Consider the following 59981-nt stretch of genomic DNA (forward strand, 5'->3'; position numbering starts at 1 on the left):
TGACGTTTGGCTTCTCTGCTAAAATTACTAAAATTACAGATAGATAGCTCAACAAGCATGTGCAATTTCAGTTCATTTTGCATTGGTCTGAAAGCAAATGCATGTGAGACATATGCTGAAACTCTGTGTAGGGTTCCAGGCACCTTGAGCTGATTTAAGTTTGGGCTGCCTTAGTCTTAATTTCTCCTTTCTCTCCTTTCCACTCTAATATTCCTTCCTTCTTCCTTGTGCTAGAACTAATATTTGTATGTCTGCAATGTGATCTGGTTTGGGAGATGATCTGGTTTAAAAAGAATCACTTTTAATTATTTTTTTTTTTAAACTGCCAGACAACTTGCTGGTCTATGGACCATTTACATCCTTCTTCCACGGTAAATGGGATGTAAAATCTTCATAGGCTTTGAATTCACCAGCCACAGGAGGACACGTGTCTCCCATCTCTTCCACTCAGCTGTGGGAAATTTTAACCTTCTAAAATTCCCTGTTCTACTTAGCGGTGTCTAATTAATTTTCTCTTAGTGTTTGGAGCTGCACTGCATATGGAAGTACTATATCTGCAGAGCAAACTCTTAGAGCTAGAATCAGACCATACTTTTGGCGAGAGGCCACTAGAGCAGGAGAAGCAACAAACCTATCTATAATAGGCATTTTGTCCATCAGAAGAATGTGAACAGACAAATTACTGTAACCTGCCTGAACCAGCTCAGCTCTCCTGCAAATCAAAGCCCAGATTGTATTGGGAGTGTTTGTTTTGTCATTTTTTAAATGAATGAAGAAATCAATGGCATTTTCACAGCAGCCAGTAGAGCAAGTAGTCAGTTTAGGTGGACAACACTAGAACCCTTACCGCTGGCACTAAGTGCCTTCAGTTCTGGCGGGTATCAGCATTAATCCTACCTAGGTAAAAACAGATTTGCCTGAGTCACAAACTTAAGCTGTATCAGCTGCCATGCTTTCATCTACTAGTTTCAGGAATGTGGTTTCTGCACTGGATCCATCTGGAAATTACCGCCCCAAGACAGATTGCTTGTCAGTATCTCCTTAGGGCTTGTCTTCAGTGCTAAACCCTGCTTCTGCTATCTTTTTTTTTTCCTTAACCTTGGGGTAGCTGATGTACATCAACTATCCTAAGATAAAAGGAAAGGTAAAGAATACCTGCAGCCATGAGAACAGATGCAGTGGGACAGGGGAGAGATGCTGGCTGTGTGGGAGAGCATTAGTACAGCAGGACTTTGTAATCTTAGTGAGACCTGGGAGCTGCCTACCATGTCATCTCATTCATGCTGGCACACACGCTGGGCGAATGAAATTGGGGGTAAAGGCTGTACTGCGTGCACAACAAACACACAAGTTTTTTTAATCATGATTTTGGAGGCCCTGCTTTTCCATCCTGAACTGTAAAAAAAAGTCAGTTCTGTACTTTTCACACTGTTTCACACGCAGGTTAGTTTTTGGTTTGAACTATATTAAGGCCCTTCTGTACCATCATCTTGGTCATTTTATTGTACAATAGCCCTTCCTATTGACAGAGAAATAGCTTGTTGCTGTTAATATTTTCAAGGTAGCACACTCTAGAGGAACATTGACTGGAACAGCATTGCCCAGCTGTCCCAGAGCCTCAAACAGAATCCCAAAACTTCACAGTACAAATATAAAGAGCTGGTGTGGTCAGGCCACTAGGTCCATCAGCAAGCCATCACACATTTGGCCATGTTCCACTAGCAAGACACAGAAAGAGGATATCCTATGAGTCTCTTATGTAGATATTTAGATATTTTTCTGTTCAAATCATCTTCCCTCCTTGTGGAAAATACTTGCCTCTCAGAAAGCTAGGATTAATGCTAAAATTGTCATTACTCACATTACAAGGCGAGGTCTTTAAGTTTAGCCAAGACTATATGACAATGACGTACCTTTGTGTCTCAGATTTTGAACTGTTACCACCATGTCCAAGGGAGGTAGAAGATGAATGTATGAAATCTCCCTGGCTATATTAAACTAATCAAATTATTATATAAGGCAGGGAAGAAAATTAAGTTCATCAAGCTGCCTTAAGCCACGCTAACGTTTTGCTTCCTCTGTGTATTGACACTGCCAGAAGGTATCTCCCCATTCCTAGGTTTTCCCGAGTCTCCATAATATAGGATAGTTTAGCAGCTGGCTTTTCAGTCTGCATGTTTGCAGAGTGCTCTTTGTCTTCAGTTTCACTTTGCATGCCATCTTTCCCTCTTCCACACCCTGCTCTTTCCCCTCAACAAGAGATGCAAATACCAGATAACTGACAGTTTAAGAACTTGTGATCACCACTGGCTTTCATGGTTAGAGACTGTTATTAAATGACATGTTAGAAATCCCCAGGCATGGAAAATGTGTAGCTAGCTTGGAGTTCAGGGCTCTCCACAGATCTTACACTTGGAGATCTGAGATTGCTTAAATGTTAAAGTTCCTGTCACTTCTGATTGTGAAGGCAACCTCAAAGTGGTCACTGCTCCTAACTTGCAGCCAGGCAAGTTTAAACAAACCTAGTCAGAAGTGTGAGTTCTCTCTGAACTGTTAATTGTTTATCCTCAATTAAATATTTACTTTGGACTTGTTTTCTACTCTAGGGCTTTATGCTGCACAATGCAGGTGCAGCTTCTTGCCATTTTAAGACCACTGATCTTATTTTCAAGATAAGCTTAGTTTTTAGTGTCCTGCAAAAAGAACAAGGCTCCTAGATGTGCAGGCAATTTCTGAAAGGAATCTTAGGCTTCTAAATCACCAAAGTGCTTTTGAAGACTTAATCTCTTTAGAGAAAAGAAAACCATAATGATCAGACAGAATACACCCTGGTACACAGGAAGTTAAGAGTGGCTTTAAGGATTTAGCTTAAGTCAGTAGGCAATTAACTGAAGCTAAATCAACATAGAGAATGCTATGCCTACTCAGATTACATCAGTTTAACATCAGTTTCTATACAAAGACTTACTTGCCTTACACCATTATAGCTATGTGAGTGTAACTTTACACAAGGAACTGCTCTGAGAAGTCACCTCTTTCAGTGACACCAGCCCCTAGATCGTCATTGCTGTAAGGTCACACCGCACCCCAAATTAAATGAGTATATCTATTTGGTATCACATATAATTACAATGAGAATACTGATGGGGTATAATATGATCACCCACCACTTCTGGGAGTCCTGAAATTCTTTGCAGCAGAGAGGGACCCCAATTTACCCAAACTCCCAGCAATGGCACTCGGAGACAGTCCTTGAGCAGAGCTGTCAGCGCTTAGAGTGCTTGACCTGGAAGGCAGGAAGCAAAGGAACTTCTAGACCACTGGTTTTGAAACAACCTATGGCAATGCAGGGCTGATAGCAGAGGACCTGAGAGCTAAATCTGAGCCACCAAGTCAGTATTGTACCACTGACATGGAGCTATGGACCTGGAAGCTCAAGTTTTTGGTTACTTTCCAGACCTATTGGCTGGACTCTGAGCAAGCTGCATGTTGCTACTGGATTCAGCCTGCATTTCATCAGAAGTGCATTGAAAACACTTTGGTGAAGCATTATGGGGTTTGGGAGTATATATTTTCTAATAAAACCTTCTTACATTGCAAATTTCTCACTACTATCAACAGTTATATTTTCACAATCACCTTTTGTCATATTCACAGTCTGTCCAAACAGTGAGAGATACTAGAATAATAGCATAATATATCATTAATATAATAAACATTTTAAAGCAGTTACTATTTTATGTGTGTGGTATAATTTAATGTCTTTCCTGGTAAAAAATTATAATAAGCATTGTGCTGAATCATCAGTAGTTCTTGAGCTTGAGAATGCGTAACCTAAAAGGAGAACTTATAGAAGCATGTAGGTGTTCATTTACTCCCTGGATTCTGATTCAGCAGAATTCTTAAGCACTTAGCCAAATTCCTGTGCAGCAAAGCACTTAATCTTAGATTAACTCAACATTTTAAATACATTTCTTTTCAAGAAAACACTTAAACCAAATATATCCGTAATCAAACTGAATTATAATTCCACATTGACCAAGATAGCAAACCGGGTTTAAAAGAAATCATGGAAAAGTAATTTGGACCATGTTTCCACCCAGAAACTGTACTGCTCCAACTATCTTCTAAAGTGTGTATGAAGATCTATTGACAGTGAAGTGTTTACATCAGAGTAGTTCACTAACATACAAAAAGCAGAATATTATATCTGCTTTTTTTCTGCTGCATTTGTCCAATAGGTTTCAGCTATGTAGTTGTGATGGTAGAAGTCATGCCTTGGACCAAAATTTTATACTAATACTAGATAGTGTCACTGAAAATGACAGAGAAACAAATAAGCTCATCTGTCAAAGACATCATGAGTTTGTAAAGACAGAGCAGGACGGAAAAATACTTGCTGTGTCTGAAAAAATATTCCTACTTCTTAGTTAACCAAACGGTTCCTAAATGATTAGGCTTTTTTTTTTTTTTTTTTTTGGGGGGGGGGACACGACACCATAAATGCAGTATGTCACTGTAACAAAATAAAATAAATATGAGGACAGTACAGACTGAAGTAGGGGGCTAAAAGAAGATACAGATTTATAGCTTTATCTATATTGTCAATATCTTTCATGTCCTGGTTTCTGTTTCCATTCACATATTGCAAATGGCATAAACATTAGACAGTAACAGAAGAAATAAAACAGGAGCACACCAGTAGGAAGCAGCACTATAACACAGCAACCTCATATGATAAAGTTATATTCCAGCAGTAGGTAAAAATAAGGGCAGCTAGCAGCAGCCAAAAACCGGCAAAGGACAGAGAGTACCCATAACAGCATGCCTTCTGCAATAATCAGTGGACAGGATTAATATTCTTTTTGACACTTTCTTTTTTAGGGTTGAAATTTGCAAGTAACATACCTTAAAATGATTTACAAAGGGAAAATAATATTTTTTCTAGTTTTCATGAGGTTCTGGAACCGAGAGGAATTGTCAATGCTATTTTTTAAAGACTGGTTTACCTACAGAACTATCTGGGGTTCTTGGATGTTTTATAGTGAGCTTTTTATTTTTGTTTATTTGAGTTACCAGCATCAGTCTCTGATTAAATAATATGAGAGAATAGGGAGGAAGGAAATGTAAAGTCTTTAGCAAAGACTTTTTTTGCCTCCTAACACTTCATAGGGCACTAGAATTGGAAATTTACAAACTAGAAACTGAATTTTAAGTAGGCAGAAAAAATGCCCCATGACCTCACTTAATCAGTGTTCATTTTTTCTAGTTGGCTGATGTCCTATACCAGTGTCTGCTCACTGGTATAATGCCTTTTCTAAAATTTTATCATTCTTAAGTTTCTGGGTTGGTTTTTTTTTTTTTTTTCATAAGAAGTAAACCAACAGGGTAGAGAACCCAGGCATTCAAAGGTATCACTCTACTCTTTTTTCTAAAAGGTACTGTAATATTTTTTGTGTTATGACTGAAGAAAAGTATTGCAGGGTGGTGGGGTTTTTTTTGTTTCCCAAAATTTGCTGGGAGTCTTTGGGGTTATGATTTTAAAGGCCATGTGGTAATAGAATTTGAGGTAAATAAATTTAATTTAATCCAAAACCAATATGAGGAAGATGCCCCTGGAGAATTAGTCAAGTGGTTTTACCAATTCCTAACATCTTACACTGATTAATGTTCTTTTATCTGACAGGGGATATTCAAATATACAAACCTATAAGCATGTAATATAAACATATGCCTATAGTCATATAGACAAAGCCACATTCATGGCTCCCAGTAGTAGCTCTGTGGTTCCTATCAGGAATTTGAAGAGCCTCAATGTGCCATTACCGCTACCCAAACTTTAATCTGATCACTAAACATGAAATTTAGGGTGACTTCTAAAAAGACCTTTCTTGGAATTCTCAGCTATATAGAAACTGAAAATCATATTGGGAAAGTGTTTTGTAAACATGTGAGTGAGAGGTGTTATATTTTTAACATATGTATATCTGGAAGATATTTTTGTTTCCATGAGAAATCGATGAGAGTTGAATTCTCTAAGCTTAGGTGAAGTATCGGTCATTGTAACCACCCGATTTTATCCTGGACTGACCATGCAAAAATACTTTCATTTTTATTATACTATAGAAACTGATAATACTGACAGAGAGTTGGCAGACTCAAACCTTAAGCTACCTTATTTTCCTACATTCACCTGCAACACTCTGAACTGTGTGTTTGTCTGTTCCCTAAAGAAAAAAATATTTTAAAAGATCCATGCCAGAAACCTAGCACTCACACAACCCTTTGCTAACAACTTGGTGCCCACGAGCGGCCAGTCAGACTGGTGACACCACTTCCTTTCTGAGCACTGACAATGCCAAATTTGAATAGTGCACTGCATAACCTGCAGATTTGCATTCAAAAAAACAGAGTAAAAGCTGCAATGATGAGCAAACTGAAATCCAAACACCCAGAGTATGAAATCAGCTATTTTCACAGGCCACTTGGTTTGAAAAAATTGCCAGTCTTGCTGTCCCACTCACTTTCCCAAAACGTGACAAGCAAGGACTATCTTGGGCAGAGCTTCACCACCACATACTCAGTTGGCTAAGCACTGCTACATCTCCAGAAGCAAAGTGACACCGCCAGATATGTTCTGTGTATCTTTCTCTATATATCTATATTAAAACATATAGGGTTAGAATTTAATGTAATAATATGCCATTATGGGAAGTGAACGCTATAGAACAGTTTTCAGATTCCCCTCTTTACTCACTCTTAACTATTGATAATACACATATGAATAATCTATGAATGCTAAACTCATTTAGATATGCAAATTGCATAGTTGATTGAACAGTTACCAGACTTGTGTGCTCAGGTGGGGGATTATTTTAACATCTACCTCAAATTGTGTGGATGCAGTGTAGGCGTTCTGCTGAGTTTATGACTAATATCCCTCAGGGGAGAGCTATGAAATGGAGAAAATAATCTGTCAAGAACATACTTAACTTGATTAGTTTGAGCCTAAACATTTGAGCAGCCTTTGAACCTGAGCTGAGGTGGTTCCAGGAACCTCCTCTAAGTCAAGCACCTCTGACTGCAGCTTCAGGGTTGGCGTCTCTTCCTTATTAAAGGAACATATTGTACAAGCAACAGGATATTATGCTGGATTGGGAAAATATTTTACAAGTATGTAGTAAGTGTGTGTTTAGATATTTAAATACTACATGCAGTGCTTTCAGACAGTATTGTGTATTTAGGGCATGACCCTGACTCAGGAGGCTACATATGGCAGGATTTGTTTCAGTTCCATTGCTTTTTATGTTTCTGCTTGCCACTATCATGTCTAATTGTTCCTCTTGCTTTATACATCCACTGACTGCATGCTACTTCTAAGACTGTGTAGACAGTCCATCTCTATGCAAGGAAGGAACAAATAGACAAATAGTGGTTTGGTCTTAGGTTTGTTTTTTTTAAAAAAGCATTGTTTCTCCTCATATGCTGGACCTTGAGAGGGGAACATACCTTCAGAAGTGACCAGCGCCCTTCAAATTCTTATCTAAAGGAATCCCACAGGAAACCTTGGAGCTCTTACAAAAATTTGGACCGTCTGTTATTTATCAGATTTACAAGGACACTAGTCTTTGGCTATCGAGCCCTCTTGGAGCCACCAACTGCCTTCTCCCCTTCTCCTTGCTTTTAACAGTAGAGATAAACATTGACTTAAGTTTGCTTCATGCTATCAAACTGTAGTACAAACAGGTTAACTATAAATGCTGGCAAGATCTTAGCGTGGTATTAGCCCTGAAGCCCTGACATCAGCACCTGGTTATGTCAAGTTACAGGCTCTCTAGCAACTGACAACAAACATATGGACCCAGCCTTTACTGGGTGGGGAAACTAAGAACATCTTTCTCACCAGTGGTCTGCTATCATTTCCCCGATTTGTTGGTCAGAGCCTTTAATGGTTGCACATCTCTCAACATCTTCATAGTTACAAAGTTCCTGGTATTAACTTTTCTCCCATATGAAGACCCATACATTTCCTGTGTGGCTGCTTCTTGTGACAAGCCAGAAACTGAAGTAACCTCTCTTGAGTAACAGCCCAGAGGTTTATTATAAAATTACCTTTTCAGGCATATTTCAATTGTGCCATTGTAATTATATGCATGTAAAGCACTGCACAAACTTCCAGTGCTTGGGAAAGCTAAAAGGGATGGCTTGATAGATACGGCCTATTCTAATAACTAAGTGGCAACTGAGCTCAGAAACTGTTCCTAGAGTAGGATAATACAGTTTGGGCTTCTCTGAGGAGAGACATTAGTATCCTTTCCTGAGTGAACCTGATAAGCATTCAAGAAAGTGGCAAATAAAAATCTCAAAAATAACATTATGTAGACCATGACAGTATGTAACCTGACATAATGCTGGTGAGGTGAATTACTGAGAATGATGGTGACAGAGAATATTGTCCGGCAGGAATAGGAGGTGAAACTCTTATGTTCCAGTCCTGATGGATTCCCTGGCCCTTTTCTCACACTCCTTTTCTTGCTTGCCTTTCCCTACCTGCTTTTGGTTTACCATTCCTTTTTCTTTTTTTTTTCTTTTAAGCTTTGTGACCTTGGGTAATTCACATAACCATATCAGAGACGCCTGTGAAAACACATTCTTTCAACTCAAAGCTGTAGTTAGTGCTAAATAATGCTTATACATTAATTTTGGAACATTAGATAAAAGGTATAAAGCCACCATATTTCTATTATTACATTAATTCAAAGAGCTTCTGATAGGATATTTTTGGGCCAAATCCTGCCCTGTTTGCAACTCAGAGCAGGGTAAAAGCTTTTTCAGCCCATGATCATTTGGTACTACTTCCAACTTGCTGAAATATGTTCTGTACACAGCTGAAGAGTTTCTAATGAATACAGCCTGTTTTAACCTAAGAGTGCTTGAGTGGTTATCTGTACATGTGTGCAGACCTACGTGGTTAAAGTTCATTGTTTTAAACAATATAGCTTCACACACACGTGTCCCCAGCTTATAATAGAATATAATTTAAAGTGTTTTAAACAATGAAATTATTATGGCCACTGCACTTGCAGTGCATTTTTCTACATTTTTACCTTGAGTGATATCTTGCGCACACTATTCTATAATAAACAATCCATGACAACAGAGGTTAAGCAAGTTGACAAGAGAGATGGATCTGCTCCAAAACTCCAGTTCTAAATGTGTCTGAACCTAAGCAAGTTCAAAGTGCAGAGCAATGAAACTCAACCTGTTCTCAGGTCCTCCTTTTCCTAACTTCACGGGTTCCTTTCATTTTCTGTGATACAAATCAGTCCTCACCCGGGGCATTTGCATTTACTTCTCTGAAGCACAAGTTTAAATTGAAGCTGGGACTGGGAGGAGCATCCTGCAAGCACAGAAAAGAGAGCTGGTTGTTCAGAAACAGAGTGGTGGTTCCTCTTTTTCTTGCTGGTTGAAGGGGCACTGTTCATCTCACTGCCTCTCTTTCCTTCAGCTGGCACCATGAGATTTCCTCTCCTCTTCCACACTTCTGCAATTGCTGACACCCTTCTGAGAGCACAGAGAGCCACAGTTTCTGTGTTTGAATAAAAGTGCTTTTCAGTACTTTGGCTCTGAAACACAGGAACCCAAAGAACTTGTGTATTCTCTGACCTCCTTCCTATAATTTTTAAAAAATTCTTTAACATACTCTAATCCCTTGACAATTTAAATGTTTTCTTCTAGGGAAAAGGGAACAATATTTGGCTTGTGAGGAAGCTACAAGGAGCTTAGTAACCTGTATGGTAACAGACTCTCATGAAAAGAGCCCCTCTAGCCTAGCATGAACAAACAAATCTTTCAGCAATAAGATAGAAGACACCGCATTTTTAGGAGATTAGAGAAGGCCTTGGGGCTCATCTGGTAAAAAGAAACCAAAGGCTGACAGGTTACAGCCATTTGGCAAGCCAAATAACATCCAAGAAATATGTGGTTCACTATATGAATTTTCTCCATTTTTAAAAGGAAAGGTCAGCCTTGGTCATTATTCCTGCAGTTGTGATGGCAGTGACATGGTCCATTGGTAGATGCCAAGAGGAGCCCTGCTGAGCCTGAGGCATTTTGAGTGAGATTCACTCTGCTGCTGCTGCTCTGCTGTGCCCATCCCTCCCAGTAGCACCCCCCAAGGTAAGAGCTGCTGCCAGCACCGTGGCTGCAGATAGGAAGCGCTCAAGCCTGGAGCTGGAGCAGGTGGAGGAGACCCCGCAGGGGCCCGCATCCAAAGCAGCCTTGTCAAGCAGCACGTGTCTGCTGGCAGTGGCCGTGCCCTGTGCATCTCCTCTGTGCGTGATCTAACATGCCCAGTGTCAGATCACACAGGAGCTGAGATCTGGGCATGCATACTCAAGCGATGATTCCCTCTGACCTCCTCCCCTCTCATGTGATGCAATTACCTGGGAGCCTTGCTGTTCCAGGCTTTTGACAGTTCAGAGGTCTGCAATGGGTGGAGCCAGACTAATTTTGCATTTAGGATTAAATACATCTGGGAAGACAGTTAGAATAAGACCTGTCTGTCTATAAGACCTGGAGGATTTTAGAAGTATGGAAGGCTTGTCTCCATCTCCTGCATAAACAGAATTTCTTTCAATAGATAAAACAGGTTCCTGTCTGGACCAACAGCAGAGGGAAAATCTGAAAGAATTAATGGGCTGTTTGTTTTTCAGTGAGATGTTTGTTGGTTTTTGCTTGTCCTCTTCCAACGCACTATTTCTGGAGAAATATATTTGCTTCAGCAAGTGCACTTGGAAGCCTTGACCTATGTCATCACAGCCACTGCACCCAGCTGAGTGCTTTTACAACAGGTCAGAAAGGCAGACCAATGCTCCATGCCAGGCACTGTATATGACACCATGTTCTGTTAACTATTGCTGCATGTACCAGACACTCAAGCAGGAACACTTCTGAATAGAAAATGCACTGTCCAACCATGAACAATGTATGGAGGCAGTCCACTCAAACAGGCGTAAAAGCTTTCTGCTGCTATAGTAGTTGCAACCTTCATTCTTTGTCTTTATAGTTCAGTAGGCACAAGGGCTTCGGTGGTCCTTTCCAGACCAAGAAGAAGAAGTAAAAACAAAGATCCCCACTTGTCCCAAATAATCTTTAGTTCTTTTTAATCAAAATTCTCCCATGTGCAGAAGTGGAACACAACAGTTATATTCCACTTACAGCCAACCTGAGGATTAAGTAGAACTCAGGTGTGGTATAAACCGTATCCTGGCCCTGCACACAGGGCTTAAATTCACTCAGTGTTGTGCTATGCACAGTCCTTCAGTGAGAAAGTCAATGCCAGGAATCAAAAATATACCAATATTACCATTCTTATCCTATATGTATGTATCTGGTTCCACTGTCTTCCCTGTTGGCCCAACAAGTGTTGATATTATAGCAGAGGCAGCTTATCCAGCTAGAAGATGAGCTGGCTGCAGGACTGGGGATAGAGGAGATACTGTGAGAAGTATCACAAAAAAAAACCAATATGAGAAACTGTCAGAGCTCAATGGGAGTAAGTTCTGTGCCTAAAACTCCCCCCAGAAGAACAATAAATCTTTCTAGTTTGGGGGACTTTTTAGTACAGAGGGATTTGTAGCTCAGTTTTTTGAATGAGACTGTTTCAGCTGAGGGCTTTGCATATCGCAGGTGGCCTGTGTTGGTTTCAGTGGTTTTTCACAGGTGCCTAAAAGGCAATTTGTGAGTACTGATATATTGCCTGGAAGTGGCCTCCCATATGTGAGATAATACTTAGTGTTACAGAAAGATAGGGCTTTTTGTGTTCTGCATTCAAGTTTATGTGTAACCTCCCACTCTTGTTTTTACCTACTTTATCAACATATCATTGGATGGTTTTAATAAACATAACTGTGCTGGGAGCAGGGAAAATTCTCCTGACTTCTTCCTCTATGACTGCGTAATGTTTGCCTTTCTGTGGAGCTGAGTTTAAAAGTTGGATCAGGTGTGCTGGAATCTCTTCTCCTACCCAGTCTGTTTAAAAACAGGCATAAATAGTGTAAAGAGACTGACCAAAAAAGGTAGAGAACTGGATATGGAGCTTTGATGTTAGTTCAGGAGAGTATCAGTCATTCTTTCCATTGTTATTTGAACTCTCTCATTACTGCATGGTACGGTGTATTCTTTGGAAAAGAAGAGGAGTGCATATGGGGGAACAGATTGGACAGTGTTATAGTCTAAAGTTATTTGCTGTTGTCTCAGCAAGGTACAACTGAAAACATAATTCATTGCAGTGACTAACTGAAAGGTGCATGTTGCTTCTGTATGCACAGGCAAACTGTCAAGCTGCTAGTGTGAGCTCTTCCTTACCCCTGCACCCTGGCCCTGATATGGGGTATTCAACTGTTGTAAAAAGCCTGTGTGGAACTGCAAAGGTCACACGTGGAAAACACAGAGAGGTTATTTGATCCATCTGCTTTGCAGTGCCAGATTGCACTTTTGATATTATTCAAGGCATTTTTATTCTCTTTTTCTTTCTGTCTCTGCCACTGTTTGAAGGTATTAAAACCTGGTATCCACACAGGACTGAACTCAGGCTTTATGTCTAAACAACGATCAGTGTAAGCATAGTAGATTTCTGATACGGAAAACTGCTGGACTCAGAGACATTCTCCACAAAGTGGAGACCAGAAGGAAAGAAAAAGTTCAGATTTGAACTGCATCTTAAAGCTTGGGATCTCTGTTCAGAAACAGACATGAGTTTGCATCAAGATTAAATGGAGAAAAGACATTTTCATTTAGTCACTCCAAATATGAAATCCAACTTTTTTCTGGAAAATGATAATGTGGTATCTGTTTATCATGTGGCCCTGTTGCCTACAGCATGTTCAGTGAAGGCCTGTGATGGCAGCAGCCTGCACAACCCTTCCCACCCTTCCCATAGGCTCCAGCGTCATCCTTTCTTATGGTGCCTGCCTTACTGCACTTACTGCAGTCTTCCCACTGTGTCCTGCAGTGAAGGACCACATCAGCTTTTCCCACTCTTTCATACTAGCGACTTTAGGTGTCAAAATCCCCTCTCTGCTTTATCTATGAGCCCCAGTAATGTCCTTCCCACACTGCTCTGTTAATGGGTGCCAGATTTCCACACATTATCGTGGTAATGGATATTCCAGTTGTAATCTTTCCACATTGCTCTCTGAGCAGATTTAGGTGCCAGCATTGCAGCATGCCCTGCAAGCTGTCCAACTATAAAGAAAGGCAAAAGAATTTAATCTCTCTAGATTTCATACAAGGCATCCAAACACTCCCAAGGAGAGCTGCAAAATAACTCACTTCCCGTTGCTGAAAATAATTTGTCAGTTAATGTATAATTGTGTAACTAGGGCCTTTCCCGGCATTAGAAGGAAATTTGAGAGGCAGGTCTTCAGCTGATACATGCAGGTTTAATGATCTTTTCCCAAGTGCTTGTAAAAGACTAGCATTGAGACAAGCCCAGAACTAGATAAGGCCTTGTTTATTAAGCAAGGCTGCTGTACTTGCACTAGACAGCACAGCAGAAGGAGGACATTTCTGACAGTTTTTTCACTCAGCTAGCTTAGATATTGCTTATTTGTCACATTTTGATAGTTCTGTGTCAATTATCGGTTCCTTTAGTCAAAATGAAAGTCGCATTGTCATCTGTTTATAATAGACACACATTGAAATAACAACACAATTAATGTCAACTGTCAGGTTCTGGCCACTTCCATTTTGTGCAAGCAGTATGGTTTCTTCAACCCAGCTAAGGAAAATGATGTTTTTGGTAGGGCAGAGACAGCTGTCGTGTGGTTTGTTGTACACGTAGCATAACAACTTCAGCAAGGCAGCCCCAGCCTGTCCACGTGCTTGTGACACAGTGGCAGTAATGCAAGACTGTACACTCCAGACTACTTTTAGACTTATCTTGGAAGTGGGGGGAGTGGAAGGTTGGGGGGGTGTAGTTTCTACAGGGTACTTTCCTGCACTCAAATATGGGCTACAGTAATCAGATCTCTCTATGAAAATTAAGGGCTTCAGGCTTCTTGGTATATTGCCAGGACAACCTTTACTTAGGCAAAATATCGCTGCTCTTCCTTCCCCTGTGAAAATTTCATCACAAAAGATGATGATGCAAATCGCTTTATAGGATCACAGACACACCTTTTATTAACTCTGTCACTGAATTGCAAAAGATCGGGGGTGAGAGTAGGGAGTGAAGCAAGGCTATAAGATGAGGCAGACCTAAGAGCCAGGCTCCCCAGCCTGGGGAATCTTTGTTGTTACAAGTATCCCCAGTCAGTGAGAGTTCTTGAGCAAAGGCTGCTGACCTCAGTAAGTGTTTGCAGATTGGTCCCATTATTTGCATACGCTTCCTTGCTCCAAAGAAATCTTAAACACGTGCAAGGAAAGCACTGAATTTTCTGTCCTGACTGAAGCAATGCCATCTGCAGTCCACCCATCTCCTTACTGACTCAATCTTTTAAAATAAACTACCCCATGTAGATTTTATTTCCTCCTCCTCCCTTTTTCTCCTCTCTTTGGCAAAAGAAATAGCTAATATTCAGAGGAAATGAGTTGTGAAACCTCTAACAGCCCGTTAACCATTAGTTTCTATAACCCATCTTGGCAATGCAATATTCACTAGGGACCTCTGGCTGGCTCAGATGGTCCTCTTGAGTGAAAGAAGCAGCTAGGGATGTTCACCTCTGTTTGCATGCCCTGAGAGAGTACCACATCACTTCACCTTGATGAGGTCAGTGTTCCCTTCCCCATCCCTCTTCTCTCCCTCTCCCCAACAACTGCTCCAGAGATTTTTGCAGATGCACCAGATCCCCAGGTATAGTTTGGGGGTGTCTATTCTTATGCTCTCTGCCTTCCCTCAACTCTGATTTCCGCCAGGCCTCTCCCACCCCTCATTGCTGGCACCACTGTGAGTCTGACCTGAGTTACTAGGAGTTCTCCATGAGCTCCTGAAGGAGACCAGCAACATGGGAAATTTGAATCTGCTCCCATTCACTCACTGCTTCCTCAGTTTCCCTGGACTTTTCTCCAATTCTCCAATTCTGAGACCAACAGGCCATTGGACTGAATGAAGAAAAGAGCAGTGCTGAGTTGCTACACAAAATAAGGCAAACCTCCAGCATCTGACTTGCTTTACCACCTCAGTCGTGGGTTATCTTGCAATTGACTGTGTGACTCCTCACACATCCCTGAAAAGCCACTGAGAGCCAAGAGCGTGGTTCTCACCATGAGACTAGGACCAGTGTAAGTTATAACTTGCAGGCAGCTTTTACGCTTACAGCAGTGACAACAGTGTAGCTGTTGACTGAAGCACTAGACCAGGTGGATTTTTTCCTGCTGTTTTAACTCAGTCATTTTTGTGCCAGGTTGCCTCCATAGAGCCACTTCTGCTAGTGACCTAGATTTGCTTGCAAATTCTACACCGGGTTTTCACATGTGCGAGGCACTAATGGAAGGCAACAAACACTGAAATCCAAGTTCCCTCCAAACCCTTTTAATATGTCTCCTAATAATGGTCTATGAGGGTATAAACAATAAACTAAAAGCCACAAACATCTTGCAAGCACTTCACTTGCAGGACAGCTGTGGGGGGTTATAGCTCAGCGTCTGCTGTCTTTTTTTCCCAATACCACACAGATGGAGGAGGGACCACAAAGGACTGTGTAACAGGTGAAGCGGCTGTAGAGGTGGACTATGCCAGGAACTCTTGTCTTCTTACAGAACTCCTTTAAGCACAGAAGGAAGAGGCACATGCCTGGAGACAGCATGGGCCATGACCCTTCTTTCACTCCAGGACACCAAGCACAAAAGCAACCAGTATCCATAGTAAAAAATTCTTTGAAATGTATACTCCTTTAACTGTATGTAGCCAACTTGCTTGCTTACTCGATTTTTTTATCCCCCAGGCAAGGCCCAAACTAACCTTGCAAGCTGTTGCTGCAGGATTTGGAACAGGAGAATAGATGATAAGAATATGATCCTTTTCAATGTTTTAGGGTGTATAGCTGTCCTCATTTGTTATTCACAAGACTATTCACCCAAGAGGGAAAACAAAAAAGCTATCAACATTCTCCCTGCCTTTCCTCTGCCAAAATTAATGTGGTGACTTTGTTTCTATAAAGGGAAGAGGTAGGTGGGAGCAGCTCTTCAGGCATGTTGACTAACAGAACATGAGCACTACACGCCGGGCATGGAAGGGAGCCCAATGTGGATGTGGGAACTGCCCGATCACACACAAAGCCCTCCGTTGCACAACCTGGCACACAGGCACGTAGCTGCGCAACCCAGCTGAGACACAGGGGAGGCCAACAGCTCCTTGAATTCTCCCCTATAATCTGCCCCTGTCACATTCAGGCAGATGCTGTAACACTGCAGAAGACTTTTGCACTGCGTGACACGAGATTGATAGAAGTTAATTTAAACTGGTTTGGGAAACAAGCGTCAGAGCAATGTGCAGACATTCATCCATATTACTATACGCAAATAGAATTTAACTCCTTCTTATGACACAAAAATAAGACTCGAAGGTGGTGTTTTACATAACAAAATAACAGATTGTTGCATTATTCACTGACTCTGTTACCATGGTGCTCAGCTAGCGTTGAGCATACTACCTAGAATAGTAATGTGCTTCCAGGTATCGTGATGGTAAAAACCAGCCTAGGACTGACGTTGTCCGACTTGGGGTTTTTTTGTATAGCTGTGTGAACACCAGTGTCAAGAACTATCGTAAGTCCATACCAGTGTTTGTCCACAAGACTGAGGCCATTGTGAAGCAGAAAGAGAAGGCCAGAGTCCTTCTTTGTAAAATATTTTGAAGGAAACTGGATTTCATGGTCCCATTCTGAAGACCCAGTGACTGCTGTGGGCGGCTGAGGAACAAGGCAGTCAAGGAAATACATGCAGAAAAAATGTTGAAATACCTGGAGTTCCAGATTAAGCCATTTCTCTCAAACACTGCAGGTATCTCAGTGAAAAACAGATGATCCAAATGCATATTTTTCTTTGAATATATTACAGCCATTCCACACAGGTATTGTACTCATCACCAGTTATTCATTAAGCAGCATGACTAACATCTGTCATGTGGTGTTTGTTCACTCATTATCTATCTATGGGTGAAGGAGTCTGTTGCAGTGGTATGCAGGTTGTTTTGGTGAAGTTTTTACTCTTCTTTTTTTTTATTAATATTTAGTATGTGTTACTGTACATTCAGGGCATAAAGCATGCTATGTGTAAGTACTTAGGCCAAGAGGTGTGAACAATCCCATGGAGAACTTCTAAACTTTCCACAAATGTCCCATATAAAATTCTGCATCATCTGCAGACCAGTCTTATGCTTTCTGTATGCACCGGACTGTACCAAAGAAGCAAAACTGCTTGTCACGATAGTACACCCCTCTACTTACTTAAAACCATATATGGCTAGATGTATAACACTTGAAAGTATTGTCAGAGATGTCCAGATTTCAATGGATAAAGAAAAGTGAAAGATGCAGAGCTGACAGGTATCATCAAGAACAGAGTCATCAACCAGCCAAAAACAGACTTCCAAGTGAAAAATGGCAGAGGTTTGAAGAGAAGCTCACAGTTCATACTCAGTACAACATGGTCTTTGCCACTACATGACAGGTTTCTTTTGCCCAAATAATGTCTTCTATTTGTTCCATCTAAAACATTTTCTGACTTTTATTCATTCATTTCAGGCTGTTCTAGGAAACATCTGTACAGCAAATGTGTCTTAGACATACAGTTTGGATGAAAGAGATTTCCTTTTGGACTGGACAGCCTGAAATAATGACCTATGCAAATAATACCGGTGACTGATACTTGGGGTGTTGTTCACCACAGTGCTATCTGCTGTTTCTCCCCTGATTTTTTTTAACGTGATTTTAAAGCCTTTGAGTGAATAACCCCAGCCTTTTCTTTAACTTAGCTAGCATGAAAGGCTGTGGAGCCTATGTGGCAGGTGCTGTGGGTTAACAATAAGGGTACTGTTTAATCCAAGGGAAACAGAGAGTAGAAAAGGGCCGTGAATAGAAGGATATAGGATCTTTTATGAGGTCAGGAGGGGCATGTTAGATCAGGAGGTGCAAAGAGAGGCCAGCTACAGAACACATTCCTTCTTGCACGCTTGCTTGGACAGCAGCATGAAATTATGCCTTGTAATTTGTTCTGCAAAAGACAATGGAATCAAAGTGAAATATCTAAACACAAGAAGTTTGTTGATACTCAGAGATTCACCTCTACTTGTAGGAGTAGTTGGCTACGGTTCCCTGGGGAATAAACTATTCTTCTGGATGGTGTTCCTTACCAGGCTCACCTCTTTGAAACTCAGAGAAACACAAGGAGACAATCTAACAAGTGCAATGGCATTTCAACACAAGGGGAAAATGGTACGTGATTTACAGGTTTGTTTGTTTTTAAACACTGACTGACTCAGTTACTGAGAGCACTAATTATGCAATCAGCGATGGGGTGTTTAGAGTGGAAAGTAGAAATGTTGAATCAAAATTGCAAACATTTTTATAAAATGCCTGAAAGTGATTTGCTTTCATCTGTGCTTTATAATTGCAGTAGGTTCAGGGTCATTCGTGTCATTCCTTTTGCCTTTAAGATAGTGTTTCAGTGGTATAAATGGGCCTTTAGAGACAGATGGAGAAGAGTACATTTTCAAAATTTAATCAAATACCTTCTAGTTACAAAGCACAGATGTTCAGGGTCAGGAACACACAAGTGTAATATTGCTATAACTTGTCAGGCTACTGATGCTGCTGTTGGAATAACCCAGCCATTTGCAGGTTACTCATAAGATATGAGAGCAGCAAAAGGAAAATTATATCATAGTTTGCCTATGGGAAAACTTCTTCCTCAATACTTTCAGTCACTTGCCATAAGTATTTACATACCTTACAGTTTTTAACTTTAATTTAAAATTGGTAAATGTGGCAATGATGGATGCTCACATTATTCATTTATGTGGCCAATGGCTTTTGAAGTCTTGCAAAGGTCTTGGGCCAAGAGATAACACCTGGGAATAATTTTCATGTGGTAATTATGCATCATGAAATTCTTCTTTTCCTTTTAATTAAATGCTATGCCTTACACGAAAGAGCCCCCATTTTTGCCTTAATTAAAAAAAAGGTTATCGATGTTTCTCTGACACTCATTTTTAAAATATTTATTATGATGCCTTCTACTTCATCTCTCCTCTAGGACATATAAATGTTTGGTTTGGTTTTTTTGTACTACAGTTTGGCAATCCTTTTCTCTTCTTAATGTTTCCTATACATAACTGGGGAATCCCATGCAAAGACAGCAATGCTGATCATGTAACATGCTTGTGGATTTTGTGGTTTCTCCAGTCCTGCTTTTAGGCTGCCAGGAGCCTCTTGCAGATGTATTTTCACTGAGCATTATACACATTAGTAGGAAGGACTGCATAAGGGCTGTGTAATTTTCTGTGGGCAATCTCACAAGAACATCCATTGGGCATGATTCAAAGCTTTACAGATAGGTGCCTGGATACCTCCTAATCAAGGCAGTTCCTTTGCGGTCCACATGCTCTCCTTTTTGTTTTCTCATACTCTGTTGCGTATTTTCTACTCATTTCCTTTTTCCCATTCTCCTCCCTCCCATTTCAACTATGTCTGCATGAGAAATTTTAGCTGCCTCATCTCAGCCCTTCGGTGTGTGGACTCCAGCTAACATACCTATGCCTCCCAAAATCCTTAGTGTTGATGCAGTTGATACGGACTACTTCTGAGTGTTTTCTTCCTGTTGGGGGGGCATGGGGGGGAGGCTGAAGAAGGCAGAAAATAAAGTTATCCCCACAAACACGGTGTTTCTAAGATGAACTACACCCACACTATGAGCCCTTTGTCACGGTGCATAACACATCTCCCATAACTGTTACTGACTTGCTCCTTCCCGAATTATTTAACCCCGTTGCCAGCCCCATTCATTCAAATCGGTTGGGCTGCCTTCCTTCTGCCTTGAAGTGTGAACATAGAGGAGCACACACTCCCAGGAAGGGCTTTGTGAGCATCAAGAGCTTCTGCCCAGATGAGGTTTTGAGCATCTTGCGGAAAAATCGCTAGCTTGGGTCTCTCCCTTGCTTCCAAACTCACAGGCTCGCACACGGGTGCGTATAGGAGCATTTATTTATTGAATGTACAAAGCACACGTATGAAGGGAGATTCAGTTCCTGCTGTGAAGGACCTGTAATAGGTAGACAACGTCCCGGGGCAGGGCTGAACCCTGCCGGCAGCCCCCCTTATTTTCTCCTGCTCGCCTTCCCCCTCTGCTTTGCTGGAGCCGGGAGAGGCAGCTCTCGTTTCACCGCCTTCCAGCGTCAAAAGCCAGAAAATCCGCTGAACCTGGCAGCACGAGGGAAAAAAGTAAAGTAAAATCGAGGGACGTTACCCCTTCCTCCCTTGACTCACGGAGAAATACGGAGGGGAGAGCACAGCTCTGGGCTCAGGGACCACACCCGCTCGGGGGAAGGCGCCCGGGGTCCGGCTCACCTCAGCGGCCCCCACGCCGCTCCCAACGGCCGCGCGGGCAGGGCGGGAAGAGGGGAGGTGGGGGCCCCGCTCCCCTTCCCCCAGGCGGCCCCTCACGGGCAGGCGGTGGCCATGGTCAGACCCCACGGCAGCTCTCCCGCGCCGCGGGGTTCCGGCCGCCCCTCACGGCGGTCGCGGGGCCGGGAGCACCCCCGGGCGCCCCGCTGGCCTTTCCCCCGGCGGCAGTCCCGCATGCGCGGGAGGTTGGGGGGAGGAAGCGGGAGGGCACCAAATTCAAATCGCTGCTGAGGAGGGAGGGGAGAAAACGGGGGAAGGAGGCAGCCGGGGGGAGCGGAGCAGAGCGGAGGAGGGAGGGAAGGGAGGAGGAGAAGAGAGTGGGAGGGGAGTGTGAAGACTCTAAGAGAACGCGGCAGAGGCCGGGAGAGGAGCACGGCGGACGGCGGGGAAAGACAGAGGTGTCAGAAGGACAGGGCGGCTTCGGGCACCCACGGCCGCATCGCGGGGTAGCCGCCCCAGCCCGCCCGCCGCGCTCCGCCCTCCCGCCGGCACCATGGTGGACAGGGGCCCCTTGCTGACCTCGGCCATCATCTTCTACCTGTCCATTGGGGCGGCGATCTTCGAGGTGCTGGAGGAGCCGCACTGGCGCTCGGCTACCGACGACTACAAGCGACAGAAGACGGAGCTGCTCAAGCAGTTCCCTTGTCTGGGCCAAGAGGGGCTGGACAAGATCCTGCAGGTACAGCGGGCGCCGCCGGGGCGGGGGGTGCCGGGGCCAGGGGGTGCGGGCGGCGGGGGGCGGGTGGGCGGCGACGGCAGCAGCAGGTGCTGTCGGGCGCCCCAGAGCGGAAAATACCGCGCCTTTGGGCGGGAGGGAGAGCGGGAGGGGGAGGAGTGCTGCCGGGCTGGAAGGCCAGCCGGCTCCCCGGGAAAACCCGAGCGTAGCTGCGTCCTCACAAAGCCCGGTGCCTAAAAACTGCCCCTCGAGCGGGAGCGCGGGGAAAGCTCTTAATCATTCCTAACTGCTTAATGATGGAGTGATTAAATGGGGCCGTGTTTCCTCCCCCTCCTTCTTCCCCGCCCCCCCTCCCCCCCCAAGTGGCAGAGGATTTCGGGGGTGAGTTCGGTGTCAGCGGCTGGCCCTGGGGGCCGGAGCAGCTCACGCACGGAGTGCGCTCCCGCGAGCCCGCCCGCTGCTAAACCCAGCTAGCCGTGAATGCAGCTCTTGTTTTAGCACCCGGTGTGGGTTTTTCTGCCTCAATGGATGTTGTGTTATGAGGAAGGGAAGGTGAAGCCAAGCGTCTTGATCCTCTTCTGTTTGGTCTGATTTCCTTCCCCTCCTCTCTTCCCCCCCGCGCCACCACCCCCCCCCCCCCCCCCCGTACTGAATGCTCTCGTTGTGAGCAAAACGTGTCCGGGGGTCCCGAGGTCAGTCGGGGTAACTGAGGAAAAGGCTGAACGGCTCGCACGGAGGGATGCTTGCCACTCTTATGCTGTTAGTTGAGGAGAATGACTTGTTCCCAAGCCGTAAGGAGTTGGTAATCGTCCTATCTTGCCCATCTGGCGGAATGCCTCTTCAAAGCTAATTATTAATCAATCGCATGTATTAAACCACAGAGCGGTATAAACTTGGGTAGTGCCTTTTTATGGATGTGGTATCCATTAAAATGTGGTGGCAAGCAATAGTGAACCATGAAACGTAGGCTGCCCGGATATGTGGGGCTGCAACGGTGAGAATGAGTCATTGGGGACTTTATTTCAGAAATGATTATATTGACTAGATTTTCTGGTCATTGTGTTTTGGATTTTTTAAATTATTATTGTTTTAATTTTAAATTCACTAAATGCCTACTAAAATGCTAAAATACACGAGACTGGGAAAAAGGCTCATTAGCTCTATTGGTGTAATCAATACCGTGCAGGCTTAGAAGATGATATGGTTCTTGATCCTAAAAGTTTGTGGTTTATGTTTTCTTCCTTCAGTTGGTGGCTGCTTTCTGTCTGCTTCAGATAGAGCTTTCTGGTGGTAGTGTCCATATCGTTACCATCTTAGTACCCTATTAAATCTGTTTTTGTGGTGTACAGTGGAACCGGTGAATGGAGGCTTGAAACTCTAAAGGGATGTTGCAAAATGAAAGACACACTATGTTTTTTTGAGTATACTTTTGCTGTTCTGGAATCTTATTAAAATCTTACTCCAGGTTATATCCCAAACCTGTTTTAACATCCTCAAGAAAAAAAACTTATTTGGACTGGGATGTGCGTTAAGCCTGGCGTGCTGAACTTGCTGCAGACACAATGCAGATTCTGGCTCAATTTAGGATGAAATTCAGCTTGGTATGAGGAAATTATTAGTTGGGCTTGTTTTTCCCATGATCCTTATGACAATCCTGAAGTGGCAGAAAGATTTTTCTTAAAATACAAAACAACAACAAAAAATTGATTCGGTATTTCATTAGAATGGACTGTACACTAGAGCACACTGTCGAATGGGGATGGGTGCAGAAGCAGCGAGGAGGAAAAAAAGTAGGATAAGGCAAACTATGGCCAGAACAAAATATTTGGGCTGTGGAGAGATACTCAAACCAATGTGGAGGGCCTTCCCTCTTCAGTGTGCGTTAGCGCCCTGTGATAATCTCATATTAGTGTGATTTAAGTTTTGCCTCTGTACTACTTCCAGTCATACCTTACTTTCTGTGTCCATTCTTGCTGGTCTGATGATCTCATAGATACTTTGTTGTCGTCTTAAGCTCAAGTTAGTTAAAATCTAAGTCTTGCTCTCACTTCACTCCTACTGGTAACTGGAAACTTCACTGACTGCTTTCCTCCAGAATTGTAGTTTTGTTCCTGTTCTTACTCAACTTCTATACGAGAAGTGATGGGGAGAAGGGGAGTGGCATTTCTTACAGAGGAGGATGACAGGGTGAAATCTAGCCTAGTTGAAGCAAACTGGGGTGGGGGGAATCATGTAAGGGCATCAGGATTTCATCCTGAGTGAGCTGTAAAGTGTATCAGAAATAGCCTTCATAGTTGTCCTTTCTCAGCCACTATACATGCTGCTTCTGTTGCGTTCCACTGAATCTTTAAAATATTAGTAACATCTGTTCGCTTTCAGCAAACCCTGATCATCCTGTTTTCATATTAAACCTACAAATTGATTCTCTTGCAATATATTAGAATGTTGTTGATCTGAAAACATGCATTTCCATCCTTCCCGCCTTCCCTACCCCGACCTCTGTTTTGTTCTGAGCCTCTTCCTCTAGCCTTTTTCACAGACTCACAGAACTTTGTTCTTGGGATTTTGCATGATTTGACTAATCTCTCTTCTTGTGTCTTTTTTTTTTTTTTTTTAAATGGCCTTCAGTCTTCATCTTAGGGCATTTTCTCTTCACTCTGCTTGTGGTCCCCACTGACACTCTTGTGGCTCTGTAGAGCCACACTGAGCTTTGCTATTACTTCATTTGTGCTATTACTACTTTGATGATATTTTTAATATCCCCATTTAAAGCACACAAATTTTAAATGGTTGTTAGTAAAATGCAAGGATGCCAAGGAATGTTCAAGTTGAACTTACAATACTATTTTTGTTTCCAGAAGCAGCCTGAAAGGTGACAAGGACTGACTTATTCAGAGACCGACCTCTCTGCTGTCCTTGTTCCCCACCAGGTTAGCTCTTATGTTCATCTGAGCCTAACATTAGCTGTAAGTGCAGTGGAAACTGTGTGTGGAATGGCTGCAAAGTTACATCTGTAGTGGGATCTTAACCACTTAAAAGAACAAGTAGGTTATCGGCACAGATTCTTAAGTCACATACAGACTGGTATCTCTGTGCCAATATTTTACATGATTAAGTGGGCTGTATTAGGTTAAATACTGTCTCAAGCTTATATTCTGAAATAAAGATTTTTATAACACATTACAGTAGAAATACACTGCAAGAAATGTTTATCAAAATGTGTTTAACGCACCTTCAGGAAAGCTCACAAACTGAGTATCGTAGGATATGCCAGAAAGAAAGCCTTTTTCCCCAGTCCTGAGAAATGCCTAAAAATAACCTTGTTTAAAAACAGCTTTTAGAAGTCTCTTATGTGAAGAATCCATTTGCTTTTGATTATTGTAAGTACCCTATTACTTATCACAACTATAAGGGGTAATGAAAGTACTTAAACTCTTCTTGGAGTAATGCTATGTAGACCCTGATTTTTCAAGGTGACTCATTCTGGACAGCGTATGGGCTGGTTGCTGCCTGCCTGTGCTCTTCTGGGTAAAGCTGATTGCTCAAATGAAAATGTGGCTGAGATGCTTCACATGACAGTTTATGTAGGCCTCCAAAGACACTCAACCACAACCATGTATTGACATAAGGAACTCTGTAACCTCTCCTCACTATGTACAGTTGCCTTGGAATAGAAATGTAACACTGGAATATCTGCAAAAATAAAACATTTTTAATAGTGATATAACTGTGCCATATTTATAGGCATTGTAGAATCTTAAAATTAGCGTAACAGTTCTGTCTGATAAGTCTATGGCTTGTCCTTGCCACTTGCTGCTGTGGCCTGAAGTTCTGGAACTCTTTAGAAAGAGGGAGCAGGCAGAGTTCCACAGAAATGACACCTTCACCTACCCTGCAGTAGGAATGAGTTTTGGAGACGGAAGCAAATATAAGGCAATTCAGTCATTTCCCTCTTCTCCAGTTCCTTACTTTTACTCTTTATTGCTCCATCCTGATTGTGAAACATCAGTGTAATGGTGAAGGAGCTATTCGTGCAAGGAGGAACCTTCTTGACCCTCATGTCACTATTCACATGAGCAAAGGTTTGCAACACTGGGCCACATCTTACTGGGAAATCTCTCTTACTGGTCTACCACAGTCATGAAAAAATTAAATGCTTCCCATTGATAAACATCAAGGCTGGTAAAAAGAAAGGGAAGAATCTGAAGAAGAGTGAAAATGGTGACTTTCAAACCAGAGCAATAAAATGGAGAGAGAAACTGCTGGCTCCATTTAGGAGCAACAGACAGACATACTGAGTATAAGAACAAATAATTGAGGTCTTTATTTGAAAAGCATACAAGACTCTAAACAGCCCTGAGAGATAACTTCAGAAACCTAAATGTTTAGACTTAAAGCCTAGTGCTATGAACAAACATTTAGAAGACTTTTAAGGAGAGCTTCTGCTAGGGTATTTGTGGCACACAGGAGGATTATGCTAAAGCAAACAACAGTTGAGTGGCTTAATAGTAGTTTCTCCCCTCTGTTTTCTAAAGCCAGGATCTCTTCTCTGCTCACAAATACTGACAGGTGCATTTACAGGATGCTGGTTTGTGTTTGAGGATGCTGAAGTTCGCTTCTAGTTTTGTTTATTCTTAGAGTTTGTCAGTTTTGTAATAAAACTTTAAAAATGTTCTCTGATTCTAAGCACTGTTTCTCTCAATGCTTTACTTCCAAGCTGGTACCTCAAGGTTTAAATCTGTGTGTGGTACTCCTGAGAGTGTTTGCAAACTGTAGGTGTCTTAACTTGAGCTAGGTTTTAAATGCTTTTCATTAGTTCAACATTTAATAAAGAGATTATGGCTTTTGCTTATGCTTTGTAGAGTGATTTATCTTCCAATATAAAGTTAATAGGAGCATACCTTTCATAATCTTTCCCTTCCTCTGTGTTCTTCAGGAGGTGCATAAATGAGGGTCTAGACTACTAGGGGTTGGTTGGTTAGCCTTTAACTTTCTGATCTGTTCCATCTAAGGTGTTGAAGGTGGGGGAGACAAGGTGGAGACTGAATTCCTTAGTTGGAATGCCGGATGAGCTGTCTCTTTTAAGACTTAAGAGTTTTGCATGGGCTGAACAAAGCTGAGCAGCCATCAGACAAAGGCAAGTGACTGCCAGTAAAAAACTTTTAACTGCAAAGTTAACAACTACATCTAAGACCTGTTGTATAAAAACTTGACAGTGCAAATTAATGCTTATGCCTGAGAAATAGGTTTTGCTAGATTTTTTTTCAATTGCATGTCTTTAGTTATGGACCGTCTAAGTTCAGCAGGGATGAACTGAGATGAAAATGTAGGACCACTCTCCGCAGTGCTCTGTGACATCTCGAGCAATGAGTTACGGATATTGCCACTGCAGCATTAGGAGAGAAAAGCCATGGATAGGCAGTAATACGTTAGTCAATACGTTAGTCCACAGCTTTTATCGGTGTGCTTCTGCATGCAAAATTATATGTAAGCAGGCATGCTTTTCTGTTGTGGGTGGTTCATTGTTTTTCTTTTTTTTTTTCTTCCCTTTTTCCGTGTTTAACCATTAAATTGTTTAAACTTTCTTGGAGCATAGTTAAACAAAGCTGATAATGCATACACTGCAACCTTGTCTGCTGATGGAGCAATAGCAGTCGATCAGAAGTTTTAATTTTCCCCCTATGGGCTTTTCCTTTTTGCTGTTACAAACTTAATCCCTGAGTGCTTGCAGTACGTTGTCCTTCTGTTATTACTTTAGGACAGAATGTATTACCTGACATGTTACGTTCTGCTACTAGGTGTGTTTTTCTGACAAGCTCTGCTCTAGAGACCGTGGTATGCAAGACCACTTGTAGGTTATCAACAGCTTGTTGTCCTAAAAGATTTTGGAACCCCTGCTTTGGTTCATACTGTATATATGATTATCGCAAGATACCGTCTGTAGCCAGTGAAGATACAGTGTAATGATGACTTTGTACAGATTTTCTTTTTCAAAACAAATTGTTCGTTTTCCTATTGATACTAATTAAACAAAATGAATTGTTTTGCTCTTCTCTGAATGCTGTTGACCTTCAGCGCAATCACATTTCATGCTGACACTGCAAGCAGATGTCAACATAGTAACATACAACCAGAAACAAGCTGGACTGCAAGTGGCAGTCAATAGTCTGATTAGCAGGAGAGCAAGTGAGAACGATTTTGCGCTTTGGTGCAACAGACCTGCTGATCACAGTGACTGTGTTTGCAGGGATTTTGTTTTGTGCTGACTCTTGTATGATCCTATGGATTGAACACCTATGAGCAAGTAGTTAAATTTCTTCCTGGAGTGTGTCTTTAGGTTTTGTTTAGTTCAGAATGAGTTCAGCTCATAAGCTCTGAGTCTACTTTGTAGTATGAAAAAACCCATGGTAGCAGGGGACCACTGGAAGAGTTGCACTTTTAATCTAAATTAAAATACCACTGTGGTCACACCTGAAGCTCTTTATGGTGCTACAGATATCCTCAGGAGAGCCACACTTAGAGGCAGATTGAGCCCCTAAAACCTGGCATGCAATATGCACTCTCCATTTTTGCTAGATCTATTTATTGAATGGATGGCTTAGGCTTGAAGGCATAACTTCATCTTCCTTTGTTTCCTGTCTTCGTTCTCATTCAGGTTCCTCAACAGCACTGTTGGTTCTAGCATTGCTAGACCTTTTGTTTAAAACAGCAAGTTCTTTAGCAGGGAACTTCAGACTGGCAGTTCATTTTCTGTGTCCACCCATCATATTTTGTCATGTCTTTCTGTTAGCGGTCTTAGATTACTGTTATTAAGTTATGTACTTACCAACATCTTAATCGTAGGCAGGAGAGATCCCTCCTAGGCATGCCTTGCCCTAGCAGCTCTATTTGCAGTCAAATCAGTAAGGAAGTTATTTCTTTTATTTTTTTTTTTAATTGTGGGGATTTTTTTAACCCCTGTTGTGGGATCAGTTGCTACAGATCAGCCCATCTGTAAGACTATATTTCTGCCTTAACGAAAGGTAGATGCAGATCATGATTGAGTAAGCTGGCAAATACTAAACTGAATTTGTTCTGTGCTGGCATCTTACAAATATTGTGTAAGCAGATTTCAACTGCTGAGAAACAAAACCCAGATCTGTGTGTCTCTTTGATATTTCAACAGGTGCAAAAAAGTCCCAATTGGACCTATCAGAGATCTCTGATCCTTCTTAACAGCAAAGATGTCAGTGATTTAACATTAATTTGGTCTCCAAAGTCAGTCATAAGATTGTAAGATAATGGCAGCTAATGAGTGATAGCTAATAGAACTCGAAAATAATTCTGCAAAGGGTTGTGAAGGTCCTGAGGTGGAAAGCATAGTCAGATATGATATAGTTTTTTTGGTGGCTTGACTAAAATACCAAGTTCATCAGCGATGACTTCTCTGTGTGACCTCCAAGTGCTCATACCACTGCTCCTCTTTTCTGCTCCCAACCTACTCCAAGGGAGTAGAAAAGCTCTGGAGGAAAGTTGCTCAAGTATGATGTGTGGTCCCTTACTAGAGAAACAGCAGCTCTAAGTATGTTTGCTCTGGCCTATGAGGAAAGTAGGGCTGATGTGTCTCCTCCTCCAGGCATCAAAGAAACAGGGGAGGTGTTTGGAGCCAAGTAGCTGTGTGAAGGGAAGGGGTCTAATCACACTCACTGGTACCAACTTCTCCCATGGCTTCTCCTGCAGCAGTCTGGCTGGAACCCTCACCTCCTATGTGCTCAGCTGTTACAGTTGCCGCTAACCAGCTTCACAGACTAATGCAAATATGTTAAAATCAAGTTAAATAGTTCAACTATGATAACTTGCCAGTTAAGTTAGAATTTCAACCTTCAGGCCTGTGTAAGTGGTGTGTACGTGACTGCAGAATGACAGAGGGCAGCTCTGTAATCAACGCTTGCCTTGTTGGCACAAGAGTTTTTGAAGGGCACTGGAATCTATGCTTAGAAAATCACTCTTTATTATTGGTATCAGTGCACTCTGAAAGCTTTCACCTGTGTCGCTATCAATTTGCCCTTTAAAATACTACTTGCGTGTTTCCGCCTTAATTTTTTTACGGCTTTTGGGGTGGAAGGCAAGAGAAGGAAGAGGAAGAATAAAAAATTTTGAAGTTGCTTCTGTTGTAGCAGCAAAACCAGTAGCTAACTTTGTGTCTTTACGTGATTTGTTACAGTAATACTAGATTTTCAAGGTAGTCTCTTAGTTATCCTACAGTCACAATTTAGCTGCCTTTTCACGAAGTTGTTACGTAGTCTCTGCAAGGTCCTAAAACTGTCAACTTGATTAACAAAATGAGCATAGATGTCTTTGTCTTGTGTTTAAGAGAAATAAAATACAGTTCACACTCTGAGAGTGCCTTGGCTTTATTTGCATGTGCTTTAAGAACGCTTACTCAGCTCTGCTACAGTCAGACAGTTGGTTATTTGGACAGATGTCCCCGCAGCTGGCTGCTTGTTGTTGTCCCCAGTGGAGATACACTGCAATAAAGTAGTTTCACGCTAGGCGTTGACTAGGTGCTTTCAGCTGAATTCCGTGCATCTTTCTTAAGAAAACAGTCTCACTTATATGAGGTCACTGCAGCTTTTCTCTGGTTTTGATGACTTTCTGAGCATCTTGTATGCCGAGCAGCTTTTAAGCTTGGGGGTTCTCTACTTCGCAGTGTACAAATGCTTCCTGTCTCAGCTTCTAAGAAGGTAATAGATGCCTGCCGAACGGTTAGAGATGTCAGTTGCAGGAAATCCAGGCTAGGAAGGAAAAGAGTGTGACAAACAGAAAGCGGCAACTACAGTGCTTGTGCCAGCTGATCCCTTGTTCCTTTAATACAGTAGCAGGAAGATAGAGTGGTTTGGCTTTTGTACATCCTCAGGGGTGGGACAGTTGAGACGTGACAGGGCACAGAGTCTGTTCATTACCTGCCACATGTCAATGCAGTACATTATTCTCTGCCTTCAACTTGTCTCACTTTAGATGTTTAGGAGTGACCTGCAAACACATGGGAAACTTCATGAAATCTGGAAGTGTGCATGGTCTGGTAGTCTTGAAGTTGAAGGATTTTTCAGTTGACTAAACTTGCCTTTTCTTTTATTCAAAACACTTCCTGAAAGATACATGCAATGGCTTTTTTACCATCTGTTTTTGCCCAGGAACTAAATGTGGTAAGGGACTGAAAAGATTATTGAAGTGTTATCTGCTCTGCTTTTTGTCGAAGTTATTGATTGGAAGCTGTCCTGGGAAGAAAGCCCCTTCTGTGTACTTAGTAATGGAGTGTTAAACATAATAAAATAGCAGATGGTTGTGTTGTAGTGTTCATGGGGGGGTGTGTGTGGCTTTTTAATGATGTACTATTCCTGCAAAAATGGGGTTTGTGTGTATGCTGACACAACTGTGTTTTAAGAAATAGTCTAATGAATATCCTAAAGCATAGGGAGCTCTAACCAGCAAACTGATGCTATTACCAGTCTAATTCAGTCAGCCAGCAGAAGAAACAAGATAGCATTACTTGGCTAGTCTATTACAGGTCTGAGGGTGTCTATATCGGACTGTTTCCCAGCGTGCTTATCTTAGTTACTGATCGCGCTTCTTCCTATCCTGCCATAAATGTGCTGGCAGATCTCTGTATCTATATTTGAAAACATTTGTCCAGAGCAGCCTTCTCTCCTTCCCTAATCCTCATCAAAGATCAGTCTTGAGTGTAAAAATATTTTGTTTCAGGTTAAGCCCTGGATAAAGCTAAATATACAGTAACAGAAATCTCAAAGCAAATAGTGTTTCTGTGGAAGGTTTTCCCTTGTTACTACTCTTAACATAAAGCCATCACCTTGCTATTCATACAAAGCATGCTGTCCTTCTTGAGGTTGGAAGCCTGCCTTGCCTTGTCTCCTCCTCCTGGACAGGTACAGGGAGAGAGATTAGCATGGTTGAGGTTAGGTAAAATTTTTGGTTGGCCCTGTAAACTTTGTTTGTTTGGCCAAACAAGGTGAGTTAGTAAAGGTTCTACCCCAAAGAGTTAATAGCCAACAGTGTGACTTTTTCTTGCTCCAGTTCTGTAGTTCAAAAGTCTCCTTGATTAAAAATGTTGTTACATGTAGTACTCTGCTCCACCCAAGTCTGATCACTTTTAGTTTTGTTTCATTGACTTGATGCTGTTGTGACAAAGAGGATTTTTATTCTAGCATGTGTAAGCTCACTGAATTGCAGACAAGTAACAGTTGTTTTCCCAGGACCTGCATTTGTTTTTTTTTTTTTAAACTTGTTTCTCCTTAAGATAGGTCAGTAAATAGTAAATGAGATGTGTGATGCTTACTAGCACACTTTGACAGCAGCTTTTAATTTGCCTTCAGACAAGCAAGACCTTTAATGTATTGAAATTTGGGGATGAAATACAAAAATGCTTGCGAAACCAAAAGCCTGTAACATTTTGGTCCTAAGTACTAAGAAACAAACTGCAAACAGTTTTTAGGGTGTTCTAGCAAAGTGACTTTCTGTAAACTTCTTAATCTGAAGCATGATTTTTTGCATGGCTATAAATGGGAGAGAGCATAATATGCTTATTAATGGAGCGTTCTTTTATGCTACAATTCATTCACTGAGTTGGAAAGCTTATTTAGGCCTCTAAGCAAAGCTTTCAAGTTTGGATCACCTGCAGTTTTACTTGTCCTAATGAACTATTCTTATTCACTGAAAGTATGGTGTGGGGAGGCTTCATTTTAAACTCAGCTTCCCCTTTTACTTCTGTGTAGTATCAAGGCTTTTCTGTCTAAATATTCCAGTTTATACCGCTTCATGGGTGGGTGAAAATCTGCAAAGATTAACTAGATTGCTGGGTTGCTGCTCCAGGTTTTGAGGCCTTGTTTGAATAAGGGGGGGGGGGGGGGGGAATCGCAACACTTAAAAGATATGGTCCAACCCCTCCCCATTGAGTAAACTAAACTCAGTAAACTGTTTTTATTGACACTAGGATTGTTTTGGTTTAATTTAAGCCTAATTAAATCAGTTGCCGCTAAACTGAAATATATCATTTTGGAAACTTACTGCTGCATGGGTTAGCATCTGTTTATACAATCGGTACCAGCTCTGTTGCAATAGTCTCATGTAAACACTGTTTGGTTCTAACCCTGCCTAACATAGGTCACCAACTGGTGTGAGGGCTTGATTAAACTCTTGACTCTTCTGCTTCCACTTGCTTATCTCTAAAATGGGGACAACAGCGTTTTCCAAAGCTCTTTTAAAGGGGAGGTGGCTCTATTAGTCACCATGTATGTATTCAGATAGGAAGGAAGCCTAATCTGCTATTACAGATTATTCCAACTTCTTAATTTTTGCTGATGCAACACAAAAGTTGTTGAAATACTTTTTTTTTTTTTCCTACCAAGGAAAAGGCTTTATAAGCATATTGGCACAGAAGCCCTCAAAATTAAGCTGTATTAATGAAAGCTATGAAATCATCTGATAGGTTTTATTTCTGAATGAGAGTTAATCGGGGGCCAAAGAAAAGTTGGGGCACTAAGCATCTGCAGAACAGCTGCAGTTCTCATGCAGCAGTAACCTTTAGTTAATTTGTCTTCAAAACATGTCTATGTGGAACTTGGGAAAGTGAAAAGGAAACAGTTCTATAATTGCATTAATCACAAGAGCAGAGGAATGCTGGTACAGCACTGAATATGCTTTTCATCAAAATAGTTTATTAACTAGTTCATTAAACTGGAATCTAGTCCTGAAATTAATGGGGGGGGGAATCCATATCAACTGTTAAATTCTGTAGTCATGGTCTGTCAAAGAATCCAGCTGCTTTTTCAAACTGTTGGTGTTTATGTCCATTGCACAAAAGTGGAAAGGAGAAATGAAGTTAAGCAGCATTAGTTCATTCAAGCATAGGATCTGCAAGTATCACAAATAGGTAGGCTTCAGTGTTCAATTCTGCAATGGCAAAATAGTTCTAGTTAACTAATTTGCTGAATTATGAGTTTCACTTAGTATTTAACTCTGCAGAAAGCCACAAAAAGGAAATAACCTTGTTGATCTCTTTCCATTAATATCCCTCACATTGTTTGTCCTATGAATTATGACTTATAGGAAAATTAACTGTCCATGTTATACATCATACACAAGCAAGTCTTCAACAGTGCATGCTGTAAAAATATTGACATGCCTCCAAGAGGTTAATATGCCTACAAATTAGAACTTTTTTTTCCATAGGAAACAGTAACACCTATTTGTACTGCAGAGTGGAAGTAGAGCCATTTGTTCAAACGATTTTTTTTTTTAATGGGCTCTTACCACCTAAGTCTCACTTGACTTCACATTTCATCCTAAAATAGAAACTATTCCAAAACTTGGAGGTTTATTGCAGAATTAATTCATTCTCTCATTACAATAGTTTATCGTTAATTGTCATCTTCACACATCTGGTCTGGGAGGTAACTAATAGGGCATGCTGTTAGCTGGTTGTTATGGCAAAGAGAAGGTTAGCAGCAGGACAACAAGGTTTCATAGTGAGGGGAAACTTAATTCAACTGTAATGGTTCAATTTGCCAAAAACCCTCAAAATTCATCATGTAGCAGCTTACGACTACTTGATTTCAAGCAGTGGCTGTAAGTTCTTCTGTGCTTTCTCTTAGAGGCTTGATTTCATTTCTAAGGATGAAAACCGCTGATGTAGCCATGAGGGAGTTCATTATTACACGCTTACGGTACAGGGACAGCAATAAATATTTCCAAAGGCCTGACTGCTCAGGTTTTCTGTCAAGTCACGTGAGCAATGAGCAATGCTGCCTTGGCCTCAACTTGCCTTGGTGAGGAGGAAGGGGCATATGCTTAGGTCCAACCTTGTTTGGGCTGAACATCCTTTTGAGGCCTTATTCTTGAATTTTCTGCATGAAAACTGAAGCTCAGACTTAGGCATTCCCTCAGTAGAGGTAGTCTGGGAAAGCAATGGAGAGTTTCCATGAGGATGGAGAAAAAGCAAAACACAGAACTTGTTGCAGACTGTGCAATCAATAAGCACTATCCAAATCCCAGCTGGGCAGAGTACAACAGGTTTCCACAAACACACACATACACAACGGAGGACTTTGTAGAAAATGCTTGTGTGTCTTTTGACTGAAAATTTCTCAAATTGCCTATTTAAAAAATACTCCTCTTTTAAGAGAGGATTTTATTGTAGGACAATAATATGCTCCCCGATGCATTATAATTGCAATAAGGATTTCAGATCCAAAATCTTATCTGTTACATCACATTTTAGAAATATTGACAATCAACTAAATCAATCACTGTTAAGCTGGATCTTGGTTTGGATACAGAGGTTCATCTACACTACTATGCTGAATGCTTTGATTGAAAACTGTTGCATAGGTTGAGACCTGTTTTAATTTATAGCTTAATTTCATTTAAGGTCAGCTTTTTTGTTTTGTTCTTATACCAACACGGGGTTTTGGTTTAAATAGCTTTTGTGGTCGTATGTTAGAGTTTCTGATGTAGTACAAAATAAAGGCTGAGAAGTGATAGTATTGCTTTATTTTTGCCATACAGATTGCCTTGGCTGACCCATAATAGTCTCCTCATTCTTGTAGCTCTTGTCTGCCCCTTCCCATTTCTTGCAGGCAGATGACCAGAATTGCAGAAATTGCGCCAGCTAAGTTTCACCAGTGCTTTGCAGAATGACAGCAAGGCATCAGGAAAGAGATTTCAAGCATCTAGCTGTTTCTTGAACTTTTCCCCCTTTTTCTTTATGTACCTCTGTTGTTGACATGCCTGAACTGTATGAGTGGACTGATGAGACGTAATGAAAAAAATGTATCCTCTTTGCATTTACTGCTGTAGGTTATGGTAGCACTTCTATGTTGGAGAATGGGAAAGGAGCGGCAGAATAAATTGCACTGGGTGACTAGGACATCTTAAAGCTGACCAATACCCAATTTTTGAAAGATGGTTCTTTGTTAAGATATGTTATCCTTGTACACTAAACCGTTACTGCTTTAGTTTCAATTGGCCAGGACTGTTTGCAGGCCTCTCAAATCAGCTGAGAAATAAATGTTTGAAGGAGGTGTTTATATGTTGACAGCATGTCAAAGTCTATAATGTCACCAGACTTACAGGGTGCCCAAGTACATGGGTAATTTGAATGAAAGGTTGGGTCCATCCTTGCTAATGACTGAAATGATGACACTAAATGACTATAAAAGATACAGCCAGTGTACTAGATGATTACTCTGTCATTTACTTTTTTAAGCTTACAGCACTGCTAGGGCTTATCACAACCCATGTGCTACCTGTATAAGACCTTAAGTTCTCTAAATAAAATTGATTACAAAACCTATATTGCTTTCAAGGGCAATAATGTCCAATTTCCAGATACGGAAGTTGTGGAACTCTCTTCTTACTTCAGGCTAATTGAAGGAGAGATTCAGTTCATAGCATAGACCAAAGGAGGAAATTACGGAAACTAAATAAATTTTAAGCTGTATTTTGCTAGTCATAGAATCATAGAATCGCTAAGGTTGGAAAAGACCCTTAAGATCATTGAGTCCAACCGCTAACCTACCACTGCCAAGTCCACCACTAATCCATATCCTCAAGCACCAAATCTACTCTTCTTTAAAATACCACCAGGGGTGGAGACTCCACCACCTCCCTGGGCAGCCTGTTCCAATGCCTGACAACCCTTTCGGTGAAGACGTTTTTCCTAATATGCAACCTAAACTTCCCCTGGCGCAGCTTGAGGCCATTTCCTCTCATCCTATCACTTGTTACTAGGGAGAAGAGTCCGACCCCCGCCTCGTTACAACCTCCTTTCAGGTAGTTGTAGAGAGCGATAAGGTCTCCCCTCAGCCTCCTCTTCTCCAGACTAAACAACCCCGGCTCCCCCAGCCTCTCCTCATAAGTCTTGTTCTCTAGACCCTTCACCAGCTTCGTTGCCCTTCTTTGGATACGCTCCAGCACCTCGATGTCGTCCTTGTAGTGAGGGGCCCGAAACTGAACACAGTACTTGAGGTGCAGCCTCACCCTGCTCCTGCTGGCCACACTATTCCTGATACAAGCCAGGATGCCGTTGGCCTTCTTGGCCACCTGAGCACACTGCTGGCTCATGTTCAGCCGGCTGTCAACCAACACCCCCATGTCCTTCTCTGCTGGGCAGCTCTCCAGCCACTCCTCCCCCAGCCTGTAGCATTGCATGGGGTTGTTGTGACCCAAGTGCAGGACCTGGCACTTGGCCTTGTTGAATCTCATACCCTTGGCTCTAGCCCATCGATCCAGCCTGTCCAGGTCCCTCTGTAGGGCCTTCCTACCCTCCAGAAGATCGACACTTCCACCCAGCTTGGTGTCATCTGCAAACTTACTGAGGGTGCACTCAATCCCTCATCCAGATCATCAGTGAAGATACTGAACAGGACTAGCCCCAACACTGAGCCCTGGGGAACACCACTCGTGACTGGCTGCTAAGTGGATTTGGCTCCATTCACCACCACTCTCTGGGCTCAGCCGTGCAGCCAGTTTTTAACCCAGTGCAGAGTGCACTTGCCCAAGCCGTGAGCAGCCAGCTTCTGCAGGAGAATGCTGTGGGAGACAGTGTCAAAGGCCTTACTGAAGTCCAATTAGACAATGTCCACAGCCTTCCCCTCATCCATGAAGCGGGTCACCTTATCATAGAAGGAGACCAGGTTAGTGAGGCAGGACCTCCCTTTCATAAACTCATGCTGGCTGAGCCCGATCCCCTGGTTGTCCTGCAGTCTCTCTTGTGGAAGGATATAATTCAACTAAGTCAGATGGTTTTCTAGTGGTCCTCTTCTACAGGCAGGTGTGTTCTGTTGTTAAATCAACACCCTATCCTGGAACTACTGTTTGCCTGTTAATTTTCAGATACTGCAGAAGTTGGGAAGCTAGGAGGGTTACATGGTACATTTGCTCCTGCTCACTTGTTTGTCTCACAGGAGATAATTCTCTTGCCATGTCAATGGTGATTATTTCCAAGGATATTTTCCATTAACTTTAGAACTCTTAGCCCTTGTTCTCCATGCCAAGGGACTAAAAAAAAAAAAAACCCAAACAAAAAACAACCCACCAAAACAAACCAAACAAAAAAAAACCCACCAAACCACCAAAAAACCAAAATAAATGAAAGAAAGAAACAAACAAAAATTAAGTTAGAGCTGAGTAATAAACCTTCCATGCAAAACTCAAAAATACCAATACATTTTGTGACGCTTGTGTTCACCCTGGTAGGAATTAAGAGGTAATGGTGCTAGTTACCAGTGCTGATTGAGCAGGTAATCTTGCAGTATATTACAGCAATACTAAGACTTTCTCCAAGTAGTAACAACTGTAAGGACTTGCTGTAGCTAGAGTTGAATTCATTGCAGTGATCAACATTTACATGAACTACTAAAATGGTCAGCACATGAATGTCTGGTTGTAACTGGGGTTGGGGGGGCAGGGAGAGGGAGGAGAGAAGAATATTCAGTATATATCTAATGCTGGCACTATAGAAGTGCCCAAGGTATTTATTGTCACTACTTCTGTATCCTATTTCATCCTATTCATGCTTTGTCTAATTTTGATCATCCTTCCAAGCAGGGAATAGCTGGCACAATTATTTACCGTCTCTATTCCCAAGAAATAATATGGAATTAATTTGACTGTAGACTCACAAATTGTTTCCACTGGACAGTGTCCTGAGGCCTCCAGACTCATAAATATTAGCCACAAATAAATTTTTTATGAGTCTTTCACGTTTGAGCAAGTACAAAGATGGTTCTTTGTCTCCTCTAAATTCATTATTTATTGCATGGCCTTCAGATAACAAGCTAAAACCAGGGTAGAGTGTGTATCTTCTAATTTTGCATGTAAAAAACCTTCTGCCCCCCTTCTTGTCTCTGACAGTCTAGAGCTATTTCTGGTTAATAAATTGAGATTGTGCTTGAAGGGCATGACTTCTCCTGCTCAATATGGGTTAATTAATAGATTGCCTTTCTAAAGGATCACTTAATTTGGTTAAATTGTAATTGAAAAACAAGAAAACAAATGAGCACTTAAAAGAATGAAATTACAAGTGTTCCTATCTTTGACAAATGTGCATTCTCTACCTTGGTTCTTTTTTCCAACTAGGAAGCCTATGGAGTAAGAGAACACAGCAGCAAGAAGAGGCGCCTGTGGCTCCAGTATTGTCTTTAACCTGTAAAGGGTATTCTCAGTAAACAAATTATTTCTTCTCTTCGCTGGGTTGTCAGTGTAAGCAGCTATGGGTTAAGAAAAACTTGATGCTTGATCCCTATTACAAGCTGATCTTTTTAATATTGGCCCTCCACCCACATTGCACTTGCAAAAAGGTAAAGCAAAACCCAGGAGAAAAAAAAATCTGAAGTGCCCAGACTTACTTAAGTCTCCACTCTGTTCCTTTTGAGACTCAGTCCACTGAATAACTTCCTGCGTTGTTTAACATGCATAATTGGTGGCATGTTAAAATAATGATGCCAGAGTGAGGGGGGGAAAAAAGTGCTGTTATCAGTGCTTTGAAGAAAGTGGGGGGAAAACTCCTTTCCACTTAACAGAACAGTTGGAAAGAAGGTCTCTCCTGCAAGGTCAGGACAGATTTGTAGGTCACTAGCCTAATAAAGGTAGGGACCTGTGACAGTATTATCTCTTCAGTTTTATTTATGATGGCATTGTGTCCAAATGCAAGTACTTTTGAAAAACTGCTCATGTTTTTGGAAAATCTTGTAGTCTGTATGTAGTAGTACACTAGCCCATAGCAAGGATGCTCTTGTTTAATCCTCTGTACATAGAAGTTATTCTGGGATTGGGTAGTGTGACTTTTAAAAAGAACAGCTAACCTGGTATAACTGCAGGAGCAAATAGGAATTCATTGGCTTATGCAACAAACTGTCGCTTTCGCAGACATATCTTAGAGCTCACTGTTGAGCAATTTGAGTTTGCTTTGGGATGTTTCTGTGTTCTTCCTCAGTTCTGAGCACTTTAGACCTCAGATTAAGCTTCCTTAGAACTACACTATTTCCAGAGTAAATAATTTCCAGAGTAAAAGTATGTGTGTAGGGTTAAGATGTGAATGCCTTCTAGTCTCTCCTTGAGCTCAGTCATGTTCTTCAAAGGACGTAGGCAGGCTTTCTTTATAGCAGATTGATGCAGTTACTTAATCAAGAGTATTTTCCCCCTGCTAAAGACCACTTCTGTGTTTCTCTGTGTTTTGTAGTATCTTGTATGCCTAACTGTGTTTTAGTGCTGTGATCTTCAGGTGTTCTTACTAAACAGCCTGTTTTGCTTTCCTGGCTAATCAGTAAATTTAAAGGAATCTGCAGGTCTAATCCATGGCTTTCTTCACAGCAGGTACTTAATTACTTGCATTGAAATCTGGTTTCAAAGTCCAGTACAAGACAATGTATCCCATTCTGTGCTTTCTCCATCTAATAAAACTAGCAAGGCTGCTTTTAAAAATAAAAAGTGCTAGGCACATTGAAGTCTAGGAACAGGAGTTTCCCCAATCAATAGAGAGTTGTGACAAAACAGCCTAATAAGAAATTGAGACCAAGAACCATGTAAAAAGCCCAGACACAAATGATGTCTGGTTTGCTGTCCTGTTACATAACAAAACTATGCAAGTGAAAACCAGGCATGTATTTACATGCATTCTTTAAATATCAGGCTTAGATGTAGGGACAGCTCTGTATGAAGTGGCATGTGCTAGAGGCTCTATTAGGTAAGAAAAGGTATGCTTAGATGGCCGTCCAAATTGCTGACAGACCAAAGTTACGCATAATGAAGGGAAGGCAATAGAGTGTCTTGGTTCTGTAATTCATTTATGCATTGAGACACACTGTTGCATGAATAGAATGAAGCACTGAGAAGGTGCCTGGGTAAATGAAGAATCAAAAAGATTAGCTAAACTTTCTCTGCAGAGCAAGTTCAATCTTGTTTTATAATCTTTTGGATAAAATGTGGTGTCTACAGTGCATTTGACCTATATATGTACCTTTCTATTTTGCATGCTAAGATACTGGTGGATCATTTAAAATCACTTTTAGCAAATTTAAAGAACTTCTTATAATTGCCTTGATTAAAAAAAAACACTGATATGCTGATATGTTGAAGCAGTTAAAAAGAAGAGTTGAGGGGAACTTAAATTAAAAAGTTCCTTTCTCTGAAGTCTGTGGAAAGCTGACAAGATAACACTCTATCTGCTGTATCAGTAGGAGTGTGAAAATACCATCTCATTCTGGATTAAATCTTGCTGTTGCTTGAAAGAAACCCCTCCCCTGAAGTATGTAAACTCATATTTTGCCAGGATCTTTTTTTTCCCAAGTGGGAATTTTCAAAAGTTTGCCCTTTGATAGGAACTGTATTTTAAGATTAAACTGTTGATTGAAAAATGGAAAATATGTTTTCCCTTGCAATAACACTTAATCAATCATTTTATAAATGCAGTGTGTGACAGCAAGGGGAAAAATCGTTCCCTGCTATCTGTAGTTGATCTATGTAAGAATGTAAACACTGGGACTGACACTTGCTTTCCAGGGTTTGATTTTATTTTTGTTCTAGTTCAATTCATAGATAAGGGGGAAGGAATCCAGTGTACCCAATTGATCTCTCTAGGTTTTCGGGTAATGGCCATGTATGCTTTTGGTTAGGTTTATTATTTACATCTATCAACACCAAACATGAGGGTTGTGGGGTTTTCATTCTTTTAGAAGTAAAAGTTAACGTTATTTCCTCAGTGTCTGCTTCCTATTGTTTTACTCCATTTTGACTTTGGCCTTGTGATACGTGGCTACTGGCCCTCACCCCATTGTGTTATTAGGAACAAGCTGTTTCTGCCTCAGATTTTACATTTGTTAAAATAGACTGCACAAGTTCTAGGATTAGCAAGAGTCTTGAGAATCTAGTAATTCTTAGCGTAGGCCAGCTGGGAAGAAATGTTGTGCACAGCAGTTGAATTAACTGCAGATTCACTCCTATATGCTCAGTTGATTTGTAATCAGACTTGCATAGTCAACTGATGTCCTCCTAAATAAATGTGTAGTTTACTAAACCCCACCATCCTTCTCTAATGCAGGTGCTGCTGACTCATATCCTGCACCTCTTGCCCCAACCACCTTCCAACTTGACTCTCTGCATAGGTCAGTAAATGACAGTAAAACTTTCACAGGTTAGCAAGACACAAGGATATTATCTGTTAGACCGAGACAATATGGTTCACTTGTCTTATTTTTCTTTCTACAAAAAGGTCGCAAACCATTACCCACAAAAGTGAAGTAGGAAATCAGGACTCAGCTAAAAGACTTCTTTTTACATCTGGCATGGTTCTCGTCCTGACAAACATGAAATTCATATTGCAAACACAGATAATGCTGAGAGGGAAATGAAAGGTCAGCTATCCTAAGTCCTCCTGGTTAGCATAGTCCTGCAGAGACTGTGAAGTGGCTAAGGCAGCCCGAAAGGCTTGTTCACTTGGCCTGGTGTGCTGGCCCTTGTCTCATGCCGGTGTGATTCAGTCAGCTGGGAACTCAGAGTCCAAGAGAGCAATCAGGATAAGCCTGTCGTTACACTAGAGATGGGGGTGAAAAAAAGGATAGCAGGAGCTCTAAGTGTGTGTTTTTCTAGTGACTTTGAGCTGCTCTGGAGGGGTAGATACTACCATCCTTCCCTGAAACTCTTCTTGCCTTGAGCCAATTACATACTACATGTGCCAGAAATATGTGTGTCCAAGTAGGGTGCCACTGTTATGTATTCTAGGCCGTGCATTTTTTTCGTATTCTAATCCTCAAAGGATTTCTTTTTTATTTTTTATATCTTCAAGAAGCGATGAGCTTTGATTTCTGTGTGCACAGACAAATGTATAGCAGCCCTCCTAAAGATGACATTGGAATATCTGCTCTTTCTGCTGCCTTGATCAAATCATTCAAGCTTACGTGTATTCTCTCATCTTCCTGCAGCTCTGCCATGTTGTGTCTCTGGCTACCAAAGTGAACATCATGGCATAGCAAGATTTTCTTAGCAGTATTGCAGCTGTCTTTGGAAGTGCAGGCTGGGAAGAAAGGTGAAATATTTTAGTCTCAAGAATATATAGGTTAATATGAAGGTTTTGGAGAACTCAAATAGAAAATTTTAATAAATCATTACATGTACACACCTCATATAACTAGACATGAAAAGTAATTGGGAGGAAAAAGTTTCTTTGAGCTTTCTTTATTGGTAAAACCATTAGTTGCATAGTTGGCTTCTCTTTCCCTTTCCTTACCCAAACCCCAAGCTGCCAAGATACTCTAGTGAGGAAAACATTTTCTCTGATGCACAGTATCCTCCATTAAGTCAGAACATATTGGGGCTGGGGGGTGTTGGGGAGAAGGTAGTTGGCTTTAAATATGTTTTTTCTTTTGTCTTTCTCCAACTACTATAACTCAAACCAATAGATTATGGCATTTATAATTATAGTAAATATGTATTTGTTGCTTAAAAACTAGGCATAAAAACTAATTCAGTAGACAAGGTATGACAGCTGTCAGCCAGGATTAATATGTTCTTAGTATGACTGTGAATCTACTACTTTTGATCTAGCTATAATGTACTTAAAAATTCAGACTGTGCCTGTGAAATAGCTTCTGCTGTTTTTAATATGCAAGCAGGTGTCAAAGTGCTGGATTTGGTTAAAATTAAAATCTGCTTGCAGATGAACAGCAGTATAGAGTTTCAACTGATACTATAAACTGAAGCCTTATTACCCTTGACTATTTTATTATGATTGGCTAAATTGTCAATATTATATGTACATGTGATCAGATAACTACTCCACAGTTTTCTGGTTTCTTCAAATTGTGTAAAAGATTTGGATGGTAAAGTGAAAAGAGATTGCTGTTGAAGCTTTATTTCTTGTAGGAACGTCTCAAAAGTGCTTGGTAGATTTGTAATTCTCAGTGTGTTTCTGTGCATTAAATGTTTACTACCTCAGTTAAAAGAACCTGAAAAAACAAGCAATATTACTCTATGTTCCTTCAGAGTCAGAAGTGGGGACAAAGCCTAGGAGTCCTGAAAGGATGCATCAGTTATTGCTTTAATGGATTCTGCTTTTGGATGCAGCAGCCAGCTGAGATTGTCCTTTATGCACATGGTAATACTCTGAGTAGAATGAAAACCACTGCTTCTGATTTCAGACTTAATAGCTCAATTACATCTCCTTTCTTATGGAGAAACACTTAGCGTTAGCAAGATGGAATTGTTCATACCACTGGGAGAAGCTTAAAACTACTGTTAGACTTATGTGTCAAGTCTCCAGGGAATGCTTTGAATAACATGGGATGCTTTATCTTCTTCAAAAGAGATGGCACTGAAAAATATCTGGCTGTTCTTGTATGTAATAGGGTGTCTGTGGGGCAGGATCTGTTGCTCTAGTTTACATAGCCTGTTTATTGTCTTGTGTCTTTAGTCTGGTTTATCTGTCTATCTGGCCATAAGTACCCCAGAAATCCTTTTTCTTTCCTATTGCTCATTGTTATCAGACCCAGCTAATCCTTATTAAAGTGTCTAGGATTTCATGCCAAATATAAAATTATTCCTACTTGATATGCAAAGCCTGTATCACAGCTTTCTTGCAGTCTGTAACTCTTAAAATAACTTCACCAATCATATGTGGATCCATGTAGCAAAACACACTGGGGGCCACCCAGCTGGAAAGCAGCTTTGCAGAAAAGGACCTGGGTGTCCTGATGGACATCAAGTTGAACATGAGCCAACAATGTGTCCTTGCAGCAAAGGTGGCTGAAGGTATCCTGGGCTGTGTTAGGCAAAGCATTGCCAGCAGGTTGAGGGAGGTGATCCTTCCTCTCGACTCTGTACTGGTGAGGCCACACCTGGAGTACTGTGTCCAGTTCTGGATTCCCCACTACAAGAAAGATATGGGGCATGCTGGAGAGAGTCTAGCAAAGACTCACTAAGATGATCAAGGGACTGGAGGATGCTCCAGTCCTCCTATGAGGAAAAGCTGAAAGACCTAGGACTCTTCAGCCTGGAAAAGAGAAGGTTTAGGGGGATCTCGTAAATGTATGTAAGTACTTGACGGGACAGTGCAAAATCATATTTTCTTCTTTTCCTAGAAAGAAAATAAAGCTTTGTGCACTTGTTCTTGTTTACAAAGGCAGAAGGTGATAGTTCTGCCCCATTTTTCCTTCTTCTGAAGGCCAAACAGCCAAAGTAAAATGCCATATTAACATATTTAGTCCCCAATGTGCTTGTTCCCTTAGTTTTATACCCTTGCATTACTTCTACAGGGACTGCATGTGAACCATTTTACCGTGCAGTGGTATTGATCACATTTCAAACTTAACCATCCCTCCTGCTAATACAAAGACAAGGACAGCTAAGATGGGTCTGCTGACTATTTCAGCTTTTAAGCCACCATAGAGACTTCTCCTAACAAACCTCGACCCTTGTCTGTGGGGAAGTACCTCTAAATGGAGCAACTTATGTTCAAATGGCATCCTGGTTTCTACTTGTGTGAATGTCATCAGAAGGTCTATTAGTTTTATGGTGTCTTAAATCTCCCTCTGAAATTGCAAGTCTGTTTACTTTCAGCAATAGCTCCAAGGACTCTAAATTTTCTTTTTCATTTGCCAAAGTGCAGAACTGGGGTGGTAGGGAGTGAGGGAGGAAGTTTGATTCCTGTGAGGCAAGTCGTTTGACTGAAAATAAAGTCCTGCCTTTATCAGTACAAACTGTCATGAGGTGGGGTCTAAGGGGATGTGTAACTTCTGAGTTATTAGCTATTTTCAGCTTTTGAATTTGGGCATACCTGAAAAGTGATTTTCTAAATGACACCTTTCAGGATATTAAGAACACTTGCACCATCTACCCTCTTCTTCCTCTCCCTCCTTGCCTCCTATTTTTCCATCCAAAGGCTTTTTAGAGCAAATCTTCCTTAGTTTAAGAAATCCAGCATAGGCAACCTGGGACATTCTGTATCTTAGCATATGAAAATAAAGGCATCTCTGACGTTGCCTAACAGATTTACCAAGGAAAAAATCATACTTGCTGTTCAGCTGTATAGTGTCCACTCACATTGTTGAAGCCAAAATATTTAATTATTTCAGTATGGGCAAGAGTTATGCTGCTTGGAAAGCAGCTACACATTTCCCACTGCACCAAAGCTATCTAAAAGTGTTTTGTGACCATCTTTGTTCCTGCAGCTGGGATGCAGCAATGCACATTTCAGGCTTATTGCAGGCATAAAGTAACTTAAAAGACTAGACTATAGATTGTAGATAATTGTGCACCAACAGCAGATAGCTGTGTGCAAATAGGGACAGGAAGAGAGCAGCAGCTTTGGCTGGAGAGTATCTGCAGTTCTCTATATAAAGTGTTTATGTAACTCAGAGGGCTGGCCATCTCTCCCCGAAAATGTTAACTGCCTGGGTGTGAAGGGCAGCTGTGTGCTACTCAGTCCAACAGCTTCTTCCCCTTGGGTCTGGGCCCCCTTCACACCTCCAGACTTCAAACACTGGCAGATCTTAAAGTGACTACGTACTGGGAAATTGAGCTCGTTAGCTCAGGCTGAAGGTGGAGTAATGCAATGAGATAATTGTGCAGTGACAATGGAAACAGATACTTCAGCGGGTCTCTGAGATAGGTTGCTCTGTGAAGAAATAACAATAAAAAAAATCCAAGTGCGCTTATAGCATGGAAAAAAACTGGAGAGCAGGTGTTTGATATAACATTTAGTGCAGTGTTGCTGGGCAGTGGAAGACATCAAGGCATCTTTTCAGGGATAATAGATCACAGATTGTGTCTATCAGGTACTTCGGATGTCCTTTGGGACTTTTGGGAAGTTCTTCTGCAGACCATAGCAGAAGTGAATGAAGTTACTTTGGTCTCTACTCATCTCTACTCGGATGAATTCTTGTGAGCCAGTGTAGCTGCCTCAAATTGTTTTTTTTTGTTTTTTTTTTGAAGGGGGTGTCATTGTGTGTTTACTTGCCTGCTCTTGACCTGCTCATTTTAGGGCTGCTTCTCATATCCACATTACTTTCTTATGACAGATGACTGCCTTGGTGAGGAGTCTCTCTATATCCTTTTCTATCTGGAGCCCGTAGGCTATGGAAAGACACTGCACACACATTGAGTTTACCAGGAGAAGAATCTAGTTCTGTACCTTCATTCACTTTTAATGCTTTACCTTTTATCTTCTGTAATAGCTTGTGTGTTGAAAGTGCATTTTTAATTAAATGTTTGCATCTTGTATATGCACAATACATTCACTTTGAGGGCATTTTTATTACTGTAGGAGGGTGGTGATATGTAATAAGTTTCAAGAATAATTAAAACCTGTGTTAACTTGTGTATGTTTTCAGTAGCAATTGAACTTTGTGTTGAGTCTCTGCTGGGTCCAAGATCAGATCTTAATCAAGTAGGAAGGAAGGGATGACGAGGGAAGGAAGTGTTGGTTGTAGGTACCTCTAAGTTCTTACCAGGTTAAGATAAAGCTCACCTGTCATGTTTATTAAAATTGGAGGCAATATACTTCTTTTTAGGTATTTAGCTCAAGATATTTTTTGTGCTCAACACTTATTGAGGGAGAAACACGGAAAGCAGGATAATGTTATGAACCAACTTTTGGAGAAACCTTCACCTCTCCTGTATATGGATGTAGCTTCAGAGTTTTGTTCAAACAACCTTGGTTTACACTGAAGGGGGGGGAAAAGCAGAGTAGCCTGAGAAGGCTTTATCTGCAGCATGAAATGACAGAGCAAAAAATTTAAATAACTAAGGATTTCTAGGAGAGAATATGGTAAATTGCTTTTCTGTTTTACTTCAGGGAGGTAGAAATACATGTCAGAAATGGCAAGATGTGTGACGTTGATCTGAAATTTTGACTTTCTGCACTAAATAGTCATTAGGTTTTTTTATCAATGGGCTTTCTACAGTCTAGTTTTGGAAAGGTAGGGAAGGTTGGGTCTTCCAAGTCCTTTCCTACAAAAGGTTAATAATTCTTGAGCACCTGAAGATCTGAACAGGTTTTTTAAAATTGACTCACTGAATCTGTGGAAATGCCAATAAATACTCTTACTTCTCTAAAACACTGTAAATGAGTGCTTTGCATTCACCATGGCACACTAGATTCAAAGATGGGATAAGAAAGTGGCCTGATTCAAGGACAATGATTAGAGTCCTGTTGTGTGAAATACTTTGGAAAAGTGTTAACTTGCATGTTTTTGCTGAAAAGTACAGTTTTACATTGGCTTGTAGATGGTATGACACTGCCAGGGACAGCAGGTGAATTAACATTAATCATGCTAGCTTTGCCAAGGATTCTATGACGTCCTGCTCATACCAAAGTCAAGCTGAGGCATGTAACAGTGTTTTGAAATGGATAGTAGTTCTGAAGAAGTCCCTAATATTAAATCAAATTCAAGAACTGCACTAGAGGTTAAACGCTAGTTCAGTCTGGAGGAGTGTGTTGGTCTCTGGAAGAGATCCATTTGGGTTAAACTGGTAAATCAAGTGAAAGCTTATCTAATTAAAATCCCCTATTTAAATGTCAGAGCACCTGCACTGCTTTTTCTTAGGTGAAGCAGCTTTTTAGTATTTCATAAGGTTAAGTTTGCAAATGTACTAGGCTAGCCTTCATAAAAAAACTTGAGTGACTGTTTTGAAAGTATGAACAAGGGGAGAAAACCTGAGAGGGACAGACATGTTTGTCTTTCAGGCTGCCGGGATTTTCTAAGAACAACTGTAAACTGTTTTCTTACAGGTTGTGTCAAATGCTGCTGGACAGGGGGTTGCCATCACTGGGAACAACACTTTCAACAACTGGAATTGGCCTAATGCTGTGATCTTTGCTGCTACTGTGATCACTACAATTGGTAAGTTTTTATTGTGTCGAATTTCCTAACTGTAGCTTTCTGTATACTCTAGAGTGTTTGTTCTCTAACGTTTGTGTGTCAGGCTAGTCACTGAAAAAAGTCCCAATGGCTGGAGTTGCCTACAGTACATGTTCACCTACAGGTTTGTAGAGGGAAAAAAACCATTTTTTTTGGCACTCTCTCCATGGATATACAGAAGAGAAAGGTGTATGTCCTTACTTATTTCCAATAAGTAATGGATTCAAGGTGCTGCTGGGGATGACTGGTATCATTCCAGTTCCATTAATTCGTGCATTTAAATTTCCAAATCATAAAATCCCAAAACAAAAGTGTTCCAAAACATTCCATTAAACTAATAATTAAAGCATGTGCATATGAGGTTTTTGTATAGCTGTCCTGTTATTCATGTGCATCTTCTTAAGCTACTGATTTATCAGTGTTCTTGGCTTGCAGAACAATCTAGACTTTTTATCTGTCTCTTAAAGGCAAAGTAGAACAAGTGTTGTCTTCTAAATCTCACAACCAATTTGTGCTTATAAAACCCTCTGCATTGAAGGACTTCTTCCTCCTTTGATATATGGATTTTCAGAGCTCAACATCATCTGCCTTCTGCTTTTACAGAAAAATTTTTGCTACACAGTGTTGCTACACCCTTGCTATTCCTACAGTGAAAAAAAACCACAACCAAACCCAACAACAACAAAAAAAACAGGAATGCAAAATAACCAGAGAAGGCTAGGGGTATACAGAAATGGAAGCCTTACTGTTAAACCATATGCAGTACTGTGGTTTTCTTTATTATTTGAAACTGACAATACCCAGCATATAATATATACTTATGACAAAAAGTTGAAGTCAGGAACACACCTAAATAAGAAAACTCTGGCAGAAGTTCAGAAAATAGGCTGCTGATTTGAGAGCCTGAGTTTGTAATGCCCTGTTGGGTTCTGTGACCAGCAAAGAACTAAATATAGTTGAATGTCTTGCTATGCCACAACTCACCTTGCAGTTAACTCTCAAACTCTTACCCTGGAAAGGTAACCAGATCACAGGTTAAATGTGTATAGGGACCTTCCACGTGAGAGCTAGCTTCAGGGTTAATTTTGAGCTTTTATTCTGTGAAATTGTTTCAATCAAGCTTTAAACACTGTTGCTTGAGGCTGGGGAGTCATATTTGAAGTTTTGAGAGGAGCTTTATTTCATATTTATCTCATCTTGTCAAGGAAAAGCAGCACAAAATCTAGGAAACACTTAAAATGCAGAAATCCTCTCAGCCTGCATTAATGGAATACATGTTTGCAAGGGTATATTTGGAAGGTATCCAGATTCAGAAGATGAGCAGCTGGAGTAGGCTAAAACTCTTGTAGATGGTGAAGCAAGGAGCGTCTGATACAGTAGAAGCCCACGCAATGTTGTTTTGTGTATAGGTAGAATTGCCTTGAATTCTCTGCAACAAGAACAGACTGTGCACATACTTATCTCTTCTAGGTTACGGAAATGTTTCTCCAAAGACACCCTCTGGGCGTCTCTTCTGCATATTTTATGGGCTCTTTGGAGTTCCTCTCTGCTTGACGTGGATCAGTGCTCTGGGGAAGTTCTTTGGAGGACGTGCCAAGAGGCTGGGCCAGTTTCTGACAAAAAGAGGAGTTAGCCTGGTAAGGCCCTGTCTTCTTTACCCTTGTGCTGTGTATTTTTGACGTGTGAATTAAGCTTACACTTCTTAATTTACCTGCTAATCTTGGTAGCAAATGAACACTTGCACAAATATTAATTTTCCCAAATGGTTTTGCATAGAAATAACTGAAAGGGGAATTGGGTCTAATATGTTAGTTCTGCAAGAAGTTTTAGCAAAATGAGATCTTGTTGAAACCTTTCATACTAAATATAAATCTTGCAGCTTCTAAGGAGACATATGTATCTCCTTACATTAGAAACCTGTAGGACAAATGTAGGTGAGGCTCCATTTCACAGACATTCCATGCAAGCTCCTCTGGCACAGAAATAAGCTGTCCTGCGTTGTTCCCACCTGCTTCTATGCTAGCGTGAGTACTTCCTGCTGTGTAATGAACCAACTGGAAAATAATGTTTTGTTCTGAGTTACTGGCTTGTGTGTTTTTTGTTTGTGGCTTTTTGTTGGGCTTTTTTTGTGGTGGTTTTGTTTTGTGGTTGGGTGTTTGTGGTTTTGGGTTTTTTTTTCCTATGTGTTTTGTTTTACTGTAATTTTTAAATTATTTTTTTATTTTGTCTTGGTGGGTGTGGGTTTTTTCTTTTGTTTTGTTTGTTTGTTTTCCCCCAAGTGAGTTCTAGCTCAGCTCTAACTCTGCGCGGAGATGGGAGGCAATGCAAGGCCATAGTGCCTGGAGGACAGTGGGACTGGTTTAGGTCCTGGTTTCAGAAACGGAGCAAGAAGTTTCTTGGTTCAGCACCTGAGAAGTACAGAAACTGATGGCATGTGTGTGTGCATCTTTTGTGCAGAGGTTACATGAGTGGCAAAGGGTAGGAGGCATAAAGAGGAGAAGCATCTTAATCACTTGTGATCCTCTATACTCGAATGAAAGGAAAATCAGAGGTACTGACTGCTTTTTAGACTACAGTGCTATGTCTGTATCCCATGCCTATTTATAAAACATCAGGAACTCCTTAAACCTTTCAACAGTGTGAAAGAAAACTGAGGAAATAGTCCAGTTTGAGCAAGTTGTTGTAAGAATAGTGAGTTCTACATAAAGGAAAAAAATAGTTCTGTGTTTATTTCAGTCAGGGACTTCTAAATTATGGCTGGTAAACTGTTAGCACAAAACTCTGAAATGTCTGGTACTGTCAGATGACACTTGGTGCTATGGATGGGAAAATAAAATTTGGAGATCTTTCCCTGACTTGTTTTTTTTCTTTCTTTACAGAGGAAAGCACAAATTACATGCACAGCTATTTTCATTGTTTGGGGTGTCTTGGTCCATCTGGTTATTCCTCCCTTTGTCTTTATGGTGACTGAAGGATGGGATTACATTGAAGGCCTCTATTTCTCATTCATCACTATCACCACCATAGGATTTGGAGATTTTGTTGCTGGTCAGTAATTGTAGTTTATGTATTATTTCACTACATGCATAGTGGGGCAATTGTATTTCTAAACTCTAATTCAAAAAGGTGATCTTTAAGATTTTCCAAAACATTTTGCTGAATTTTGAAGATTCAATTAGAGCTGGGTACTGATCCAATGGACTCGATTTGGCTCTTCAATATTGGTTTAGACACCCAATGCCTTTATTGGACTAATCCTGGGGCCAAGTTCTGGAGTTTGTAACACTCTCAGGTGCCTCAGGTCCTTGTTTCAGGCAAGGAGCTATCCTATCCACCAGGGCAATTAAGCACCTTTGAATGGGATCCAGTATACTAAGCAGGGCACGTAAGTACTGGGCAATGCTCTCTGTGCAGCTATCTAGAACTAGTCAACAGGAAATGCAGAGCATACTGGTGTCTCCTTCCTATGTCCTGTCTTTCTCTAAAAACCACTGCCTCGTTCAGAGCTTTGGAGATGGTCCTTGTAAGTGGAATTCTGAATCCTTTTCTTGAGGAAGGTACCTATATCCATACCTCAGTGGCAGTGAGAAAGCTTATCATTTTCAAAGAGGACAAAAGTTCACTTTCATAGGTTCAAGGAGAGGATGAATATGCTTCCATTTTATATTGTAGTCCAGTAGTCAGAATACATGCAGCAAAGAATTGGAAGACCTGGGATCAACTTTTTTCTGTCAGAAGGGTTTCAGATCCCCACTTACCACCTCTGAGCAGTGTTCAAACAGCTAGGCTCTGTTAGTGTGGAAGGGAGTAGTTTTCAGGGTCATAACTTCAAAGGTTTATCAGCTGCAAGTCCTGTTTCAGTAATGTTCTTGTTTTTAATTCTTCGTAGGTGTAAATCCAGATGCAAACTATCATGCCCTTTACAGATATTTTGTGGAGTTATGGATCTATCTGGGACTAGCTTGGCTTTCACTCTTTGTTAACTGGAAGGTCAGTATGTTTGTGGAAGTCCACAAAGCAATCAAGAAACGGAGGAAAAAAAGGAAAGAGTCATTTGACAACCATCCTCGGTCCAAAAAACCCCTTCAAATGGGTACCTCAAAGGATGTCAACATCTTTAGCTTTCTGTCAAAGAAGGAAGAAACCTACAATGATCTTATTAAGCAAATTGGGAAGAAGGCCCTGAAGACAAATAATGACAAAATTATTAAAGTAGAAAATACCAAACAAAATATGCAGAATGCCAGTATAGATGCCCAGGTGACTTACACAAAGACAGAGTTGTTTGAGTACGATGAGGCTTCCCTGGACATTCAAAATGGTCATGTACTGAGACCCCTGAATGATAAACGTATTGGAGACAGCCCTCTAGAAGGAACCATGTTTGTAAACCAGCTAGACAGGATTAGTGAAGAAGAAGGCGAAGTGTGGGATTCCAGAGACTATCGACCCTTAATATTTGAGAATGCCAATATAACATTTGTAAATGAAGATGATGACGAAGAGGAAGATATATCAGATGATGAGGAAACATCAAAGTCCTCCATGGATGATAATCTTGCAGAGGAACCTGAAACTGCAAAAAAACTGGTAAAATTCCCATCCTCTGATGAATCTACCTTTACCAATAATGAGCTAGAACTTTCTGTGCCTTATGAACAACTGATGAATGAATATAATACAGTAAGCAATGTGAAGGCTGCAACGTGAAGCATGTTTGACAATGATGTTCTGAAAGTCATCAGTGCATATCGAACAAATTAACAGAGCAAGGAGAAAAGCATGTTTCTGCAGCTTCTCCTGTCTCTCTGAAAACAAAAGCAAGTCCCAAACTAATAAATTCCAGTGTTCTTCTCCCATCCTAAGTTGGTTTCTGAGCCCATCAGCTTTGCTTATCTGAAAAAACTTGTAAAATAACAGTTGAATTTGAAGTCCTGCTCTTTCTTGGGATTTAATGGTTCTTGAACAAAGTAGAAAAGAAGAGACTAGTTAATACACTGGACCTACTCTGTGTTTATGCATTTCAGTGAGGAATTAGTTTGGGAGTGTAACTATACTGTTCCAAAGAGACTGTTTCGGGCATCAAATGTGTTCAGTTACTCCAATTAACCTTTCACCTCTGAAAACCTGGATTTGAATCCTGCTTTGATCACAAATGAAAGCAAGGGGTTTGCTTTTTCTTTAAGTTGCCCATTGTTAAGTTGTTACCACAAAAAAAAAAAAAAATAATGGTGCAACCACTAGTTGTTCTTAATGAGAAACTTTAGATGGAATACCAGGACACACAGATCTGAGCTGAGGTGCGCTGGCAGACTGAGGAGGAAGCATCTAAAACATCTGTCTAGAATATGTCAGTGCTTGTCAAATTATAGTAAATTGTAATTTCATAAATAAAATATTAAAAATTAAAAATTCCAAAGGAATGGATTGAGAAGGAGCCATCAAACACGGAAGAATCATCTGGGATGAAGCTCACCAATTGCGCTGCTAAACAGCACATCAGCCCCGGAACTGTTAAAGAGTAAAGTGACTGGAAGACCTATTGATCAAAGCATGTATGAGCACAAGCAGGATGCAATGAACTTTTTTAATGTTGAAAGTGTCCTTCCACTGTCCATTTCCTAGAGCAAATACTTGAACGAACCTTATACAGTATCTATGTACAGGTGAAGTTTTATTGACACTGTTCTTCTGAGGAAAAAATCACCTTGGGAGGCACAGATACTCTCCAAATGCCCTAATGCCTGTCAGAAGGGACCTGTAGCACTGCTGCTGATCTGTGCAGTGTGTTAGTCAGTATTGTTATTTGATGTTCCTCCCTGCCTTGGTACTTCAGACGAGACTTGAATGAGAGATGACTTTTTGAAACAGTTGATTACACTTTGCTCATTTCTTTTGTTTGAAAGTATGACTTAAATGCAATGGTGCACATGCAATGGTTATTCTATCCCACTTTCAGGAAGGCTGGGCAATATCAAATCTTGGGCAAACTGAGATGTGATCAAGTGACATAAGGCCATAAGGCACTTTTTAAAAGGAACCTTGGCTCTAAGCTCCTGAAAGTATTATCTTTTGGCTTGGAGATGGGCTTCTCATTGAGAAGGAAGTATGTCTCTTCATAACATTTATGCCCAAGTTGTTTTGGCTACAAAGAAAATTATACCATGGTTTTATTTTTCTTTCTTTTTCCGTATCTATGCCTGACAACTCTTTCAAGCGAGGCTCTTGATTACACGTTGGCAAAAGGTACTGACTTCAGTTGTATCCAATATACTTGGAACAGAAAATAGCCAAGACCTTTAAACCATAACATGTCAAGCTCTGTTGTTCTGTTTAGTTTTACAGTATTTAAGTAATTCCGCTATGTCCCAAAGTTTCCAAAGTTCAGTGAACAGTTAAAAGCTGTCTCATTCTAGTTTTCGGTGTAATGCTGGCAGACTTAGTAGCTCTTTAAGAAGAGCTTAAGGAATCTTGCAATGCTAACCTTGAATTACTAGATATTTCTAATAACTGCAAATATTGGCTGCAGCTTCAATTGCTGTCCTCTTCCACAGAAGGAGGAGGACATATGGGAAACTGGTACTCTGGTTGGATAGTCTGTTGATGGGAAGTTTTGAAGTCACCTACTGTGAAACAAGGGACTGTCTTTACTCATTTCTTTCAGAGTTTTCTATGTACATGACATTTTTTTCAAATAGAAAGTGAACACAAGGATAGAGCGAAATCTTATACTGGCAAAAATGTAGACTCGACATCATTGGATTTGGAAGTTAATCTGTATTTTATTATAATATTGCTGAAGAGAGATTCTAATTTGAAATAAAATTTTATCATATTACTCCTATTTGGAGTAGGGGTGGTGGGATGAATTTGACTTGTATCTGACAAGAAAGAGGGAGAGGCCCTTTCGAGAAGATTCTGATTTACTTCTAATAAACACCCCTACCCCATTGTTTTAAAATTACTCCAAGCCCTTCAAGTATTTCTTTATACCTGAAGGGTTGTGGTTGACAGCTATACCTTGTAACTTTAAGAAATGGTAGGTAAGAAGACTACATGGATGATACACAGGATGCTCGTGTAGCAAGCCTAGCCTTTTTTTTTGTTTTGGGTTCGGGTTTTTTTTTGTTTGTTTAAAAAAGTGCACATTAGCTTAAAAGAAAATGAGAAAGCACTCCATATAGCTTTTGTTGTCCTCCAACTTGTCTTCCATTATTGATGCAAAGATCAAAGTTTTAGTGACAGTTAGAATGCTACAGGACAGTGAGGAAAGAAGAGGCTTCCTGAAAGTGCATAAAACAGAAAAGCATAGTCCAATCTTCATTTAAAAAAAGATAAATTTATCTTTAATACAGAAATAATACAACCCAGACACTTGGCTGGGCTGCTTTGATTGGGAGGGGATGTTGCACACTGGAACCAAGACTCCGTTCTCCGTAGCGAAGTGCACTTGTATGCCAGAGCTGAGAATGGATGGGATCTGTTTCATATTATCAAGTTAGATGTGGCTCTCTGGCCTTTCCCAGTGTAGTCAGCATAGACTATAAGTCTGCATAATAAGTATCATGGGATTTAAAGTAATAGTTTAAATTTATTAAAACAAAGTACAATATTCCTGCTTTTGGGAAACATGATCACACCTCACAAAACTGTTCTCAAGACATCCTATCGTGTGCCTTAATGTAATCCTAATGCTAGGAAATAATTTCTCTTTACACAGGGGCCAATACAAGTGGTCTCATTAAGCCCTACTTGTTATCAATGTTTTGGAGGGGTTTAGTTGGCACATGGCTTCATACTGGCTCTCTCCAAAAAGTTGAACCATTTCCCAGGGTTTTTGAAATTATGGTGCCATCTCAGAACTGCCGAAGTGCTAAGCGAGACAGCTTTTTGCCTGTCTGTCTTCCATGTCTCGAGAAAAGCAGCTGCCTGGGGGATCTAAATTATTGTCTCTTCTGCCTTCAGATTTACATGTAGTGAGTTAGAGGGGTGTTCAGGCTGGATTTTGAGCTATTCAGCCCCAGAAGTGCCTCTGAGTGAATTCCCCAGTGCTACTTGGTAAGGTCTTGTAGTTATTTCAATTATCTGGTCAATCTGGAAACATTTTCTTTGGATGCCATGTAAGATTTCATTTGGCTAACCAATAACGTTAACAGCTCTTTTAATGCTATGGAATTAGTTTTGTAGGCGAGACGGATCTCTTCCTGGGAAGAGAGAAAAGGGGATTTAAAAAAAAAAAAGAAAAAAGTTTAAAAGCACATATAAGGAAGGGATGAAATGAAAATGGAAAATCTTCTTTCTAGCTATTATCTACAACTAGATTGTATTTCCAGTCGCATCATGTGAAGCACAGGTCCACTTTCACTATATAAACTTTCTAATTTTGACAAGACAAGCCAATACTTCAAAAAATTTAATAAAAAACAAATCCTGAAATGTGACAACAAAAGTCTGTTCCTAGAAAAGCCCTTTTAAGTGCTGTCAACTATGTGACCCCATCCTTCATGCCATCATTGTGATATTTCTTGGTTTTGTCTCGTGCTATTGAAGCCTGTTTTTACCTGAAGGGCATAATTTTCAGATAACATTTTTCACAGCAGGCAGTCTAACACATCTGATACACTGGTACGAAATCACTGAGGAAATACAAGAAGTGGTGTGTTAAATTTTGCTGAACTAATGATTTGTGAATCTGTTGCTGGCAATGGATGTCACAAAACATGCATAAATAAAACCATAGACTGATAACAGATCCATGGTGACACAGCTGTATATGTTGAGATTTTTTTTTTTTCCCCAGTTGACCTGGGAGAGTATGTGTAGAGACAGACAAGCGTCGCAAATGAGGAGAGCAAAAAGCAATATACAAGTCTGTTGGCCTAAACAAAACACTCCAAGAACTCTGTTATAGACTTGTAATTTTTGTGCCTCATGGGATTCATTCCATTTGTGATGGATGTACCTTTTAAAAAAATTAGCTTGTCTTTCATATGGCCTTTGAAGTTTGTACAGTTCTGACTCTTATCACTCCATAATATGCCTGTTTGTTCTTTGTTGCTGATTGTCACTGGAATCACTCTGTATGTAAATATTTGTTAAGTCTTTGTAAAATGTAATTTATTTTAATATTTTACAATAAAAATTTTACAATCTATCCTATCATGAGGAGAAGGGCAATCACAAAGAGATTTCTTTTCACAACTCCCTACCTTGTAATGCACCTTGCAGATGAGACTGGTCTTGGTCCAAAGAGCTCGAAGGTAAGGAGCTGATAAAGCAAGTTGTTTGATGCAAGCAGATGCCTGTACTTGTGTGGAGTATTGATGACTTCAGTTCAATGGCATCTGGCCTTCAATTAGATACAGCACAGCAAATTATTATTCAATGAGAATTTTGGACAGCTTTTAAAAAGTTTTTTTGGGGGACTATGTCATTTTTTTTCAGGGACCTGTTTTTAAAGAAGATGCACTGAGACAGGAAGTGTTAGAATCGATCAGTACTACAATATAATAAAACAGGTGTTTATGACTACCTGAATCTTGTGCCAGAGCTATTAAAATATCTGAGTAGTTGTTTATGAATTTTTACAAGATTTCTAGTAGTAGCGCTTGCCATTTTGCATTTTGGAAGTATTTGCAGTCATTCAACTCCAGCGTTTTCCTTAAAACACCTCAGAAAATAGATAACTACCTGCCTTAATGGATAGCAAGATGTGGCTCGGTGATCCCCATGATAGAGATGGAGCAAGCTGGAGAAATTGGGACAACCTCAGCCTGAGGGTGAAGAGACTGAACCCTTGGTATTTGGGCAACTGAGTGAAAGTGCTGAGGCGTGAGCTAGGGAAGTGGGGAGATGCATAGGCACAGGAGCGGAGTGTGGATGCTATCATGATTTGAGTAAGGGTCACCAATCTCTTAAGTTTTCCTCCAGCCCCACAACAGAGAAGCAGTGGAGGAGGAAGAGGTGCCTGATGGGTGACTGATGCTAAAAACAGCCAAAGAGGGAGGTGGGGTCCCCTCGTGGAGCTGACGGCAGGACGTAACATCGAGTCTGGTAAGCACCTGATAACATTTCTATCAGCTCGCAGCAGGTGGGAGCCCACAGACTTCTGTTCACCTTCTGCCCCTGGTATTTTAGTAGAGCGTTAGTAATTTATAGGGGGTAGGGTGGCAAGAAGTAGGAAAACAGGATAAACCTGTATCTGTTAAGCGGCTGTTCCTATGGTCCGTGCCTGGCTGCAGGTTCCTCTGAACACAATAGCTCAATAGATAAAATCTCAGACCAGCTGACACTTAAAAAAACTGAAATCTTTTCACTGAACGCTTATCACAGGTATTTACAATGTGTGGTGCAACATGATACCAGCAACCTGCAGTCAGGGAAAGGGAGAACTCAAACCTTTACTTCTGGGAGACAAAGACGGTGACATAGAAGGTACAGAGTTGCTGTTGAGGACCGTTTTGCACAGAAAAAATGCTACTTCACTCCCTTCAGGGCAATTTCCTGTAATTGGACTTAAGTCCTGAAGAACCCATAAAATAACTTTTTCAGCCCCTCTGTGGGGGGGGGAGGTCTGTTGCCCTGTAGTTTGAGCAGGAAGAGCCTTCTTTTTAAATTCACGACTTGCACCTTGTACCTTTTGCCTTTCAGCAAGGGTTGGGTGGTTTTTTGTTGTGTTGGGAATAAAAGGTTGGGCTGAGCACAGCACCCATTAGATCCTGCCTTCTTTTTGTTCCAGAAAGCACTCGGAGAACTCCCCTGTCCTGCATGTAGACTGGGCCTTCTCCACATACACTGCCTGGCTTCACAGTGCGATTGTGGGCTGTGGCTTTATTTTGACTCTATGCCTAAGGAACAAGAGGGAGCGATGGGTGGATGGGAGCAAACCTAGCCCTGCCAGGGGCCCTGTATCTTGCTGAGAGTGAACCCATGGTATTGCCTTTCCCTGGCAGGCCCTTAGCTCTCCACTCAAATGTGTTCATCACCTACAGGTCTTGTGCAGCCTGGAGTATGTAAAGGGCTTGATAAAGGATTGCTTTTCACTTTCACATTGGTGGATACCTTCCTCTGTGATGTAGCTAATGCCATTCCTGCTGGCTTACGGCATGTGGCCAAAGTCTCAGGGAAGAGGCATGTGCTACTGACGCTTACTGTCTTGATTTCCATCCCAGCTCCCAAGAAAACCAGGCTAAGGAGGGCTTATCTGGATCAGAAGGGCTTATCTGGAAAGGGAGAAGCGAGGTAGACTGGGATGCTGGAGGCACTATCCTGCACAGAAGCTCCCTGAAAGCCGGGCAGCACGCTCTAGTTAGGAGGGCTTCCTCTGAAAGCCAGGTTTCCAAGTACAGCCCGTAGCCAGAACTCCTGGATAAAGAATATATGTGAGAAATATATTGACATATGAGAAATATTCTGATGGAAATAATAACCACTTTGGATTTTACAAGTTGAACTGAAACAACTGTGAATAAAGTAAGAGTTTTAGTTTTCTATTTTTAGAATATTTTTAATTGTTTGCCAGAAGTTGCCTCCCTATTGTCACTACCACCTTTTTACTCTTTCCTATGAGCAGCATGGAGCAACAACTCACTCTTCATATTTTGATGGCTATGTTGTTTCTTACATGGAGTAAGTTGTGGAAAATACACCCTGCCCCCCTTTTCTCCTTACTAGGATGGGGCTGTGAATGACAGAGAAAGCAGAACAAAAAACCTGAAAATATGAATTCTGAAACTGGGGTGAGGGGGTTAAAACACAAAATATCTGAACTAAAAG

At 41.1% G+C, this 59981-nt stretch overlaps 1 protein-coding gene and 1 long non-coding RNA gene across 2 annotated transcripts; one reads left to right on the forward strand and one right to left on the reverse strand.

The window, feature by feature from the left end:
* Positions 1 to 20186: 20186 nt before the first annotated feature.
* On the reverse strand, positions 20187 to 21234 carry LOC142055331 (uncharacterized). Its single transcript, XR_012659900.1, has 2 exons — positions 21144 to 21234; positions 20187 to 20420 (listed from the first exon to the last, which is right to left on the reverse strand). It is a non-coding gene; the product is annotated as an uncharacterized LOC142055331 (long non-coding RNA).
* Positions 20905 to 57360, forward strand: KCNK5 (potassium two pore domain channel subfamily K member 5). Its single transcript, XM_075089139.1, has 5 exons — positions 20905 to 21303; positions 48077 to 48188; positions 49677 to 49843; positions 51086 to 51254; positions 52096 to 57360. The coding sequence occupies exons 1-5, from the start codon at positions 21118 to 21120 to the stop codon at positions 52914 to 52916; spliced, it is 1455 nt and encodes a 484-aa protein (XP_074945240.1). The 5' UTR covers positions 20905 to 21117; the 3' UTR covers positions 52917 to 57360.
* The last annotated feature ends 2621 nt before the right edge of the window (positions 57361 to 59981 follow it).

This window comes from Phalacrocorax aristotelis, chromosome 3 (genome assembly GCF_949628215.1).
Source record: "Phalacrocorax aristotelis chromosome 3, bGulAri2.1, whole genome shotgun sequence".
NCBI classification, from domain to species: domain Eukaryota; kingdom Metazoa; phylum Chordata; class Aves; order Suliformes; family Phalacrocoracidae; genus Phalacrocorax; species Phalacrocorax aristotelis.

Bases quoted from the DNA above. Each gene is read 5' to 3' on its own strand.
- KCNK5 (XM_075089139.1), top strand. From the start codon at position 21,118: ATGGTGGACAGGGGCCCCTTGCTGACCTCGGCCATCATCTTCTACCTG. The intron at 48,189-49,676 runs GTAAGTTTTTAT...TATCTCTTCTAG, and splicing joins TACTGTGATCACTACAATTG to GTTACGGAAATGTTTCTCCA. The intron at 49,844-51,085 runs GTAAGGCCCTGT...CTTTCTTTACAG, and splicing joins CAAAAAGAGGAGTTAGCCTG to AGGAAAGCACAAATTACATG.